Consider the following 72,089-nt stretch of genomic DNA (forward strand, 5'->3'; position numbering starts at 1 on the left):
AAAAAAGGACGATAAAATTAATTCCCAGCAAAAAATGGGAAAATGATTTGAATTCTGAATTCCATGGCCTTTTTAGCCACAAAAGTCCTTTTTTACACAATTCCCAGTTCAAATCACTACTCGAACTTTAAATTCTGTTTTGTATAATTCATAATTATGATGGTTTTCATTTCATGAACTGAACTTCTTTCTTGTTGTACAAGTTTGTGTATTGTGTTTGTCTTACATGTTTCCCCTTCCAAAATAAAAAGAAATACAAAGAAAAAAAAAAAAAAATAATATATAAATATATAAATATATAAAAAAAAAAAAATAAAATAAAATGAACTTTATTTTTTATCTCAAAAGCGCAACGAGAAAATGAAGAACTAAGACTGGTTATGTGATTAGTACCTGTTTCTGAACAAGAAATAATACTAAATTCGTTGAGTTTTTGACATGCACGAATCACTTCGTATCTGACTTAAAACAGACTGCTAATTAAATCACAAAATGTAGTCAAATAAGATGAGAATATGTTTCTATCACATACAATGTAATGAGTTACCAGGTCCCTAATAAGACACGAACAATCCATTATTTAAAAGTGCGTTTAATTTGGTTAAAATGTGCTAAGAATCAAATGTTTCATGTTTCATCGGCGTGTAAAAGCGAAAAACATTTTTCAATGAAGCGCGCAAGTGCTTCGTGTACAAAATATGCGTCTAACCGATGCTTTTGTTTACACGTTCATCGCTCATGAAACAAAAAAAAAATGAAATATTCCATATGCTTCTGTTATGTCATATCTTTAATAAATTATATATACAGTGATCAAGGAAAGTCCACTTAATTGAGGCCGTGACCTATTTGAATAGTTCGAAGTTGTGTTTCATTGAAAAAACATCACGCCTATAGCCGATTATTCAATAATTAGCAAAGGAGTATTTGAATAAGCTGCTTGTTATCACTTTAAATTGTAAATCCGTTCATTTGTAGAATTTTAGATATAAGTTGGCATATTCATACTCCCTCTCCGAAAGAAAGGAGAATACTGTTTTATCACTGTACTTATTCCCATGTGTCCATGTGTTGGTAACATTTATTTCTTCTCTCAGCAGCTACTCACATCATCTTGGAGTCAGTAGGACAGCAGGAAGCGCAAGGGTAAGGACATATCTAATCACAGGTGGCTGCTGAGGAAGCCAATATGACGGCGTTTTTTTCAAAAATGTTTTGCGAATTCCAATTCTGATACTGCTGAGACAACGAGTGAGGTCACAACGTAAGAAATCAGAGAACTGCAATAAGGTTAGTATGAACTTTGCAGTATATGAATAATCTTCCAATTTCTGGCGAAATTGGCTTGCCCGAAATGTGTATTTTCTTTTGTTATTAGGCAATAAACGACCCGACAGAAATTCGTTATTCATATAAAGAGTGTCTATTCCAGATTATAAGATTCTAAAGTTTTTAGTGAGCCCAAATTCTCTTTAAACCGCGAGGGAACATTTTTTTTAGTCCTAATTTGAAATATCTAAAAAAAAATCTAGCAAAGTAGATATTACAAAACCAGAGCAGCTGATACCGCATTGGTCCTGATTTGGTACAGGCATTTCAAACGAAATGATGACTTAAATCTAGGTTTTACAACTTCCCATCAGTTTTGTCATTTTGTCATTGAATGTCAGCATCCAGCTCATGGAGCAAAATGGCTCGATCATAGCAAGGTAAATAATTTAACTATTTCTGTTTTGTAACCCACTTTCCATCAATACATCAGCCAACTTGCACTTACATAGGCCTTTTTTAAATTAAGATTACACGTGTAATATGTATCCAACACATTAGTTTAGATAATTATGATGTTCGCTGAGGCGTTTTTAATCTGGTGTTTGTGTCCCTAGTGGCGATAAGCAAAATAAAAATTAGCCTCCCAAGACGACATAATTATTCCGAATACATACAAATATACTCTAGTAGAAAATGAAAAATGCAAAGTTCATCAAGGGAGAATAAATTTAAATTATTTGCTTGGTAAAATTTCTATTAAATGCATTGAGAAAATTTTAACACAATGATAAAGTTCATAAAATTTAATCTACACATGTACATGTACCAATATATTTGAACTTTTTCTTCTAAACATGTTGTTCTTGACATATAAACAAATTGCTACAAACAATTGTAAAAACGACACCAAAAACTAGATGCAGCCGAAAGATAAAAAAAATCGAATATACACATGTTTACAAAGGCACTACACAATTGGCACCATGTACCAATAAAAAAGAGGTACCATGTACCAAGATGTCGGTCAAGTATGACATAAAGTACCATGTACATATGAAATATCATGTGCCACAAGAAAAAAAAAAACATAAAAATAAGTGAAATGCGAATATATATAAAAATAGGATACAAAAGTTATATCAAAATAGATATTACCGAGAGAGATGTAAGGAGAATGGCACTTCTAACACTTCTGAAGTATTTCAGCATCCCGTGATGGTTGAAGTGAGTGTACACCATTCCATGCTAAATGACTGTAATCCTTCCAAAAGCCATGCTGGTGCCAAAAGATTATGTGGTCCAGGTACTCGGTGAGAATGATAGCTTTAATGCAAATGTTCGTTTACAGACGCGGAACCTAGGACTGGCGTGTCGGGCCTACGCCTCCCCCCAACCCCGCTAAATTTGTAAGATAAAAAATTCACCACAAGTTTCATCCCATAATACTTTTGTCTTGCTTTGCACGGCATTTGATTTAATTAACGCCCCCCACCCCCCAATCCCCCCCCCCAAGGTTGAATCCTGGTTCCGCTCCTGGCTAATATTACACTATGTTTTGATAAACTATAACACGAGGTCTATCTACTCGAGAAAAAAAGTTCACCAATAATTACTAAGTTAAAATTCCATCGGGAGTGTGAAAAGTTAGAAAAGCAATAGCAATACAACTGTTAACCACCTCATTTACTGGATGAAACGAGAGATCGTTGCCACCAAGTTGAATGAACACGGTGTATGGTGGAGGTGAATAATTGTACAGGTCTAGTCGCTTATGAATTAACTGTGGCACAGTAAGGCCTCCTTGGGAACCAAACTGAATATCGAATGCAGAATGATAAAGTCTTAAATTACAATGTGATGTGGTAAAACGACCAAAATTTCCCAATCTACGTATATTGCTATGTCCTATAATTAAAACTTGGTAGACCAAGTTCCTATTGCATATTTCCGGAAGAAATGTATTTCGCACACATGCAGTCTAAATATTACTTCACATGAAACAAAGCACATATTAGATAACAGACATAGAGTATGTCTCGTGCTACAAAATCACTAATACAAATAAAATTATGAAAACAATGGCACTATATACCGAAGCCACACATGTATCGTAAAATTTCACAAAAAAGTACATATAAATTTGATATATGTTTTGCTTACAAACAGCGTCATCAAAGTCCAAAGGTCACGATGAAGACAAACGAAAGACAATTAAAGTTTGACGAATCCGGCACAAAAATAAAGCCACATGTACGCTACAAAGTATTTCTTGATCCACATTATCAGATACAATTCTCATACATAGAAACAAAATGATAAGCAACACAAAAATTGTTAAATATTCATGAGTGATAAAATCAGACTTCCACGTGATGGAAATAAATTGTAACTTGTCTAACTGTCTTATTGGTCAACCCACAGAATGAACAATTACCTCAGTCATGGGATCACCATAGGGGAAACCGTGGTCATATAAATCATTTAATTTTCAACTGTAAACTATCATACTGAACAAACTCTATTTTTCTATTGAAACACACGTAATTTTCAATCACTGAAAATTACTTTACAGCCACTGAACGCACTGAATTGACTTTAGAGTGGAAAACTGAACATACTTAACGCTTTATTGATAAAAAATTAACAACATTTGAGTAAAACGCACTGAATTTGCACTGGATCACTAGATAACTCAGAACATATTTTTGTTAAAATTAGTGTATATTCAGAGCATTTTTGCCGTTCCTTTAAAATTCTGGCTTACGCAGTGTAGCTCATAAAAAGTCATGCCCATTACAGACGGAAGACGAAAGGAAAACAATGACACGTTGAACACACCCGTTTGCATGGTGCTTATGGGTACACCGTAACGCTCCGCGAGTTCACCATAATTTTTTCTATAGTGATTATTTCAAACTTGTAGTAATATAACCTTGTTACAGAAGCCTAAATGTAAGAAGCTTCCTAAAAATTTGACAATCACATAAGGTCGGAATATACCGGTTTTTTGAACATTTGTTTGCCGGATAACAAAAATGTAATTGTATGCTAGAGTGATTCCAAAGTATCCACAAGTTCATTCGAAAAGTTCTGATGAAAAGTTCGACAGAATGATACATCAACTCGTGATTTCACAATAAATTTATGATAAAAGTTTCAACGATTCCCTGTATTTTGAAAAAAAACAAAATATATAAAATAAATAAACGGAAAATAACACATGATCATACTTCTTTTGAATAGAAAATACTTTAGACAATATAACTAAGGCTTATTCGAAAAGGATAAAATTATGACCGTTTTCCTTTCCTATTTTGTCTACCCCGGAATTGACTTTTTAGGAGCATCTCGGCGGGTGTTCTCTGTAGAGTCAATGAAAATAATGATTTAACAGCAAGTATGTCTTCTCTTAAAACAGATGTTACATAATGGCCTATATTTTTCGCTTGGTTTTTTTTTGGCGTGTTTTAGTGGTTCTGTCTCTCAGCTGAAGCATTTTCGCATCGCTAAGCATCCGCCAAATTAAGTATTCGCAGAATTTATATTACATTTTTTGTGGCTTAATATCATTAAATATTACACCCCCCAAATATTTTTTTTTCAGAAATAAAATGGGAAAGGACAATGAAACGAGTAAGCTAAGCTTCCAAATTTCAATTGTCGGTCACATAAACGTCAGTAATCATTATGGCACGCAAAATTAACCAAACCCCGTTATCTATTGAATAACACTGTTATCTATGTCATGATTTTCCCCCAGCCAATTACTTTAATTGCCTTTATTTCCATTGCCCCACGGCTATCTCCATTATGTAAAATGTTCATCAATTCAGATGTGATGCACTCATATTGATCAGGACAGTTGTAAAAAAGATGTACAAAGTGTTTTTCGACTACTTTAAAAATTCTTGCCCTTTAGTATAAATTCAGGGGGTGCAACCCCCCCCCCCCCCCGAGTCTAGCGTACGGCATAAATTTTGGACTGTGTCCAGCGTGCAATTCTACATCTGATAAAGTTGTTTTTGCATCTGGTACTCTCATGCGAAAGCAATGTACTATGACAGCGCTACAAAAAACTGGAGGAATCCGGAAGAGGGGGTTGTACCCTTATTTAGTTAATTATGAGAGTAATAAATGGACTTATTGGTCGATCCCCCCCGGTAATCAAAATAATGAAATCCAGGGACAAAGACCACGCAGGTATAACGAAATAACTGCCCTTATATACTCCAGCAACATTGTGGTAAACTGAATGTGATAAGAGACAATTTATACAGATGCCTGAAATTCCTGACTTGTGACAGGTGCAATAAATGCGACCGGGTTAAAGTAGTTTAAAGTAACCACAATCTTCTCCAATTTAAATCTGGTTACTATGGAAAAAAAGTTACAGAATTAAACTCAACACAAATACAGTTAAATGGGTACTTTGTTTAAACAGAAATAGAAGAAACTGATTATACGTTACACAAATGTATTAACAAAGGACTACTAGCAGTTAACTGACATACCAGTTCTAGACCAGGTTGGTTAAACCTACAAAATGTTATGTTGTCATCGTATGAAATATAAATCCCAATTCTTTCCATGCGGGTTGAAAAAACCGTACATCATTAATCATACCAGAAGGACACAGATATTGTGTACTTGTTTCTCTATAAAAACCCTAAGAGCTAGTCAAAGTTAAGACGAAATGGGTTTTCTTTAAGAGTAATCAAGGGAACCAAGGTTATAGCGGTAATCAAAAGAATGTAATCCAGGGACAAAGACCAGACATGGAAAACAGACATACACAACAAAGAACATAAAGTAAATAAAATCATACCTACGAAGTAACAAATGCAAATGAGCAACTCAGACTCCACTAAAAACTGGTAGCATGGACCAGGTGCATCGGTAGAGTAAGCGTCCTCCAATACCACTAGTGTCGTGGTAGGAAGGTATACTTTTTTACAGATGTGAATATAGAAGTTAGATGTTTTTGAAGATTCAGCCATGTAGAGTTGTTTGTGTGGATTCCTTTGGTGTTAAGGAATACAAAGAATGTGGTAGCAGCAGTATATGTCTTATAACCGCTATAAATTCCCACGTCTACATTTAATAATAAACATTGGATGAAATACGTTTTGCAAACAAAGACAATGTTGTATTGGGCTTTGTAAGCTGGTACTATAATATGTTTGTCCTGTTTAGTGGACAAAGTATTTTTGTCTACATCGGGCACAATGAAAACTAACGTTGACAGTCATTGACCTATATTTCAAAACTAAAGACCTCACGGCCTGTATCCACTCCGAAAAAGGTTAAAAGGTTTTTTTTTTCTCTCATTCTCTTAAATATAAGCACTTTGAAATACAAATTAATCACCTCTTTATAACAAGGTATAGAACACGGTAAACGTGAATACAATTTGAATAACACAATTAAAATGATAACTTTGGACTTAAAAATCATACCACTAGGCTAATATCAGTGCATGACTCATTCGGCAAATGTTTCGAATACCATATGATGACTTACGATTATGTGAGTGACTATTACAATTTGGAAGTTTGATTTACTAGTTGAATTGTTCTTTTTTGGGGGGCTAAGTTCTTACTGCAAAAAAATACCATATTTTGGCGTGGTGTAACTTTCAACGATATTAAACCGAAAAAGGATGCCACAATTTTTGCGGATTCTTAATTTGGCATATACAAAGTGGTGCACTAACTGCTTAAGCTAAGAGTAAATATATGGCAAGTTTAAGCAGACCGCTAAAAAGCGCCAAGTTAATAACCTATCGAAAACGATCCGCTTTATGGTAACAAGGAAATATATACTTGCGGTTATATCGATATTTTCATTGACTCTAAAGAGATATACAAACAATTAAGCTTTTGTTTTAAATTTATCCATACAGAAATAAAATAGCAACGGATGCATTAGTGACATATATTGTATACAGAAAATTGGATGTAAATTTGTTCTTTTACATGTGTTTCATATGATATTATTATACATATGCCACCGACATGACAACCGGGGTTGTACTTAAGTGCATTGGATACATTTCAATTCACCTAAATACTTATAAAAAATATTTCAGATTCAATCAACAATTCTAAACCAGATATTTAAAAGACCAAAATATATTTAAAAGGACATGATATAATCAGACTTTGGACAAACGGATAAAAGAAACACACGATGCCAACAACAAAAAAGAACTATCATATTTCAAATAATATAGGGTGGAACATATCAGATAAAACACAAAGTGTCAGTGTTCAGATCTACAGATACCACTTGAGGTAACGTTATAGGGGTATTTTATAATAAAACAATGGATACACTCTGTGACAGGAGCATTAAGAGATTAAATCGTTTTCCATATGATAAAACCTAGGTATATCTTTTGATCAATGTTCACTTTAACGGATTCTTTTTGTCGTTTTAATCCTTTGATTTTTTTACCAAGCAGTCAAATTATGTCTCTCTCCCGGAGGTTAACAAAGCAATCTGAAACTTATTATAGCTTTTTGAGATGTTCAAGGATCTTCAATTACCTGTACGAAATTATCAAAACAAAGAATTAAAATACTCTTGGTGACACAAGAAATTTGCTGTAGTCACTGTAATTATCTGTGTTATCAGAGTATGTAAATGGTCACCTTGTTATACCATCTCAAAATATTGAAGTAAAACTGTTATTGAAATCGTATAATAACCCTACTAAAAATTCATTTATATTCATTTATTTTGCTTTATCTTGTTTAATTCTGTCTGTTCAAACTGGGAGCATGGACCAGGTGTACCGGTAGGGAAAGGTAGTATATCTGCTTAAACACATCAACTTTGTTGGAAACGTTTCAAATATCACATGAGGTCGATTATGTGAGCGACATCAAGAATTTGGAAGTTTGGATTACTCGTTGAAATGTTCTCTTCCTTTTATTTGGGGGCTAAGTTTCAGAAAGATACCATATTTAGGCAGGGTTTAACATTTAACGATATTAAACCAAAGAAAGTAAGCCACATATTTTGCGGACACTTAATTTAGCAGATGCAAAGAGGTGCACTAAGAGTACAGGGTTAAGATAGCCCCCGGTACACTCAACCCTCCCCCAGCTCATCCTTCAAGTACCCTTATGCCTTCCATTCAAGAATCTTTTTGTCGCAAAAAATAAACTAAAGCAGTTTTGTAATTCGTGGCTACTTTTTTATATATCGTTGAGGAGTAAACTGATATATGTATGTATCATCATATAGCCCAATGTCTCAGCTTTACAACAAAACCAAGAAAGCTGTGGTAACACTAAGAGTTTTGCAGTAAAATGAAAAAAAAAATACATCCGTACTCCGCCGAAAAATTGCTTTAATTACCATATTTTTCAATGTCAAACCCCTAGAGTGTTAATGTTTCAGTAAAAAAAATGGCTTATTTGGAATTTTCTGTTTAGTATAATCGGAACTTATATTTCTGTTGTCTTTTGATGGATTTTGGCAATTTTCCTAGTAAAAATTCATAAAAAAAAAAAAACGCAAAAAATTGGATTTTCGATTTTTCGGTCAAAAGTCATATAAATTCGACTCTACAAGTTATTGCTCTACAAAAATACCACAGCAGAGTTCTTTAGCGTGCGAGGAACGTGGCATCTTTCCCAACACGGTGCACCACTATGGTTTGCGGTCAGGTTTTCCGTATTATAGCCTGACAACCCCAGCATATAACACGCCAGGGGTACCCCATTCCACCTCCTGGGGCACACATCCCAGTTGCTCTGTGGGCAGAGCGCCTAGCCCCCGGCTAGGTTTCTGAGCACTATTTAGTCGCCTTTTACGACAAGCTTAGCGCTGCTGCAGGCCTATTCCTTTAAAACACGGACCTGCACGGGGCTAAAAATGTCTGAGTACTTTGTTAAAACAGAAATAGAAGAAACGTATTATACGTTACACAAATTTACAGACAAAGGACTACTAGAAGTTAACTGACATAGGAGTTCTCGACCAGGTTAAACCTACAAAAAGTTATGTCTTCATCGTATAAAATATAAATCCAAATTTTTCCCATGCGGGTTGAAAACAAGTTATATCATAAATCATACCAGAAGGACAGAGATACTGTGTACTTGTTTCTATATAAGACCCCTACGGGCGATCCAAAGTTAATGCAAAAATATGTTTTCTTTAAGAGTAATCAAGAAAACCAAGGCCATAGCGATAATCAAAATAATGTAATCGAGGGATAAAGACCAGACATGGAAAACAGAAATGCACAATAAAGAACATAAAGTAACTAAAATCAAACACAAAGTACAAAAGCAAATGAGCAACTCGGACTCCACTAAAAACTGGGAGCATGGACCAGGTGTACAGGTAGGGTAAGCGTCATCTGCTTTTTATAAACACGACCATAAAACTTCTGTAGTGATGACTTCAATATTGTAACAACATAACTCTGTTCCAGAAGCCTAAAATGTTAATTTTTGACTTATAATCGGTGTAAAAAAAAACAAATTTGGTACTGGTGTTTTGATTATCGATGTATATATCACACCTTCTTATTTCAGGTACGTATTTTTCAGTTTCAATGTGACAAGTTTTTTCATAAAAAAACTGGATTTCCGGAATTACACATTTTCGTCAATTTTACCTATAATTGGCAATTTAAGAAAACTATCGTAGTTCAAACAAGCTTTTAATATTTAAAAAAAAAAACTGTTATATAGTGTCTTAGCTTTCTAATGAACCCAAGTAATGTTTAAACTTTTCCAAAACCAAATAGGTGATAATAATAAGTTTTTCATAAAATTAATATTTTTTTTAATTTTATATTTTCTTTCATTTTAACGTGTAAAGGTCATTTTTGTCAAGTACCTTACTTCAAAAAAGCTTTTGTATATTCAATCACATTTATGTAGCATCTTACCATTTTATTGAATCAACGGAATGCACAATTGAACGTATTCTAGACCATTTGGGCGAATGGTACTCCCTACCCACTAAACTCTGCCCAAATATGAGAGAAAATGAGCGTTTATTGCATACACGAGCTGTACACAGTGTCTATCTGGCATTTATTATTCAGATGTTTTTGTATCAACCATATTGACAAATATGCTTTTATTGTCCCGAAGACGACGAAATATTAAAAAAGGGAAATTTAAGAATAAAACAAAGTATCACGCATTTTAGAAAGAAATTTGTACGTTTTGTTTGTTTAAAATATTAAATTTTTAACATGATTTGATTTTGTGTTTTTTAGCATCATTTTTACATATGAGGTTTCGAAGAATTAACTACAATGAATGATTGGCATACATGTAACCAGCACCATTTGAAAAGTGACCATGGACATTTTAGTGGGTATGTGTGCCATTATTTCGCCTTAATAACCTGGAATACGTTAATATATGCATTGCCTTGCTCAGAAAGCTTAGATGCTACATAGATTTGTTTGAATATGCAAAAGCTTGTTTGAAATAATGTACTTGAAAAAATGGATATTAGAAGTGATATGGAAGAGAACAAGTAATACCTGAAATGAGCAGGTGTGTTGAATATATCGATAATCAAAACACTTGTACCAAACTTGTTTTTTTTGTGCATCGATTATATGCTAAAATTAACATTTGTGTTCATGTTGAGGTTTTTTTTTCATGGTTCGGGGTGGCAATTTTTCACCTATTTGGAATATGAAAAGTTTAAATATTTATTACTTGGGCTCATTAGAAAGCTGAAACACTATATAATTGTATTCATATATACGAAACCTTGTTTTAAGTACCGTTTTCGGAAAAAAAAATTGCCAACTATAAGTGAAATGGAATAAAATAAGAAATTCCGGAAATTCCACTTTTTATAATAAACTTATTATTGTCATATTGAAACTAAAAAAGAATAAGCGCTTGAAATCAGAAGGTATGTTGGATATAACGAGAGTTAAAATAGAAGTACCCAACATGTCTATTTTACATAGTTAATATGCCGAAAATTAACATTTTACTTCATGTTGAGGTATTTTTTTCCATGTGTAGAGGTGAAAATTTGTAACCTAACTTGATTAAGAAAAGTATCTTCTCTGGGCTGATGTTGAAGCTAAGACAAAATATTAATGTAATTTATCCACACAAACGTGATCTATGATTTTCTTTAAAGAGAGAAAGGAAATGACGAGTGGTATAGAAGAAATTAAGAAATTCTGAAAATTCCACTTTTTACGATTTTATTGTAAATGTAACCCACCCCCCAAAAAACAAAAAAAAAAAAAAAAAAAAAAAAAAAAATCTAAGCGTCTTAATTTATTGAATATTGTACGTCAATTTCTTTATTATTAATAAAGGAAATATGAGTTTTACGGTGTCGGTATTCTGTGAATGAGAATAATGTTTGATACTGAGACTAGTTTTCTAGGAATTGGGGTAACAATTTTAACATTTTTTTTTTAATTCGTTCTTGAAAAATAGTTTTTCAATGTATAATGTTGAACATTAAATCATCTATCGAACGAAAGATAGCTTCTTATGTGTAAATGAATGAATTGTGTCCTTTCCATATGAAAGTCTTATGGTATACGGTATAAATTCTGGTCGGCCGATTGTTCTATCATCAGCATGAATTCGAGAAGTTTTATGGAAAATGTATACACATAAATGTACATGAAGTCTTAAAGTTCTTGCGTTCCCATTTTAACTTCAACAGTTGGATTTCAAACACCGCAAACGGGAAACAGAGAGTTAAGACGTTTTCTGAGCAGTTTTTTTTTAATTTACAATGAATAAAAAATATCATCGTTTCTCTTGAAAGAGTAATCAAGGGAACCAAGGTTATAGCAGTAATCAAAAGAATGTAATCCATGGACAAAGACCAGACATGGAAAACAGACATACACAACAAAGAATATAAAGTAACTAAAATCATACATACGAAGTAATAAAATAACATGAGCAACTCGGACTTCTTTAAAACTGGGAGCATGGACCAGATGCACCGGTGTGGGGTGCGTCCTCTGCTTTTCTACAAACACCCGTCGAGTTGTTCATACAAAAGTCATATATTATAGTGTACCTTTTCTATGAAAAATTGTTTGTTTTTCTTTTTTTTTTTTTTGTTTTTTGTTTTTTGTTTTTTTTCTTCTTAAATTTCAGTCAAGCATCGAATACTTTGTTTTCACCTATGAAGAGGTTCTGGTAGTAATCTCAAACCTTTAAATGGTTTATCCGCCCAACAGATGCAACGCACATGCATGTGCCATGTACAGTTATATTAAAGAAAAATTGATATTGAAATCGCAAGACATCACTAGGAGATGTACAGTTAAGAGCCAGTTCGTGATAAACAACCTGGCGAAAGAAGATTCGCGAAACCCAACATGGATTTGCGGATACCTAGGTAGCACGAACCTTTTTCGAAATATTTTATCTCGAGTTGAGTGGTAGTTTGCTAAAACATTATTAACAGAACATTTTAAAATCTTTTTAAAACCTTTTGATTTTTTTTTCAAACTGTTTTGATAACGTTTTTGAAACATTTTACCGTTTAAGTTTGACAAAGGTTTTCAAAATTGTTTATTAAAATGTTTTTGAAATGTTTAAGTAACATACCACTGTAATGATTTTGGATCTATGTTTTTGAACATTACTTCGAACAAAATGTTATATGTTACGAAAAATATGTTCTGATAAACTATTTTAAATAACATATAAAAAAAAATATCAGATATCGAATGTAGAATAAAAGATAAATAGGCCATGTTATTTAAATTCTGATAATATGGCACTATAAGTCAATAATTACTTCATTATATAAAAAAATAACAAAAATGACTTAACAAGGATACATGTATTTTACACATGCATTATACATGTACATGTAATACTAGTCTTCTTTATTTGTCATGCATATTTGATTTTCAATTAATTCATCCGAGTTTAATGTTACTTGTTTTTTTAATTGACCAACATCAATGATATATAGAAGATGGCATCTCCATACAAATAATAAGATAACAGTGTAAATGGAGTGCCACATGCATGCTGCTATTGAAAGAGTAATCAAGGGAACCAAGGTTATAGCGGTAATCAAAAGAATGTAATCCAGGGACAAAGACCAGACATGGAAAACAGACATACACAACAAAGAACTTAAAGTAATGAAAATCATACATACAAAGTAAGAAAAGTAAATGAGCAACTCGGACTCCACTAAAAATTGGGAACATGGATCGGGTGCACCGGTAGGTAAGTCGTCCTATGTTTTTTCTAGAAACAGCCACCGAGTTGCTAATAAAAAGTCAGATCCGGGGCAGACAAACGAGAAAAGGAAAGGAAAACTATGTCCCGTTGAATAAATCAGTTTTCATGGTGCAGATGGCTACACCGTAACGATCCACTAGTTCATGATGACGACCATAAAACTTCTGTAGCGATGACTTCAATCTTATAGCAACATAACCCTGTTCCAGAAGAAGCATATTTGCTAGAGTGCTAGCGCGATACAAAAAGTTGTTTCGGCAAGCTCTGGCATAACGTGTGAGTTGTAATATGAACACTCCATATGCAGGTGCTGAAGGGATATTGCGACAGATGAAAATAAAGTTGACTATTTTGAATGAAAAGTCATCACGTTTGTCGTAAAGTTTGGTCAATAGTTTTTCTTTACCATCGATTTCTAAGTGTAGGTCAAGATATGAGGCTGACTTCACAGTTTCTGTAGTGTCCTTTATCTCAAGTTCTTTGGGGTAGATGCGATCCCCGAAATTAGGATTGTTTAAAGATAATACTTCTATATAGCGGAAACTGACATTAAACGGTCTATCTAAACGATTTTCTTTCTTTTGGATCAGATCAGCAATAAAGTCAGCCTCATAAGAGTGAAGAAGTACGTCAGCAGGTAAAGGAGCACAATTACTTCCCATTTGAATGCCGACCGTTTGCTGAAAAACGCGTCCTCAACATTGGAAAAATATATTGTGGAGTAAAAATTCCAGCATTTTGTAAACGTCTTCTGTATATTTGGAAGACTTATTTGTTTATAACAACCTGAAAGTCCTTAGCAAACAAGTTTGTTCAATTTAAGTACAAAATGCTACTTTTTTGGCTTATAATGAATAAGATGGATAAACCAACAAACTCTTTCTGTGTAAATAAGTATTGTTATGCAGAAAAGAAAGTAAAACGAAACCTTCTTATACCTGGTCATAAGTTCTGGGAAACATCCATGATTTTCTTAAATTTCAGCCTCACCGATGTAATTTGAAGGAAGAATGGTATCCGGAAGGTTTCAGTCCCCTGTCGTATTATATTCTCTCCGAAACATCAGGTTGCTTATTTCTATAACATCCATTTTTCGCACGAACTTTTGGAACAAAATACGTTAGAATATGAATCGAAAATGGTGTTTTTTTCCATTGTTTCACCTATGTGCTTTTTTATAATAAAACACTTTGAATTGCTGTGAGGACTGCTTCAAAACAGCTTTATTTCAACAAAATGAGACCAAAGCTTCAGGATTGACCTTACTGTATAACCGTACTGCCTTACACAAAATAAAGAGGTAACAAATGAACTCCTGCAATAATATCGGGAGTCGGCTCAAGTGCTTCGAAAGTGTAAGCATACCAGCGGATGTTTTCATATTGAAAGTAGGTGTTATCTAGTATCCGACAGCAAGTCCATATATTCATTAATGAATTATAATTGGCGCCATAGATAGTCTATGATTAAAAAAAATATAGGCAAAAAAAGAAGCGTCCAATTTGGAGCAATTTAAATAAGTTTGTTCTACTCCATCGGTAGCAACCGTCATATTGCAAGTGAGAATAATCTAGAAAATAACCTTACAACAGTAATGAAGCTCCCGACACGAGTTATAGAGTGGTGCAGTCAAATACTTACTTGGGCGATATTATTCAATTTAACAAAACATCATGATTTAAAGTAAATGATGTCTGAATGGAGAGATATTCATAATTAACATAATACGATGAAGGTGAAACCTTTTAACGTCCCGATGAAATATTAATTAAAATAACTTAATTAATTAAATTGGTTGTCATGGTCTGAACTGTCTTTGGTTCGAATTATCTGGCAGTGGTACACATTATGGTTCTTATAATTAGCAAAACGTCTGAAAATATTTCGTTTATCCAATTTAATTTTGCTTCATTCTGTTTCGGTTGGTACCGTTTTTATAATGTTTTTATCACGATTTGATTTATTTTATCGACTTGTTTTGATTTAATTCTTTCTTTTATCAGTCATTTCCGATTCGTTTTGTTTCGTTTTCGTTTTGCAATTTTTATGACTGCAGAATTATAGGTAATATTGATCACTTTATTTTCGTAAATATCTGGGCGCCATTTTGCAGACTATTACGACCAACACTATCTTTGAAAAGCTATGATTCAATTTGTGTTTAATTATCGCACCTTAGGAATATTTCCCGAGACTTGTTTGGCTCTCAATCGCACATATATAAGTATTCGCAAATGAAGCTGCCATTATGCTGTTTTTCAGCTGCTGAAAAGGAAGGCACAAACCGAATATTGATACTTTGTCTTGCCATAAGTATACAAAACCAAGTTGATAATACAACCATAAACGCTCATGAAAGGAAAGTATTAGATTTAGATAATAAATCATACACAATAAAACGAAGAGTATAATAAGCGATATATATGAAAACGCATGAATTTGGTCATGGTAATAAATAAAAACATGCCAAAAATGAAAGGTGTCTCTGTGTAATTTTTGCGCTCTCATCCGATGGTATTCTGATTAAATTCTGTAATAATAGAGCAAAATAAATGGAGATTTTTCAAGAATGCAGAGGACGCTTACCGGTGTACCTGGGTCACATGCTTCCATTTTTTATGTGGAGTTGCTCATATACTTTTGTTCCTTCGTATGCATTATTTTGGTTTATTCATTTTCTTTTGTGTGTGTGTGTGGGTTTTCCCTTCCTGGTCTCATTCCCTGAATAACATTCTCTTGATTTCCGCTAGAATTTTGATGCCCTTGTTTACTCTTTCATGAAACCATGGTTCATACGATTATCGAATTGGATTGGAGAATCAAATTAAATGGGCTACCCAGATTCAAATCACTTACTAACAGAAGCATAAAATTTTGAATTTGCAGTGGCGTTCTTAATGTTGGAATATACAGAATTATTCGTAATTGCATTACATGTTGAACCAACCCATTATATAACAAATGTCGAAATATTGGGCGATTTTCTCATCAATATTATCTAACATGTTGAATGTATAAACAATAAACAAGAATACGTTGTGATAGAAGCTACAGACTTTTCATCGTCCATGAGCTAAACTAGTGCGAAATAGTTGAGAAGCTGATGATATTTAAAGGGATATTATTCCAATAACGTTTGATAACAAACAACCGGTTTATATCACAAGAATGAAAATGATGAACATGTCAAAGAAACAACACCACCTGTATGAAAAATGTCAGCTCAGGGCCCCTTTGGTTCTTCAATGAACGCCGAAAAACCCTCATATCATAGGGCAGGCTACAAAACATATATTATACGCAGGTATAACGAAATAGCCGCCCTTATATACTCCAGCAACATTTAAGTAAATTGAAAGTGAAAACAGACAATTATACAGATGCCTGAAATTCCTGACTTGTGACAGGCGCAATAAATGCGACAGCTTTAAAGAAATATAAAGTAACCACAATCTTTTCCAATTTAAATCTGGCTACTATGGAAAAAAAATACAATACTTAACACAAAACAAATACAGTTTAAAAAAGTTAAAAATGTCTGAGTACTTTGTTAAAACAGAAATAGAAGAAACTTATTATACGTTACACAAATTTACAAACAAAGGACTACTAGCAGTTAACTGACATAGGAGTTCTCGACCAGGTTAATCCTAAAAAAAAGTTATGTCTTCATCGTATAAAATATAAATCCAAATTTTTCCCATGCGGGTTGAAAACAAGGTATATCATAAATCATACCAGAAGGACAGATAAACTGTGTACTTGTTTCTATGTAAGACTTCTACGAGCGATCCAAAGTTAATGCAAACATATGTTTTCTTTAAGAGTAATCAAGAAAACCAAGGCCATAGCGATAATCAAAATAATGTAATCCAGGGATAAAGATCAGACATGGAAAATAGAAATACACAATAAAGAACATAAAGTAACTAAAATCAAACACAAAGTACAAAAGCAAATGAGCAAATCGGACTCAACTAAAAACTGAGAGCATGGACCAGGTGCACCGGTAGGGTAAGCGTCCTCTGCTTTCCTTGGAATAACCGCCGATTTGCTCATAAAAAGTCAAATCCGGGGTAGGCAAAAGAGGAAAGGAAAACGGTCATAGTTTTATCCTTTTCGAATAAGCCTTAGTTACTGCCTAAATTATTTTCTATTACTTGTTTGTTTTCCTATTCAAATGCAGTATGATCGTGTGCTATTGTCCGTTTATTTATATTTTGATATTGATTTTTGTTTTCAAAATACAGGGAATCGTTGAAACGTTTGACATAAATGTATTGTGATATCACGAGTTTATGTATCATTCTGTCGAACTTTTCATACGAACTTTTCGAATAAACTTCTGGATAATTTGCAATCACTCTAGCATACAGTTACATTTTTGTTATCAGGCAAACAAATGTTCAAGAATTCTGTATATTCCGACCTTAAGTGATTGGCATGGTTTGAGGAGGCTTCTTACATTTAGGGCTCTGTAAGAGGGATATGTTTTTACAAGATTGAATAATCACTATAGAAAATTTATGGTTGTCATCGTGAACTCCAGGGGCGTTACGGTGTATCCATAAGCACCATGCAAACTGATTTGTTCATCTTGTCATTGTTTTCCTTTCGTCTTTTGCCTGTAATGGGCATGACTTGCAACAACTCTGCATAAGCCAACATTTAACAGAAACGGCAAAAATGCTCTGAATATATACTAATTTTATGAACAAAAATATGTTCCGTGTTATCTAGTGATTCAGTGCAAATTCAGTGCGTTTTATTCAAATCTTGTTCATTGTTATCAGTAAAGCGTTTAGTATGTTCAGTTTTCCACTTGAAAGTCAATACAGTGCGTTCAGTAGCTGTAAAGTAATTTTCAGTGATTGGCAATTACGTGTGTTAAGTAGACAAAATAGAGTTTGTTCAGTATGATACAGTTTACAGTTGAAAATTAAATGATTTATATGGCCAATGTTTCCCCTATGGTGACCCCATGACTGAGATATTTGGTCATTTTTTTGTTTGACCAACAAGAAAAGTTACAATTTATCTCCATCAAGTGGAAGTCTGATTTAATTACAGGTGAATTTTTAACATTGTATCTGACAATGTGACTCAAGGAACATATTTGAGCGTACGTGTGGCTTCATTTTTGTGCCGGATTCTTCAAACTTTAATTGTCTTTGGATGACGCTGTTTGTAAACATATGTCAAATTATATGTACTATGTTGTGAAATTTGACGATAGATGCATGGGTTCGGTATACAGTGCACTTTTTTCATGATTTTATTTGAATTAGTGATGTTGTAGCACGAGAAATACGTTATGCCTGTTATCTAATAGTTGCTGCCGTTTCATGTGAAGAAGTTATATTTAGACTGCATGTGTGCGAAATATATCTCTTCCGGAAATATGCATTAGGAACTTGGTTTATCAAGTTGCAATTATAGGACGTAACAACATACGTAGATTGGGAAATTTTGGTCGTTATTCCACTTATCATTCTAATTTAAGACTTTATCATACTGCATTCGATATTTACTTTGGTTGCCAAAGAGGCCTTACTTGTTAATTCACAAGCGACCAGGTCTCTACAATTATTCATCTCCACCATACATCCTGTTCATTCAAGTTGGTGACAACGATCTCTCGTTTAATCCAGTAAATGAGGTGGTCAACAGTTTCATTGCTTTTGCTTTTTCTAACTATTCATACTTATGATTGGGTTTAACATAGTAATTATTGGTGAAATTTTCTCCCGAGTTGATGGACCTCGTGTTGTAGTTTATTATAACCAGAGTGTAATATAAGCCAGGATCGGATCCAGGGTTCAAGTTTGGGGCGGGGGTGGGAGGAGGGGGGGATGGAGGCGTTAATTGAATCAAACGCCGTGCAAAGCAAGACAAACAATATTAAAGGGTGAAACTTTTCTACAAATTTAGGGGGCATTCGCCCGACTTGCCAGTCCTTTGATCCGCGCCTGTAAACGAACATTTGCCTTAAAGCTATCATTTTTACCGAGAACCTAGATCTATATAATGTGGTGTGGTGATTTTAATTATTTATCTTCACTTGAGAATAACTCTTGGGCAGTAACAGTGACACTAGGTCAATTTTCTGTACAAAATCGTTTGAATTAATTTAAGTCAAAAGAATCATTGTCCTTCTTGGATTGGACTGAGGCCTTTTACATTTTTTTTTATTTTTATGGCAATATATTTAAAAAAAAATTCCAATGGAAGTCTCAAATTAATTCGAGTATCATTTGGAAAATAGTTGAGTCACGCTTAAACGACGCTTTCCATTATTATGATGAGTCCTTCCGAGACTTGCGAAATGATAATCAACAACCATGGCAAAAAGTGGTAAATGAAATATACAAGAAGGCTATGTATATGAAGTCTTCCGAAGCCCCTTCAAAACAGGGTAACCCATCCATATCCCAGAAAAATCAGCCTTTCCTTGGTATCTCAAGACATGGGACATACCATGTTTACAACACATATGGGAGTTGTGTAAAAAAGAAACCCTAAAAAACTGCAATTACGCCCTTAGAGGACCACGTCTTGCCTCAAAATGCAGCAGAGTTGCTGGATCAGAGATCAAGGACAAAGATTGACAACCCCTTCTCAAGTATTGATTTGCAAGGACATGCTGTATTGAAAACAGGATTAGGAATTGTGGATAATCAAGAAAAGCAAAAAAAAAAAAAAAAAAAAAAAAATTACCCAGCCATAACCAACTCAGACATTGTTTATGAAAAATAGCTAAAAAATCTTTGAAACAGACGCAGGATAGTTAAGTCATTTTCTGCCTACAGTATGAAATATGACAATTATGACATTGTCTTCCCCCTCAACTCATTAGTATTCACAATATGGCGTCGATACATTGAACGGCGGGAACAGTATAAAATAGTAACACAATTTTACCGTTGAAGGAAAATTAATAAAAATTAGCCTATATTGTAAAAATTGAGCGCTGAAATTTATTCTCTTTGAAAAAACATGACTAAAGTGTGATGTTTATGCATGATTTAGAATAATTCGTCTGCTAACATAACTCCGCCCAACCGCGAAGCTTTGAAGCGGCCATGTTTCGGAGAGCACCTGCCTATCAATTGCTCTGAAGTCTGCGTGAAATTTTGATTTATTGAGAGACTGTTTGATATTGAAATGTCGCGATTTATTGCCAGATTTTTATTTGAATCAACTGCATCTAGGACATTGAGCGTACTTCGTCAAATTCAACGACTATTCTGCATTTTCCTAGGTGTCACCGCATCGTAAGTATTATAGCACATGGTGATTATTCGACATAAATGATGTCTTTCATTGAGTAGATACGGTCGTCCACACACATAATTTGATTCTTCTAAAACTGATGAAAGGCTAGCAATTGACTGGTATGAAATATTTGATCAACTGTACTGGTCTGTAACGCCCTCCTCTCCCCTTTACACAAATTGGATTTGATGGAAGTTAACCTAAACAACTTCGCCCTATTTTTGGTCGTAAGCTAATGATTTTTCCTGCAATATGTCTTTTAATAAAGATCTCCATTATGAATCTGGCACTGTACCTGTTTAGAACGTGTTCTATACTAATGCTCTATTAGTTCTGGTTGTTTAGATTGTGTTGCAGGACCGCCTACATGTACCTTTGTTGTAGAAGGTAGTTAGATTAAAATAATAAGTTAATTGACCTAAATAAAGGATTAATTCTGCCAAATTGGGTTGCCGCTGAGCAGTTTAGGGTTTGATCCTCAGTTTTGTGAGTCAAATAATGTTCTCGATCCAGTTACAGATTGTACTGTCTAAAATTAAATCAAAAGTTTTTTGAAATGTATGTGATACTGGCAACATCAGTAGTAGCATCAATTATGACAACATTACCAACATCTTCACAGTAAATTCTTGGAAAATGTCTCAACAAATGCCTTGATGAATGTCATGATTATCTGTACTTCAGAATGTAGTGATTATTATAATACGTGTATTTTAATCCTAGTAACTTGATTTTTTTAAGTGTCATGTCTTCAACTCAAGACATTCTCTTACTGACCACTGCATATTTCTTCTATTGGTTCTATTTTCAAGACAACAACAGTGCACTGACTTGATAAAATGATGTTTGAATTTGGTCAGAACCCTTGACAAATCAATGAACTGTTATCTGATTCTGAATGAACAGTGTCCCTTAAAAAAACTCAATGAACTCGGCTTCATTATTTCAATAATTATTTCCTGTTTACCAAACTAAGTGTCACGGGTGGCTGGAACGCTTTCTTTGAAAAAAAAATAGTGTTCAAAGCAGGCAAAATAGTCTGAATAATGGGGCGTGGAATAGGACCTCTGTTTTGCTGTTTTTCAGAGTATGGGAATGTTGTAACACCTTAAACACTAGTTAAAATTGACCAGTTCTGATTTCAGTACAAATTTAGATATGTTAATGAGAAATTAAAATAGCTCTTGAGGGAAAATCTGCCCCACATTATACCAATATTTCCTACATAACTACCATAGAACACCTGGTGATCTTTTGCAGTTTGGGAAACCATTTTTTTCACAACTTGCCATACTGGCTAGTGGAATATTGATCTTTAATAGAAATTCAACTAGCCAAATTCTTTTTGGTTTTTTGTCTTTAATATCATCTATTTTCTCTTTTATTTGACAATTTTCTGCCTTTCTTTTTCTTTCTTCAACTATCTTTTCATTTATTTCTAAATTTATCAAAATCTTTTCCATTTTCGAATATTCCCTCCCGTTGAAGTTTTTCAAGTACTTAAAGTACTCCATTTCTGAACTCATATTTTAGAAATAAAATTATATTTCAACAGATTCATCATTATGAAACAAGAAAATATTTATCATTTGCTTGTTGTTCAATTTTATTTTGACAATAAACAACTAATTTGCAAATTAACATTTCATAAATTACCAAGATAATTTCGTTTGACTACTAAAACGAGATCAGGACCGTTGTGTAGGTTTTGGCACATCCTGTTTACTGGAGATTAAAATTGCATATCGTAACAATGCTTTACAAGTCAATAAAATAGTGCAAAATTTACTTAACATATTCAAGCTTAACTTCTTAATATGTATGGAACATATATTTAATTATAATATTAAGGAATGTTTAACTAAATAAGCCGTTGGCTGGTTAACTTAACTTGGAACTCGCCAAATTACACATCTACTTGTATTTGGAAAGCTGTCGAGCGATGGTTTCCCACACAGTTTTAGGAAAGTTATGGATTGCATAAATGATACTACATTTTGTATGATACTATCTTTTTGATGTGAAGGTCTTAATGGTGTTCCTATTGTAGGCTAACTGGGAACACTACTCAGTAGTATATTCTATTGCTGTAAGTCTACATGTACATGTATAATCAATAGGATTTCAAATTAAAGTATAATTTGTTTAACTGTCCTCAGAGACTTATTTGAAATAATGTAAAGAACAATGTTTCATTTTTTCTACTAGTGAACATGCTCTAAAACCTATGTGTATGATCAGTGGTTATGCAAACCTTTTTATTTTTCCTAATTTCTTTACTTTTTTTTTTTAAGACAATGACATTTAAATGTCGATGCTTGCAAAAGGGGAAAGACTTTTGATTGTCAGCATTAATACCATTACATTTGAAAGTTCACACATTTTCCTATTCTCCATGTAGCATGGTTTTATTTAATGGTTGATGGAACTTAATGCTTATAAAAATATATGTGTAGCTAAATGTTTTGGTCAGGCAGGCAGTAAATGTCCAAATGTTAGTTTATAATTTTCAACTTTCCGGATGGTTCATAATACTAAATAGCAAAAAAATTGCCAAACTTCAATGACAATGTTATTATAAACTAATAATCTATTTTTTACCTATTTAAAATCAATATTGAGGTCTTGGTGTGCTGTTGAAATAATGCATTTGATTTTTTTCTTAATACATGTATCTGCCTGAATATTGCCAAGGAGCGTGACTTATTAAGAGTGGTCACTCTGCATTTAAAAGCCCCAATTCAGTTAATAGTAGTATACAGTGTAATAGTATAATACTGTATTACATGTACATATGTACATGTATAATTAATGCCGAACTAAGTTTTGCCCCTTTGAGAGAAAGTTCCCTAATTAAACAAAGTGCTTAAATTTTTTAAGTTATTTTACCTGAATTATTGGTTTGATAATACAAAAAATATATGTATGATAACATATTATATATTATATATATATTTTAATTCCTGCCCAGAGAATGAAGTTTCTTTTTTTTTTTCAAAATTTTACCTGTACAAGGTTACTAAAAGTTGACATAAGCACTGTGTGTACATCAAATAATATGTAACAGTTAACTAAATCATGTTGTGCTAAAGAATTGTGGCTTTTATTCCAGGCTTGTGACTGGCAAGTTGTGATCGAAACCAACTTGGCTGCATTACCCACCCAACCCTTTTTTTTATCTTTTTTATTTTTTTTCTTTTTTTTCCCCTTTTCTTTTCTCTTTATTTTATTTTTTTTTCTTTTTTTCTTTTTTTTTTATTTCTTTAAATATAAATATAGAAAACAACATGTACAAAATCTAGACATTCATAAATTCATACACAAACATTTCTATGGTGTAGTTAAGTCAATTTTTATATGCATATACAATATTTCTTTCATCTCGTTGTTATACCCCATTTTTCTAATTGAGCTTTTGTTTGTTTTTGAAGCATTCCTGTTGACATTTTTCTTAGCCCTCCAAGCATAAGAAATCCAACTACTGCCATGGCTCGTTCATACTGTTGTGAAAATGATGAGTTCGAAGGATTTTCTCGTGCCAGTCGCCTATATTTGATGAACTTAACCACATCATCTGTATTCCCAAATATAGTTTTCACAAGCTCTGATGCGGATATATATTCTGGAATAAAGGACAAGGATTGAATGTAGTCCTGACAGAACATGCTTATATGGTTAATTTAATTATTATTGAAAGGGGTTAAGTAGTTGTTCAGTTTGTTTTTTTCAAAATTCAGATCTGTATCAACTTGAATAGAGTGTCCTTATTTGCCCCAACTCATCAGAATTTGACCCTTGCTGTTGTATCAAGCTGTGCTCTGCAATGCATTTCACTTGGCATATTGAATTTGAGCATGTACATATCAGTATTTTTTGTTTGATAGAAAAGTACATTAAAAATGTGTACCTGCTTGGTGTGAATTGTCAAAACATGCTTGATCAGCTTCATCATCTGTCAGGTCAAATGGGTTGATACATGTACACTCTAAATCTTCCGCTGCAAGGTTTCAAAAGTAAATTATCAAGAATTTTATATTACATTTTCAAAGTGATTAATATTAATCTGAGCCCAATTAATATTATTTGTTAATACATATTAAATTTCATATTGGCCCTGTTATAGGTTTGAGGTCAGTCGTATTGGTCCAGAGGCATCACCGACAATACGGCTGTCGAGGCCAGAATGATTGACCGAATTCTACAATAGGGCCAATATGAAATTACATATTTATTAACAATATTATTTAACAACTTGACAAGATGATTTGTAGAACAGTTGTTTTCCTATTTTACAAAGAACATGTAGGTTTATTTGCATTAATCAGTATTTAATATCTTTTTTGTATGAAATGGAAGATTTTGTTCTGTTTCTGCAGCTCTTAGTCCTTGTGATCAAAGTTCATGAAATCCAATTTCTAACTTAAAATAGAAGTTATGATACCATATTGGCCCTGTATAGATGTCCGATTTGAATTCATATCAATTGGTCAGTTTTTGACATATTTTAACGAATTTTGGGTAGTTAGTTAATAATAAGGTCAGAATACCCATTTTGAAAGAAAATTTAAAAATAAACATTCTGCCAGGTTTCAGATATAAGATTCCTAATCATGATTTAAAATATTTTGGCCTCAGTTCAGTAGGTTGCTTTGTTCAACTCCTAGCAGTGTCGCACCAAATATTTCAAAATTGGTAAGCACTACTACTCCACCAGTCGTGTGGTATTTAAGGATATTAAATGAATGCTTGTTGGCTTTGATTCATATGTATGTGCCCTAGTGCTTCGGTGAGCTAGCAGTATTACAGTCTTAACTTGGTGTGTTCGACTTGTACTAAGAAGGGTGTGTTCATTGGATGAATAGTTTTCATTCTGAAATTCTTGAAATGTCTGCCATATAATATTAAGACACAGTCGATCAGTCAATAATGAAAAAAACAAATTTCTTGTCACAGATGAAGTATTTCGGCAGTTATTAGTATTCTTCACATACTACTTGGATCATTACAATATTTCTTTTATGTGTTGGCCTAAGTATTGTGGTAGAAGGGATTTTCTATTCATTTACATACCTAATGCTTTAACTCTACATTCTTTGCTTTCTTTTCGTGATATTTTTGGCAGAACTTTGAAAAAGAAAATAATATTTGCAAGCCAATGGTAATGTTGTTTTAATTCCTGTTTACTATTGACACATTAATTAAAAATATATACACATGAGCAGTTAAAAATGTCTTGCGTTAAGAGTTTCATTTAAAGGGTCTATATGTATTATTCACCGTCAATCAGTGATTTTGTTCCTTGTTTTAAAAGCAGCCCCAACCCTTTATTTTGTGGAAATATTTGTTGTATTGGGATGTATGATACAGGGGACAGAAATGCATCATATGCTGATTCGGAACTGAAAACCGATACTGTATTGACAATAACTCATTAAGTTGCAACTTGCCAAAAAAAATATTCCCTAAGGTACCGAGACTGAGAAATAACATCTTGAGGAACATTTCACTGGCTTCCTTACCTGGTTTTTGAAAATTATGCCTGACAAATGCAAACTTTACCCCCTTTGGGAATAATATTTTTCAACATTTTGGGAAAAGTCTCCAGGGGCAACAGCCAATAGTCGGCTGCAGTAAAAGGGTAACAATTGCTGTCCATTTGATTCTGCTCTGGAGAAGTTTGTTATTTACTATGCCACACAAAAAATGTATATCTTCAAATGTAGGTCAATTTGGGTTCGTAGGACTTTCTTATTTTCAAATCATATATATATTCTTGAATGACTATGTAATACTTACATGTACTTGTAGATTCTGTACAGAATAATTTTCTTTTTACACCTGGTCTGCTTTTTTCTAATGAAATAAAATAAAAATAAATTGTAAGAGTAATCAAGGGAACCAAGGTTATAGTGGTAATCAAAAGAATGAAATCGAGGGACAAAGACAAGACATGGAAAACAGGCACACACAACAAAGAACATAAAGTAACTAAAATCATACATACAAAGTAACAAAAGTAAATGAGCAACTTGGACTCCACTAAAAACTGGGAGCATGGACCAGGGGCACCGGTAGGGTAAGCATCCTCTGCTTTTCTAGAAACACCCGCTGAGTTGCTCATAAATAGTCAAGTCCGGGGTAAGCTTGTTTATAATGTAGTTAGTGTATTTGAGTATTCATTCTTAATTACAATTAATTTCTGTTGCAATGCATGCCCATGATAATAATATAAATAGTTATAAAATCATGTATTTATCTCATGACTGTAAACAAGTCAATATTTGATTTATATTTCAGTCAAGAAATTACCTGTTTTGTCAAGAGAGTACTTCTGTTTCTTGTCTTTTGTAGATTGGATTGAACATCATGACTACTACTGGGAATATTAGTTGGTCCTGCCATACAATTACATAAAGAATTAGCACATTTGAAGTGTAGGTATAAGTTGAATCACATCTGTAGCATGATTGTTGATTAATATTGTAATTTTTTGTTTAGTACTTTTGGTATGTGAAAAGTGAAGATTATGCAATGAGAGTGATCATTATGACCACGTTTTGAAAAATCCATATAATTCAGGCTCATAAAGCCACTGTTTTCGTTGAAACTGTTTTCCTATATTATTAAGTACTAGTCCATATGAAATTCAGACACTGCCTTTGATAAGGTGATTCATGGTGTAAAAAAATCCAAGGATTAGATGACATTTTTTTTTCTGAATACATGTATGCTATTACATGTATTTCATGTGACAACAGTCCTTTCTGTATCCAGATTTGTACTTTTGAGAAAACTACACTGTAACTTCAACCTGAAATTAACCGTATCAAGGACAATAACTCTTGCAACGTGCTAATTGTATGTAAAATCTATATAAATTTTATCTGAAAAGTGCAACACCCAAATGAAAAACAAAGCCTGATTATGTGATCAATGATGGTTTCTGAACAAGACATAAATCTGAGTTTACTGGGTTTTTGACATGCATGAATCATGTCCTCTCTGCTCTTTGTAAAGACTACTACTTAAAATAAAAAAAAAGTACTCAAATTGTCCTGCACACCATGTTTGAACCTTAACAAAATTTTAATCTTATGGTCTATATATGGCAAGGTACAAGTTATATTATGAAAGCATGTATATGTAGTAGTCTTCTAAAAAGGTAACTGTACCTTGTGCTTCTTCAATACTGTCTATTTTAGATCCTGTTCCAGCTGTGTTAATTACACAATTGATCAATGGTTTAGAGGGTAAACATCCTGTCATGCAAAGAATGTTTATAAGGTATTTAGTTCAGTGTATACTGGTGAAATAAAAATTGTGCAAGCCCTAATTGCAGCATAGTATATTAATTTTTTTCTAAATGTTACATATCTCAGTTCATTGTGCTTGTTTTAAGTACATCATGTACATGCATTTGAGGCATGGTGTTGTATTTTTAATACCTGTATGCTTATACAATTTTAGGTCTTAATGCACTGATCAGTTTCCGGTCAGTCATCTATCCATCAAACCGATCCACCCAACTGGTGATCGCATCACTTGACCATAGAGCGGTCAATGTATTTTTAAAGTTTTTGTTGTTTTCTTTCGCAATTTTACGCATATTTATATACTGTAATAGATTTAAACATCAATTGATACTTTTATTTTTCATTTCTTTTATTGAAAACAGATCTTACGTCATTTTATATAATAAAACTGTGATCAGATTGGTCAACAGTCATCGATCCGTTAAATCGTTTCATGGATCGGTTCAAAGTCTGTACAGGTTGAACTAACATTTCTAGCCTCAATACTACCTTCTGGTTTTCCAGTACTAAATGTTGCATGTTCCATTTCCTCCTCCTTGCAATCAGTGCATTGTGCTCCTGAAAGTTACATTGACATTTTTATACCCTGCCAAACGTAGTGGTGTGGTATTAAAAGATACCCTCAGAAAATGTTTGCATATGCATGTCCATTAAAGTTAAGTTTGAGACAAAGCCATGATGTAAACAAATGAGCATCATTGGCATATCAAAATATTTGGACAAAACCTTGTTAAATTTATTGCCCTTGAAAGACAAAATTAAACAGGGTAAGCAATTCAGGCTCCTTGGAGCCTCTTATTAACTGTCTTCCTAGACAGAACATATTATTTTATACTTTGCAAGAGATATGATGTTTATAATTTAAAAACTTTATTTATGACCATTTAACTTGGAATTTGTTTTATTTTGTAGTAATGCATACCTGCTACTGAGATAAATGAGTCCTCCTTGTTTGATACTAGTACTAGGTTGTCATTACTAAAGATCATGTTGTGAGTTCTTTCGCCTAAAGTAAAAGGTAAATTTTGTAAAGAATTTTACAAGATAGTAAACTTCACATTTCTCTAAAACAAAAGACACTATACTTCTTTGTTAAATAAGATGATCAGATGGACAAAGTAATAAAAAAGAATTGTAGGTTTCCGACAGTTAACGTCTACTTTTTGGTTTTAAAATAGTCTGATAAGAAATTAAATTTTCTACTTGCAACAGGAAATCGGAACATCATCAATACATTTTTTGTGATGTAGAGTGAAATTCTAGAACACTAGTAATTAAAGATTTTTAGATATTATTGCATACCGGGTATATGCAAGTACTTGGCATTCTGTGATATTCATTAAGCCATTTTCTTACCTGGCTTCAAATTAGTTTGTAGATAAGTTATTTTTCCATGCTCTTTTGTTTTGATTTGATGTAAAGGTAGAGAGAAACTTTTGTCATCTTTCACCTTTCTAAGACATGTTTGCCATACAAATTCCATTAATTTTTGTTCTTTTGGAACAGATGTTTGAACAAAATTTGCCAGAGGAGGACCTTCTGGCCTCGAAGACAGTTCCTCAGTACAGTCATGGAAAATGATGTCCTTTCCATTGTAATGCCACCACACATTTTGTCCTGGAAGGAGGAAATCTGACATTCTTCGAAAATGAGACTGGAACAGAAATCCTCTGCTGGCAACAAGGGTTTTGGGGAATGAAGTGTTTGGTTTCTTGGAAAGAAGCTGTGCTTCTTGACTTATGGCTGAGTCCTGAAATGATTTTTAAAGTTGTCAGAATTTTGTTGTTTGTTAAATCGGAGGACAGTATTATCAACAACAAAACCTGGTTTTCTTTTTGTTGTACCAAGAGCGATTTTCCTAAGTGAGCCGAAGGATCTTTCTTCTTGTTCTGCGAGGATGGATCTTAAGCTTATTATACGAAATATTTCTGGAAGGTGCACTACAAGACTATGGAAATGGCTGCCGTAAAATTTCCTCTCAGTGAGTTTCTCTGGTATGCCTATAACAGTTTTTGCCAACATTCCAAAAGAAAAGGTAAGGTTGTAAAGCCTTAGAACTGTCCTTGGTGACCTTTTGTCTGCTGGACTATAAGCAATGTTTTGAATTTCTACGAGAGAGTTGATCATGTTTGTTATGTCCTCTGATATTTTGCTATCAACATGGAGGTCATCAACTTTTTTTGCCAAACGTACCAGATAAATTCTGGCATCTGACCCTTTGACTTGTGTTTTGTCACCTATAGTAGTGGTGTATAATCTTTCAAGTTCTGTTTTTGTCGATTTGTCAGTAACGTGATTAGGCAACCCAACAATCAGGTTTTGGATGACATTTGTTAAGTCATGCAATGGCTCACAACTCATAACTTCATAATAGTTTATATTGTGCTCTTCAGTTGTTTTTGTGGTTGTTTTAAAGGTAAGGCAGGTGGACGACAAATGCCATGCAGAACTTCATCAAGTTTAGTTTGAAGGTCTTGCTTACTCTTTAGGTTGTATATATCAATGCCCCTCTTGTCCAACTCGCACTCGATCTCATCTTTTTTTAAGTGGTTAAAAGGATTTATACAGTTGTTGGATACGATTTTTCCCACAGTACCCCTTTGACTACATGCTCCCTCCTTTCTTCTAAAGTCATGTAACTGATATCGAAGCAACGGATCAAGTCCATGTGCTGATTTGAGTTTACCCCACATAGACAACTATAGTGACCACCTCTTTTTTGGCCAGCTTCAAATTGTCTGGCAGGACCATCACCACTAAACAAGCGAAGTTTAAAATCATTTTGTGTCCCATCAATGTTGATGCCATTCAGCAAATCAGAAATGTCCTCACATCTTGGTGTGGTATACAAGGCCTGCTCAACATCCTTTGATGCTTTAAAAGTTTAAAAGTTTCATGATGAAATATTACTTATTATTTTCCAAGGACTCGCTACATAGTGCCTTATTTTTTAAAATTTTCCGTACTCTAATAAAAAAGTGACAGATATTGTTCAAATTTTGTAGGATTTTTCATCACCATTTCTAGTTGATTCGATTAATTTAAAAGTTATGGGACTAATTACTACATGTACATTGTATGTTGAATTTGTACATACTACCCTATAGGAAAATATAGTGGACTAAAATACTTGAAAACGGCTGGATGGATTTTGTTCAAATGTCGGACAGATCGAAAATGATTTTGCCAGGTCTGAAATAGATATAGTGTTCTTTTTTGTTTCAAAATCAAATGGTCCAGATACATGTATGTGACACATACATGTAGTATAATTTAAAGTTGATATAACATATTTAAATGTTGTTGTTAAAATAACTGTGTGTGGCATAGGTCCTTTCACCTGCTCTTACTTGATTTTTTATATACTTAGCTTAAGTACTAGTATATCTATTACATGTATGTGAAGGTTAGAGTGTATTAAGCAACTTTTTAATGAATGAAGAGTGGGCAGTGGCTGCCTCCCCCCTTTATTCATTAAGAATTAACTTAATGTACTCTAACCGGCTTTGATTATAACCTAGTTTTTTTTTTATTGGCCAATAAAAAAATAAGGTGAGATTGTTACTTGATATTACTTATTATATCCTTTAGACATGTACACAACTTAAAATACTTTATTTTTCGTTTGAAATTTTCTATTCTTATGACTGTCAGTTATTGACAAGTTCAGCCTGAAAGGTATTTCAGTACATGGGGAATTATGTAGTTTCTTGCAAAATAAGAGTTGGTCAATAGCTGAGACAATAATATTCTATTTACCAGAGGGAAGATCTAGAAATTTTTAAAAGTGGGTCCAATTAAGAAATTTATACAAATGTTGGGGACAGGTTTTGCAAATTTATTGTAAATCTCTTTCTAAACAAAGGGGGAGGGACCCTTGGAATGTGAGGTATTTACTTTGTCATAATTTTGATGTTCAGGCAGAACATTTCTTAATGCTACTTAAGGGTTCACTTATCAAACTGAGTGTAAGGTGGAAAAACTAGGTTATATAATCTAGTTAATGACTGTAAAAATAGCTTACTTTCTAGAACATTGTAGATATGTGTTCTTTTTTTGTTCATTGTATACTTAGCTTACTACTTTTATACATTAGTTTGATGTGTTTAGCTTACTTATTTGCACATTTTACTTATAATTGGATGTACATTTTTATGTACATGTGCTTATTTAATGATTTTATACTTATCTTACTAGCTGGCATTTAATGACTTTATACTTGACTTGCTTACTAGCACATTGTAGTTAAGATATACTCGACTTACTTACTAGCACATTATAGTAATATATACTTTACTCACTCACTAGCGCTAGCGCATTGTAGTTAGATATACTTGTACTTGGCTTACTTTAACTTGTACAATATATTTGGATGTACTTGTTTAATGATTGTATACTTACTTACTAGCACATTGTGTTTTGATATACACTCCTTGAGATGTTCACGTTTCCCATTTTAGCGTTCGTGCATCATTTATCGTGGGTTTACACATAGTTTTGCATTCGTTTAAACACACGATAGAAGCATTCGTTCAAATGCATGCTGGGAGCATACGTTTAAAAGGCAAGATAGAAGCATTTGTTTATGTTTGTCTTTTGATTATTTCCTTGATTTAACTGTTATTTTTTATATTTTTTGGTATTATTAATTTATATAATTTCATTAATTTAATTTTTAATTTTTTTCTGTCACATCATATGTCAATATTATTATTTTTCGTCATTTGATAGGAGCGTTTGTTTAAACGCACGATAGAAGCATTCATTTTGGTGAGCATTTATAGTGGAAACGTAAATGTCTCGAGGAGTGTACCATATATAGTCATTTCTCATTTTATTACTTGTGACCCGCCCGTCTGTCCATCCATCCGTCCGTCCGTCCGTCTGCGTTGTCCACACCTTTTTGTAATGCTTTTATCAAACGAGTTTGTTTTTAGTATTTGGCCCCATTATAAAGCATTTCAGATTAAGTTCAACTTTGGTTACTGTTGAATGATTTTTACGGAAGTTATGGCTCTTGGACTTAGACAATTTCAGTGAATTTACAGTTTCCACACTTTTTTTTGTAATGCTTTTACCTTTTGTATGTAGTCTTACTATGAGAAGTTACAGATTAAGTTTGACTTTGGTTACAGTTGATTGATTTAACGGAAGTTATGACCCTTCGAATTAGAAAGTCTCAGTGAATTTAAAGTTTTCTACACTTTTTTTACTTATGAGGGACATTGGAACGCTGTTCTTTGATATGGGTTGGTATGATTGTACATGGAGATTACTTTGTTTGAATACTTGGTCATCTTATCAGTGGTAATTTTTTTTTATTTTCATTGTATATTTATATGCTTACCTGACTGGCCAAAAATGTATAGGTTAGGTCGCTCGACTGCTGTTTGGACATCAACTGGTTGTCGTTGTGGATAACTTGTTTTATACTCCTCATTTGTTAAAAAAGTGCTGGTTTCATATAATAAGCTTACCATGAAACTAACATATGAGTGATTTAATATTGCAGAGTGATCATGCCATAGTTTAAAGAATAATGTGTGATCGGTTTTTTGTCGTACAACACCTATTTTTTTTAATCTCCTGATTTCTCTTGTAAATATTTTTCTGAGTGAAATGTTTCTGGCTGGTACTTGAACAGTTGTTGTTATAGTGTTGCCATCTGGCCCAATTTTGTTTTGCTGTACAGCTTTTGGTGCAATTTTCACTCCAATATCATAGGTGTTGTCTTGGATTTTCTTTTTTAGATTTTCTTTTAAAACTTTGATTGGTCTTCTTGATGGGACAGGTAGTTTATGCATTATTCTTTTTTTTTTTTGATTTTCTAATTCTTTGCTTATACTCTCTGCCACTTACTCGTAGGTGTTGGTTAAACTTGGAGATGTCAATTCCTTGATCATATGCATATTTTTTTTAAGACCTGACCTCCATTATTTACAGCTTTTCCATTACATGATACCTGGTATTGTTTGGCTAATTGGGACCAGTTGATCTGTTTTGATGCAGTTGTTTTTACATACTCTAAAAACTCATTTCTGTTAAACGTATAATTTTCAATTCTCCCAATATGATCTTTTGGTTTTTTTTACCTGTTTCTATTTTTGTTTGCTTTTTCAGCTTGTTCCCTACCTATAAAGCAAGAATTAATTCTGTCCCTTTCATATTGGGCAAAGGATTGCCCACTTCCCAAAAGATGGTCTAAGTCATTGTCATTTTCTTGCATTGATTCTTCAATTTGGTGTTTAGTTTGATGAATAATTTTCTTGACTTTTTTTTTTTGGCCTCTCTTGCAGTTTCTTTTGGTTGAAGGGACAAGGATTCTGCTACAGCATTTTTGAAATTAGTATCATACTTCCTCTCAACAACTGGTTGTAGAACCTTCATCATTGTTTCAACTGCTTTCTGTCCTTTTTTCTGAGATGGTTTTGTGTTAGGTGGTGTTAAATTTTCAATATTTTTCAATAGCATGGAACCAGATTGTACAAGAATGGAAGCATTTGAAAATCTTTTGTGTAGAGAGGGAGAGCTAGCATGAACTGTCATGCACTGGATGCAGTTGTCTATAGTGTGTTGTTTTTGGTCAGCTTCAGGAAGGTGCAGCCAATTGTTTAGACAGAAGTAGTCTGTGAATTCCTTTTTTTCTCCATGTTTGCTGTTGTTAATGAAATATTTGCTTTCAGTTACATACTTTTGAACCTTTTTTAACATATTTGTGAAAGTATCATATGATTCAATATTTAGATTCTTGTAATTTTTCATGAAGATACTGTAATTTTCATGTCTGAGTTATTGATGTGTAGTTGTTGTATTTTGCCTCAATAAACTTTTCCTCTTTTTTTTTCTAATGTTATTTTTGATTGAACTGATTCTGGGAAACTGTTGAATTTTTCAATAGCATTGCCATCTTTGGTCGATCTGGCAAGAATAACTAGCAAAGTTGCAAATATTCATAATTTCATACAATATATGGACCAATGAAAATGAAATTGATATATTCTTTAGCGTTTTAAAATCTTGAAAACAAAATGGCAGACATGTCTTCTGATGTTCTTGCAGCTGATGCCCCTTAAAACACAAAAAAGAAACAAGATACAAAAGGTGTACAAGTTTACACTTAACTTAATATTTATGTTATTTATTTTATAAGTCAAAAAAAAAAAAAAAAAAAAAAAAATGTAGAACTGCAAGTAATAGGAAAAGTTAGATTTTGACCACAAAAATGCTTAAGATGTTGAGAAAAAAAGTAGCATGAATATCCTATTTTTTATTATATACAATGCATCATGAAGTCACACACATTGAATAAAAAAAAATCACGAACACATTGAAATGTTTTGTATGTATGTTCACAAAATCCTTGGTTCAATCGTTTATGCACAATGGTATGTCATGTCTGTGTCAAATGCACTTGCCTTTACTGGAGATAAATATTCTGCAGATCAACAAGTAAACAAGGTAGGTGAAACGCTTTTTAGTCCATTATTTTGTGTGGCAGCTTCTAAATTAAAGTAGGTCCAAAATGCATGATAAATACGACTGCGGATACGTTGGTTACAATATGTACAGTTGTATATGGGAAACAGGAAATTGCTAGTTCATTTAATAGAATTACACTTGTAAATTATGAAACAGTTGAAAAACGTATTTTTTTATTTGAAACAAAGCAAAACTAGCTATCTTGGAGTAAGGGATAAAATTTACAATTAGTTTTTTTTTATTCATATTTCCCGCTTTCCATACGGAAAAACATTCCGGATCCGATTTCAAAATAATTCAGTTAAAATCACCTGAGCGCTTGAAAGTAACGGCAGTGCGCTTGAACTGCCCAAATTACGTGATGAATTACAAAAAATTACTAGTTGTTCCAATGGAACGATATGAATTTATTTTGGGGAATGATTGAATTAGAAGGCAATGTGTATGAAAACAGATGCTTGCAAGAGATATTTTTTTTTAGAATCGTGGAAAATTGATAATGTTAATGCAAAAAGTTATCAATTAATCAATTACCGGTAAATTAATGGGGATATTTTAATTATGCATACTATTTCCTGAAGCGAGCACCGATAAACATGAAGGTTGGGCTTTCAATTAAACATGTGTAAAAGTTCGAGAAAATTCGTTCGGTGAAAAAACTTGTATTTTTAACTTCTTAATGAGTTACGCTAGCGCAAAAAGTCACGTGACAATACCTTAATGGGTGTTTTCGTGGACAATTGGTTTTGCAAATGTTTCTTGATACACTCTGAAATAAAAACCACTACACACAAAATACCGTACAAAAATAATTATGCAGAGATATTGCATTTAAAAAAAAACAAAACGATTTTCTATCAAAATAGTACCCCGATGTGCCTTAACTATCCTGCGAGAGTATTGTGGGCCCTGTCTTAAACCCCTTCCCAAATGTAGTGTTCCTGGACAATTTCAGCTTATTCATGACCTTTCCTTTCCCAGAGATAGTTCAGTATACTCCTTAATTCCCGGAGAGAACTGTACAGTTCAATATGACAGTGTTGATGTAGTTGTCAATCTTGTACAACATCATGGCCGCTTTGAATAAACTCGCAAAATGTGATATAGAAGATGTTTTTCGTATAATCCCAGCCAATTATCATTTACTTGGAATAATTTCAATAAATGCTTGCCAATGGGGCAAGAAGTAGCTGTCAAAATATTAATATTATTCATGTGCGTAACAGTTGGTTGTGGAGACAAAATATTATGCTGCTGGAGTGTCACAGTTCATCGCTAGTAGCATATTTGTTTACTCAATCGGTCATGTCCTACTTAACATCTACTGAAAACTCTTAACAAATTTATTTACAATACGTTTAAAAGTTTCTATATTTTCAGTAGCGATTCAGTGCACATTAAATATCTGTCGTTAAGAGTTTTCAAGAGTAATGTCAGTAAATGCATTAGCGTCACTCAAATCAATTTAGTGGTGCTAAGAGTGCGCTAAGAGTGTTCAGTATTTGCTGTCAAGGGATAACACGTGCATATCTAGTGTTGTTAGGTAAACAAGTTACCTCCTGTAAATTAGATTTATTTTTAAGTGCAAATTTAAAGTGTAGTTACTAAGATTTTTTAACAAGCTTGACTACCACTTTCATGTATCGCACGGCCAGTCCAAATATGTGGGCTTAAACAATTATTTTTCTTGCCTTTATATTAAGAGAAAAAAAATAAAGAAACTGATAATTAAATAAATAAAGGAGCATTTCTTATTATTAATGAGTAATGAGTAGTTAAACATTTTGGCCAATAACTCATACAGCATTGAGCATACTGAATAAAGCCCTTACTTTTCTTGTAGAGTTCCTTGTCCTAAACAATTTGCCATTTACATTACCCCTCTATCTCTTATGGTTTTTGCTCTGAATTTGTAAAAGTTTTACTCAAAAATCAATTTATGGGCGATAAATCACTTATAGTTGGTCGGAGGGTTTTGTGATCATAGAATTATTGTAGAACTTGACAAGACGAGTATTTTTCCCATGTCATGTTTGCTTCTATCTATTACGGTTTTTAAGGAGAGTCCATAACTAGACTTTAGGTCGCCGTATGTCATCGAGTGATACATTTTTGGAAACTCCATATGTGACCTAGGATGAATGTTGGAAGTCTTATGTTTCTAAGCTTTACGGTTTTCAAAATAAAACAAAAATGACGGAAAGAGATTTCGGTTAGAATTAAATAACTCATACAAGGAATAGTTTGAAAAGCTTTGACCAACAGGACAATTTTGTCGGCCAAGTACCATACACACATTAGGCATTTTTCAGTTTTTCTTTATCTATATCGTTTTTTCCTATAGATGCAAAACAAAAAACAAAAAACAAAAACAAAAACAAAAAGCAAACGAACAAAAAACAAATCGGTGTTAAGGGAGATAACTCAAGGCGCGTTAAGGTCTCACTAACCACTTCCGGGTCGAACGGCTACCCCCCTCCCTATATAGTACCAAAAACTCACTGTGTGTATTATGGTTTAAAGTAGTCAAAATAAAGCTTAGAATAAGTACTTTAAAATCATATATATAATTAACTACAAAATTGTATGAATATTGTTTACATGTGTGAGTAATTTGCCTCCATGCTGTCAGCTAGCAGAAAAGGTAACATTGTGTATTTTCAGTTTTATTTATTCAAATAAATTTTGTGAAGAATTTGTACAATCACTGTACCATTAGCATACTAATTTTGGAAACCTTATTTTCCAAGCCTCGCAATGGTATGCAAATTTAGATGTAATTTGTCCAACAATGAAAATTACTTTCTCAACATGTAAAGTAATGTAAACGCTAGAAGTGTTCCATTAGACCTAACATTATATTTCCCAGCAACTCCGTTACGCATAGTCCTAGTCTAAAGTGTCGTAATAATGTGTCGCATACTCTTTCTGCCAAATCCACTTTAAGAAGTTACGGAAGAAATAATAATAATCAAAAGAATTACAGTACCTGAACTGATCCGTGCAACAAAAATTTCGATCGGTCATCGATCAGTTTACGGTTAGTCATCGATCCGTCAAACCGATCCATTAAACCGCTGATCTCATCACGTGACCATGGAGCAGTCACTGTATTTTACGGTTTTTATTGTTTTCTTTGTCAATTTTACGCATATTTACATAATGTAATAGATTTAAACATCAATTTATATTTTTATTTTACATATATTTCAACAAAACTGCGATCAGATCGGTCACCGGTCATTGATCGGTCAGCGATCAATCAGTCAACGGTCATCGATCCGTTAAATTGTTGCGCGGATCGGTTCAAGGACTCTACAGTAAGGTACATGGGCTGGACTTCGAGGCGGTGTTGCCATAGATGTCACAGTGGTATGTGATATGAACACTCAATACGCAGGTGCTGAACGGATGTTGCCACAGATGAAAAGAAAGTTAACAATTTTGACTGAAAAGTCATCTCGTTTGTCGTAAAGTCAATAGTTTTCCTTTACTATCGAATTCTAGGTGTAGATCAAAATATGAGGCTGACCTTACAGTCTCTGTAGTATCTTTTATCTGAAGTTCGTCTGGGTAGATATGATGTATAAAATCCCCGAAATTAGGATTGTTTAACAAAATTCGAAAAAATCCTGAAAAATTCGAAAGAACTATTGGAGACAATCAGTTCAAGACTATTATATCTTCCTCTGTATATTTAGAAGATGATTTTGAATTATTTCTTACAAAGTATGAGGAATCTCTACCAAGAACTATATATTTGTATCTATGTGTACCATTTTTTTTTTGAAAAAAAAAAAAAACAACAGTGTATAATGTTTTAAGTCGAAATTTTAACTGAGTATGGGGAATAGAAGTATACAGTGTTGAAAAATCATAGGTTTTAATGCTATTTTATTCAGATAATAGTCTTGAACTGATTGTCTCCAGAAGATCTTTTGAATTTTTCAAGATCCACATTGAATTAATACCACTACTGGAGTAACAAGTGTTGTGGTAGGACTGTAGACCCTCTTTGACAGTTGTGAGTATAGAAGTTAAAAGTTTTGAAAGAGCTTTGGTGGTGCATTTTGCAGATCCAGCTATGAAACGTTGTGTGTATGGATTCTTGTGAAGTTTAGGAATCCAGTACATAGACGGTAAATCACAATCATCGTCCTTGGTAGAGAGACCAAAAGAGGATAGCACATATTTATGGTTTTCCACAATCTCTTCTTTAGAGAGAGTGGTAGCAGTGTAGGTCTTATCACTGCTATTATGTTCTACGTCTACCTCTGATAATAAACATTGGCTATAAAACGTTTTATAACGTATCTCTTTATCATTACTTCTGAGTCTATCTGATGGTGGGTGTGTTCTAAACTGTCGTTTAGCGTCTGCTTATACATTATCTCTCTAGCGTGTCTTAAGCTTGTTTCTGTATTATTTAATCTAACAGTCTGAAATGTATCTAATGCACGCAACATATACCGCGATTGTAACGTGGGTGGCACAAATTTCATCATTTTATTTAAAACGTAACCAAAAGAACACATTTATGTCTATTTGGTATAAAATATGTTTTAGTAATGTTCTGGTTATTTTATTTCAAATGAGTGTCACAAACTCTAACTTGTTTACATATATATTTACTATCAATAATATAAATGACAACTACAGTATGTAATGTAATTCTTCTTAAAACGAATTAAGTAACACAAAAAAGTTCAACTTTAAGAATACTGCCTTCAATAGGGTAAGTTTTTATATTGTTTTTGAAAGGTTTTAGACTGCACTGCACCTTGGCTTTGAGTCATGGTTTAAAAACAACCCATATCTTGCTATATGTTCAATTTAAATTACTTACCTTGTATGTAATAATTGGTTATCAAGAAATGATTAGTGGTTATTTCCAATGAAAAGCAGTTTTTTATTGAAAAGAATAGTAATTTGTTTATCAAATATAATCTATAAGTATATTTATCATCATGAACGTTTTACACAACTATTGTGATATAAAGTCTAGCTATAAATCGACAAAAAACATGTATAAAGGCTAAAAACCACCAATTCCACTTTCCATAGGCTTCTATGCTAATTTCACAATATTCAATGGCTTCTCTGGACTTTACCTTAACTTTAACCTGCAGAGGACTATATATCAGCATGATTCTACATATGTCAGCTCACAATCCTCAGAATGGCATGTGGGGTTAGCAGACTTGCAGTGCAGTACTGGTCACCAGAAGTGAAGGGTCTATAAATAGCATGGGAAATCCCAGTGTTTTCACAAGATAGGGGTATATTTAAGAATCATTATGGAGATTAGGCCTCACATCACAAGAAGCAAAATGCACCTATAAAATGTACAGAAATGTTTTTTCTTTCAGAAACTGTTTAAATTTTTTAAATAAGATGAGAACTTTTTTCACAGCACTATGAGGAACAGGGGTAATTTCTGCGTAGGACTATTTTTGCGTACGTTCCAAATGCTCATTGGTTGAATTGGCGGTCTGTAACCTAAACAAAATCATGTTCACAGTATTGCAATTTAGTCTGTATTATTAACATTTCAAACAACACGTTATTTAGATTAACTGTTGAATAATCAATAGATGAACAATGGAATTCCATGCAAACAGAAAATAAAACGCAGACGTAAAGTAGCACTTTGTAAGCTTTGCCTGAGGAAACAATTATTAACTTTTTACGGGAAACTTTATTATATCAGTGTGATTTGTATTAAATGCATGGCTGATAATACACATTACAAACATATTTAAATGTGTAGTATAGTTAGGTCCTGTGTTTGAAACAATATACAGGATCATTTAACGACAAAATTCTCATTTCATTTTTTTTTTACTTTTAGATCAAAGAAATGAACTTTAATCGGTCGTTACTTGGTAGAGGTTATGTAGGCGTGGCAACAGTATGATTGGTCAAGGAAAAATCCAATACACCTAACTAACAGAGGTTCAATTTTAAAAGGACCATATTCAATTAAGCGGATAACAGGAAAATATTACAAGACCTTCACTTACCATCATAACTTCCACACTGATGTAGTAAGTATACTATTTGATTAACATATTTTATTACACGACTGGATGTTGAATCTATCTGTTTTATTATATAGGTTGCAGTGATTTGCAGAATGTTCCCAGTGAAAAACAAAATCTAAAATTCACACTGTGTAATTAATTCGTTAATTTTACACTCGCACTTTCTCACGTCAACATGTCACAAATATCAATCCGCCGCTCACACAATTTTAAATTCCTGATGAAAATAGCAACGATTAATATGATAATAATTGGTTATCGTTAATGACCAGAATATGATCATTCGTGCCAACAACGAATAAAGATTTAACTAGTGCACAGAAAAATTTCCGCACATTCGTTACATCTAGGCGTTCTTCGGCATTCCTGATCATATTTTGGTTATTAAAGAATCAAAAATATTTAGAACAAAACTGTTGCAATACCTGGTTATCGATCTTTTTTGAAAATTGTAGAGCTGTTAATAATTAAATTCATGCAAAGAGAGCAAAGAATCAGTCATGTGAAGTATTTTTAATGAGCCAATACTGTAAACTGTAAACAATATCGATTGTAACCAGTATGTTTCAAAAGAAAATGAACATATTGCATATTGTTAAGAAAATAGAAGTATTTAAAATAACTATTAAATTTTCGTCATGTGTTTTGTTTTATAATTATTATTAAAGAATGCATTATATTTGATAGTTAATTTAGAAATGTAAATGTGAATGCTGAAGTATAGACTTCCAAATATTTTGTTTTACATGTTTCATATTGAAAACATATGAAGGAAATCTATTCAACACTATTCAATTAGGTGCCTTTTAAAGGAAAAAAAGATATAAATGATCGGTTATCTATCGATGTAGTTAATGTACTTAATCAATACCGATGTGGAGTGAACTATTTTGGATTGTCTGCAATGTAAATTTAATAACAAGAAACAAAAAAACGTATTTACACTGTGAATAACTTTTATTTTTAGATTGGTTGGTTGAGGAACAGGAAATTTGGAACTTATTATAGATAAGTTATTGCTAATTAAACAGTTTTATTACAGTTATTAATGCACTCATACACAATCGTCATATAAAGTACCAAGTTTACGATCATTTATTAATAAGTTAATAGTTTCAGATCATTTGTTCAACTGTCAAACAGTTTCTGTAAAAAAGCGGCGGCATATATGAAATGCATTGAAAACTAAGAAAATATTAAATGGTGGGAAACTCAAACAGAAATTTATTCATCCCAATGTATTTGAAAGGCCGGCTTGGAATTGGATAAACACTTTTGTAGTATAATTTATTCTATTTGAAATTGAAGAATGAGTTTTTAGAATTTATAATTCCTTCTTTTCATTCGTCTCAAAGAAATTTAAAATAAAAAAAAAGAGTTATCGACATTCTGCAAACGAAATCTGGCACTAGTTGTTGATCTATCACAGATCAGTTAATATCACTTACTAACCAGAGAAATTGTTTCGCTGATAAGTTTAGAGTCATATATAAACATATTATTAATAATTATAAGTTATTCGGCTGTTAACGGTAAATCATGATTGACAAATATACAGTAGCGATCCCTTCTACCTACTCTGGAAATCTGCCACAATCTGTCAGACAAAAAAAAAAAAAAAGGTCCATGACAGCAAATAGAAAAAAATTCCTTACAGAGTCTGACCGATCCTGACAGAAACTGTCCTGGGTCACGACAAAGGAAAACGAAAAGCTGTTCCAAACTGTCATACCACTGGACAGTTATTGATACTAGTTCAGTCTATATTAGAACAGGAAGTCTGGTTAAAAAATAATGGAAACAGTACTAAATAGTTGAATTTTTCTGTCTGATGTCTGATGGACTATTTTAATACTTAAAAGCAATGAATCATTAAAATTAATATTGAATTAATTCGACTTTTTGTCTGATGGTTTGATATAGCTATCATGTGGGTGACTATGACATATATATTCTAGTCAAAATACTTTAGATATGACATGTTCTTGCAAAATGTATGGGTGTGAGCACTTTTCAATTTTCAAAAGGGTCTTATCTCACTGTAAAAGTGTTCAATGTAAGTATCATGCTGGTAATTGGTACATATTTGTGACAGTCAAAATTCTAAAAATACATATGTTTGCAAAATGTATGTGTACGAGCACTTTTAATTTTCATAAGGGTCTACAATTATTTAATAAAATGTTACTTTGTTTTAAGTTTAACTAATATGTGGGTGACTACAACACATATATTTCAGTCAAAACTCTATAAGAATGGCATTTTCTTGTAAAATGCATGAGCGCAAGCACTTATAATTTCCATTACGTCTAAAATAATTGAATATAATGGTTCATTTTTTTTTTTATTTCACTATCATGTGAGTGCTCATGACTGCGACACATACATTTCAGTCATATTCTTTACAAATTACATTTTTTTCTTGCAAATTGTACGAGTATGAACACTTATTCCCGATAAAGCTCTTACATATATAAAATATATGAGGCTAAACACTTTAAATTTTAATAAGAGTACACAATTATTGTATGAAATATCAATCTTATTTTCATTTGGTTGCGTGTGACACATATACTTCAGTCCAAATTACTATACATTCGACATTTTCATGCAAAGCATTTGTAATTTCCATAAGTCGAAGCCCATTGGATAAAATGTCAATGTTTTATTGTACCTTTTATATAGGTGACTGACACTTATATACTGCAATAACAATTATAATAATTGACATGTTTTTTACAGAATCTTTGAGTGCGAGCACTTATGATTTCAATAAGGATCTTAAATTGTTGTATACAATGTATTTGGTTTAAATATTACTATCATTTGGATGACTGTGACAAATATATTTCAGTCAGAATCATTTTAATTTGACATGTTTTTGCAAATATATGAGTAAGAACACTTTCAAGTGACGTAGCGCCTGGTACGGTAGATGTGGCAAGGGTCGTACCAATATTGTCTGTTGGTACTGGATGTTGTACATTAATTGAAAAATAGGGTATCAGCTAACTAGAATAAGTAAAAATATAACAAAGCTTCCTTCTCACCATACCCTTTGAAAATATGTCAGAAACTTTTCAAATCAACGCAATTTAGAAGTTGAATATTACTGGCTAGGTGATGTTATACAGATTGACAGATTGATGTCAAACATAACAGTTTCTAATTAGAGAGTTCCAAGACCCATGACAGATTACGACATAGTTTATTTAAACCCCCGACAGATTCTGGCAAGATGTGTCGCGATTTAGAACAGTTTCTGACTGTTTAGAACTTTTCAATGAGAGCAAACTCTCACAGAATCGAAGAGTGGTAAGAAATGTGCCAACTGTATATAGTATGTACGAAATTAGTCTATGTTATGGAGTGCTTTGCTCTTATTCGATTTCGAATATGTCATAAATTTATCTTTATTGCAGATTTGTCATTTATCAGGGAAATCAAATATGACAAGAAGACACGCGACCAAAAATAACGACAGCGCTGTTAATAGTAAAAGTGTAGATTAAAACAAAATCCACAAAAATGAAGAAAAAAAAGTGTTATTCTGTTCGAAGCGGGTTTAGTAATTCCTTCTACATCGTGATGGGCCTAAATGAATACGCATTCATGAAATTCCTTTCGGAGTTGAAGCCAGAAAGCGCAATGTTGAATGTGTGGACAAGAAGTTAAATTTAGTAATTCATCAATTGAGAAAGATTTAATGTGCGTGCCTCGAAGCTGTCCAGCAGAAACTATCGTATACTGCATTTTTGGTTTGCATGTGTCAAGTGTTGTTACTCGATCAATATCACAATGAAGATGATAGAGAAATATAAATGTTTACCATCTTAACAATGCTTAGGTAAGCCTTACAAAAAAAAATATCATATTCGTTCTTTATTTTTGTACTAACAACATGCGGCTATTATTCCAACATATATTTCTGAATATTTATTTAATTCTTGGCAACAATTTAAGACAAGGTTGGAAACAAATTTCTATTTAATCTAAGAGCTTACAGTTAAAAGTTCGCAATTTCATAAGCCTTTTCTTTAACTTATCCTTTGTCGATATCAACTTGTTTTGTTTCGGGAGATATTTATTTGATTTGATGTAATATTAAAAAACTTGCTTTATATTGTATTGTAAGATTGTAAAAAAACACATAAAACCCTACCACTATCTAATTTACGTTTAAAACTTTGTATGGCGTAAAATTTAGGACCTGGATGTTATTACATGGTAACTTTCTGTATAACCACTCGGTTTAAGTTTGAACTTTTATCTTTTAAACTTTTTGCGGATATATCAACCACATGGGCTTTATCTAATTTGCACTTTTTTATTTGAATTTCATATCTTAAAATATAACTTTAGATCTGGATGACACCATGATCATCATTTTGTAAATATGTTGACATTTAATAAGTGTATCCATCTACACCACCAACAATGATTTATTCAAGTTGTTACAGTTTTCCTCCTCTTTTGTCTACTGTAGACTTGACTTTTTATGAGCGGTGGGTGTTACTAAAAAGCAGAGGACGCTTACCATACCCGTGCGCCTGGTGCATGCTTCCAGTTTTTATGTATGAAGTTGCCCATTTACTTTTGTTACTTTGTATGTATTATGTTCGTTATATAATGTTTTCGTTGTGTCTTTCTGTTTTCCATGTCTGGTCTTTGTCCCTTGATTACATTCATTTTATTTACGCCAGACTCTTGATTAATATCTCATGGACATTTTTACATTTAAGAAGAGACTTATTGTTTTTTAAATATTAAGATAATTATATTTTATCAGTCGTAGTATTTTAAGACCAAGACAATACGATCTTAATATTACATAACATCGCAATATTTCCTTTGAAATGTTTTGTTTGTTCATTGTCGTTGTCCGGTATATGTAAACTTTGCGTTACTTCTTCCAGTAAATCGTCTTAATATTTCTTTTCTTTAGAATCTTTCTACCGGTTTACGAAATCGATATCTTACAACCTGAACAACGTCAAATTTATGTTTGATGCCATAGTTTCATTGTTTACGTTGCGCATTATTGTTAAATATTCCATCGCAAAATATATGTTAGAAGCATTTTTAGACAAAGTGACCCCAGCCCTTATTTGACAAAGCTGTATATCTTGATTTCAGCTTAAAAAAATTGTTATTGGCTGAATAAAGTATACGAAAGTTTAAGATTTAAGCCATATTGTTTGATACGATTTAAACTCAACTTCATTTTAGGCAGTTTGTTTCTTGTACTTGATGTTTTATTAATGTGTTTGTCCCATGCATTATAGGAAAGTAGAACAGTCAATTTCTCTGCGTCGTTTGTTTAGACCTTAACATCAAATTTTACGACAGTTAACATTTCAGTTCTAAAATATATGACACAAGAGACGATTTAGATATCTCTTTTATTTGCAGTGATATACCCTGAATATGGTGTTGTTAAAATAAACCAGAAATAGAAGCAACTATTATTTTTGTCTAGCTATTGTTTGCTTGAGGGTCAGGCATTTAAACAAGTTTATAGAAATAAAGTACAACTCACACATTTCCTGAAAAAAAAGTTATATTTCTCTGATATCAAAATCTTATTGTAAAATATTCTTAACTGACAAAGAGATATATGTATTCATATTAGCAATATCATCAATATATCTTCCGTGCTGATTCCATTGCTGAATTTTCCAAATTTGCCATTTTGCATTGCAATTTACAAGGAAACAACTTAGCTGGGAGGTTAAGCGCGCAATACATATGGTTCAGCCCACGATTTTTATCAGAAATGACTGTACAAAATCAGGGCAATTGAAGTTTTTTCTTAGATATTGCCATATGTTAAACATATATCCGTTTGCCTAGAATTGATCAGTTCAGCAATTTTGTTCTTACCCTTTATCTCACAAGTGCTGAAAAGTTATTTAAATGTATGATCTGTAGAAGTGATGTACTTGTGAAGGAACAATTACCTCAAAGTTGAATTAAAAGTTTCAGCCATATATCAGTTGCAAACATTGAAGTTATGCATGCAAGTTATATGAAGGATTTCACACACTGATGACAGTTATTTCTGCTGAATTAAATTAATAAAATGATAATACGTAACTTCACCCTAGAGAGAGATTTAGCGACTTAATCAAAGAAACTTCAAAATATTTCCAGAAAGGTGACTTCACACTTCGAAATATACATGATTGTATGACATGAGTCTTTTAAGATATAATAAACGTTGAAATGAAATTTTGATCGTATATTTGTATCGAGTTAATATGTGTCATACCAAAAGAAAAAGCTCTAAATATTCCTCAAGTTGTCTCAAATATATTACGATATGAGTACATCGCGTAGAAGAAATAAGTGATAAGAAGTTGGTATTGTAATTTTGATTATTTTCCACCTTCTCTGTTTAAATAAAAGAACTGATAATACAAGCAATTTTTAAATACATGCATATTTTTACCAATTACAATACCTGTATATGTTTGAACCAATTATTAAATGGATTTCATATCTCAAGTATTTTTTTTATTTGCAGATATAAAGACGACATTTCTAGATGTTTTGCAGTCATCGGAATAATGCAGCTTTTATGAATAAAGTCAAACATTTTTTTTCTAAGCAGGAATCGGGGAAACCACGATTACTAACTTCATTTTTCCCGTGATTTTACTATTGGTTCTTCCCCTCAGTTAGGCTTATTTTGGTTGATACTTATTTTTGTCTAAATATTATTGTAAAATATCACGTTAAAGTCATGAATGCGTGAAATGGGGAGGATTTTGATCATGCTAAAGTACTTTAATCCCGCCGCATTTATTGAGCCTGCCCCAAGAATTTCAGGGCCACTGTACACGTTGCTTCGTTTTCACTGTCAGTTTACTTTTATGTTGCTGGAGTTGATAGGGGCAACCGTTTGCTCTACCCGTGTATATCGTTGTTTTGGGCAAGCTGCAATATGACCCATGATTCGAAAGTTTGCTCCTCATTCACTAAAGAAGAATAGGTGGCTTTGAGCCGACATTTATCCCTCCCCATGGAGTTGTTCTCTCTTTTACGCATTGACTGCATCTTGTGTTTTCAGACTAAAAATTGAGAATAATATACACAAAATATCTTAAATTAAACAAACCCAACAAAACCATAACAGAACAAAAATTAAACCTTGAATGAACAAACCAAAAACCACAGAAATAACAAACAAATTATCAATAACAAAAAATAAAACAGGCAAAGCCAAACATCATACAACAACCTAGACCGTATAAAAACAAGTGGGGGCAATCCTCAGATTTGGTCAATTATACAGAGGTATGGAACAGTCTTTAAAACCGACACAACAGTTACATAATACTTTTATATTTTATCAATTGTCACAAACAAATACTGAAATTGAAGGAGTATCCCCATAGGTTATTGTGTATATGTAGAAAGACGGTTGATACAATCGATTTGCCATTCTCTAATGATAACATTCAGTCTGCCCTTTTGCCGGGAGTTTTCATCATTTTGATGGTATACGAATGTAATGGGCTACACTAAACATCTAAAAATCAGGCTTACGTAATCTCGTGAATATTATTTACAACTTTTACAGCCGACCCAATAATTTGACGACAGTTGAAGTGTGGCTTTTTTCAATACAAGAACAAATTAAAGTAATGTGTCAAAGTCTCCCTGAACATGAACTACTCCTTAAAAACGCCCCCATTGTGCTCCAATATTATAGTAAACGGGGCAGAAAATCCTCATTCAATTTAGAGTGATGTCTGCCCGTTGCAGTATATTACTACCTTTATTGTTTTTCTCATTATTTGTCTCTTGACTTTCAAATCATTTGTCCTGCTTTTGACTGTCAATATAGACATTTTATGCTTACCAATCGTATACCTACATTTATGGCGATAAACTGAATATTTTAAAATCTGTGAGGCTCTAATCTAAAGCGTTTAGTGAGAGAGTTATTGTACATGTTATGTACTGTTTTTGTTTTGGTAAAAAAAAAGTCATATTGATGAAAGTCCGGGAGTATCAAAGTGATTAGTACTTAAATGATGCCCAAGGACTTATATAACACATAGAAAAAAAGATGAATAAATGAACATTCAATCAATGTTAATGGCATTATGAAACATTAACAAATACAATGTGCAGACCGAACGTTTTCAGATATAAGTTGAACTGAAACAATTGAATTGAATTGAAAAGACGTGGAGAATCTATAAAGTGTTATTTGCACTTTGACCAACGAAATATTATCTGTTTTCAATAAATTTAATTATTTGCATTGATGAAGAATTATTCCTTCTGAATTGTTATTATATTAAGATAAAAAAAAAAAAAGTCTCCTTAAACACGTTTGGTCAGAGACTCACATTTTGCCATATCTTCAGTTGTAATACAATGAAGAATATCCGAATGTAATCAATGAAATGCTACGGATAAAAGATCAAATGTAACTTTAATCAAAACGGGATTAATTTGAAAGTCAAGATACAAAGATGAAATAACAAACATGGCGGAATGCACAACTAACAACAAACTGGAAAGTAAAATGAATGTGTAACCTCTATTCCATTTATAGATATGCATTTGGGCCTAAAGCTTTATTGATATCCTCGCAATTAAGTTAAATGCAACACAAACATTAGTGTGATATTAACAGAATGGAAACTCCATGCTCGGGATCAGATTAAAAATAACTATCGGTGAATGGGGAATCAATGCTTTTGATGGCATTTTCTTTCACGGAAAACCACAACTCATGTTTTTATTTGTAGTTGTCTACTAGACATATTGGTCAAACTCGGTAACAAAGAATAATAAAGGAAACCAAGGATATAGCGGAAATACAAACAATGCAATCCAGGGACAAATACCGGACATGGAAAACAGACATAAACACATAGAAAACAAAGCAACTGAAATCATATATACACAGTGTAACAAAAGCAAATGAGCAACTCGGACTCCACTAAAAACTGGGAGCATGAACCAGGTGCACCGGTAGGGTAAGCGTCCTCTGCTTTTCTAGAAAACCGCCGAGTAACTCATAAAAAGTCAAGTCCGGGGTAGACAAACGAGGAAAGGAAAACTATGACCCGTTGAATAAATCAGTTTTCATGGTGCAGATGGCTACACCATAACGATCCACGAGTTCATGATGACGACCATAAAACTTCTGTAGTGATGACTTCAATCTTGTAGCAATATAACCCTGTTCCAGAAGCCTATTTGTTACAGTTCTAGCGCCAGATAAAAGGTCTGGCATAACGAATGAGTTGTGATATAAACACTCTGTACACATATGCTGAAGGGATGTTGTCAGATATGAAAGAAAGTTGACAATTTTGAATGAAAAGTCATCACGTTTGTCGTAAAGTTTGGTCAATAATTTTCCTTTACTATCGATTTCTAAATGCATGTCAAGATATCAGGCTGACTTCACAGTGTCTGTAGTATCCTTCATCTCAAATTCATTGGAGGTAGATGCGATGTATCAAATCCCCGAAATTAGCATTGTTTAAAGATAATATGTCATCTATATAGCGGAAACGGGGATTAAAGGATCTAGCTAAACGATATTCTTTCTTTCGGATCTGATCAGCTATAAAATTCAGGAAAAGGTCAGCAAGTAAATGAGCATAATTTGTTCCCATTTGAATGTCGACCGTTTGTTGAAAAACACGTCCACCACACTGGACAAATATGTTGTCGATTAAAAATTTAAGCATTTTGTAAATATCTTCTGTATATTTGGAAATGATTTGGAATTATTTCTTACAATGTATGAGGAATCTCTACCAAGAACTATATATTTGTATCTATATTTGAAGACAAAAACAATGTTGCTCTTTTAGAAACACCTGCCCAGTTGCTCATAAAAACTCAAGTCCGGGGTAGTCGAAGGGGAAACCATTACATGTTGAACAAATCAGTTTTCAAGGCGCAGATGAATACACTTAACGGTCGACGAGTTCACAATGACGACCATAAAACTTCTGTAGTGATGGTTCCAATCTTGTAGCAATAAAGCCCTGTCATGAAGCCTATGTATTAGACTTTTAACGCCATTAAAAAAAAAGATATAAGGCTGTATTATCTTATATATCAAGCTCTTTGGGGTAGATGCAATATATCAAATCCCCGAATTTAGGATTGTTTAAAGATAATATTTCACCTTTATAACGCAAACTCATGTTAAAAGATCTAGTTAAACGATATTCTTTCTTTCGGATCAGATCAACTATAAAGTCAGCTCCATAAGAGTGAAAGAAAAGGTCAAATCATCATAGAAGTTACGTATATTTATCGTATCGATTTTAATAAAGGCTCTCTTACCCTATAACGGTCTGCAAATGAATAAACAAAAAAAAAAAAAACAAAAAAAAAAAAACCGAGAAGATATATGTCAATCACCTGTCAGATATAAAACTGATGTTTTGAACGAATTAAAAAAAAGAATGTGCAAAGAGTAAATCGCTATCAGAACAAAATTTTAACGAACGAAGAACAAGTACAAAGGTGTTTGCAGGCCGAACCAAAACGTTCTGTATACGAACCGCTAACAATCTAGACGTATTGACAACTGATAGGAAACAAATTCATAGCGAATACATGACGATTCTTAGTAAATAATACATGAATTTATTACTTTTATGAATAAGTGAATAAATTAAAGACAATTGCAAGTCTTACTGTTTTGCTGTTGTTCAATGTTGATATTTCTTCTTTAATTACAGCTATTCTGAAAACCAAAAAAAAATGTACTACAAGAAGATAGTTTTACCGGACTGTATTATTGATATTACTTAATTGACAACCCATAATGTTGCATTTGTGGTTTATTCTTCATTACTTAGTGTAATGACTTAATTACGGGAGTTTTCTCATTGATATTTGGGGGTAAAAATGTTTCAAACCTTTTCAAAATAAAACTCTTAAAATATATTTCTCTATTTCGCCAAAAAATCGTAATTGTTAAATAATTGACTATTGAATATCAATTGTGTATGAAATATAAGTTTTTGTACATGTAATGTACTGTTTTATGATCAAAAAGACATATTGCTGAACACCCGGTAGTATCAATGTGATTAGTACTTGATTGATGCTCTTCAATGATGTGATTTTTTTTACATTGTGCAAAAAAATCGTAATTGTTAAATAAGCTGTAAGCTATGACGCCACGATCGTTTGATATTTCATGACGGCATATCTTACGACTAATTTTACACAATCGTCTGTGAAAAGAACCACAGCGACAAAAAGAAAAGTAAACATAAATACGAATCAAGACATTCATAAACCAAAAATTCCTGACTTATACAAGCCCATAAAATAGAGTGAGGTTAAGGTATTTTAGCATGGCAACAACCCTTCCCCTTTCATTTTCTGTTCCACTGTGGAAACAATAATACACAATTAAACACGCTACAAATCAGTTCAAAAAGTCTGAGTCATTTAAAAAAAAATATAAACTGATTATAAGTTACACAAAAACACAAACAAAGGACAACTAACATTGAAATGACATGCAAGCTCTAGACCAGTTTAAACCTACAATATATCATGTCCTCATCGTATGTAATATTAATCCCAATTCCTCTCATTCGGTTCTTCGTAACTCATACACTAAGGACAAAACCAATGTCTTTCCGAAAATTGGTTTTAAAGTTAGTGTATATATTTTCATTGCATCATTGTTAAATCTTTGAATCATATTGGCTCTTTCACCTTTGGCAACATCCCTTCGGCTCCTGCGTATAAAGTGTTCATATCACAATTCATACGTTATTCCAGAGCTTGCCGAAACTACGCAGACTTTTTGTATCGCGCTAGAACTCTAATAAATATGCTTCTGGAGCAGGATTATGTTGCTACACAATTGCAGTCATCACTACAGAAGTTTTATGGCCGTCATCATGAACTTGTGGATAGTTATGGTGTATCCATTAGCATCATGAAAACTGATTTTTTCAACGGGTCATGGTTTTCCTTGTCTACCCCGGACTTGACTTTTTATGAGCAAATCGGCGGGAGTTTCTAGAAAAGCAGAGGACGCTTACCCTACCGGTGCACCTGGTCCATGCTCCCAGTTTTTAGTGGAGTCTGAGTTGCTCATTTGCTTTTGTTACTCTGTATGTATGATTTTAGTTACTTTATGTTGTTTGTTGTGTGTCTGTTTTCCATGTCTGATCTTTGTCCCTGGATAACATTCTTTTGATTACCGCTATAACCTTGGTTCCCTTGATTACTCTTTCACAAATTTACATGATTAACGTATCCTGCGTAATTTGAAAGTCATATATTTTATATTGGAATTAAAACGAAGACCCTGTTATACGTAGATATTTTATTGTATTTTTCACTAAATGCGATCGGACGTGTTTTTATTTATCTTTCTGTTTAGGTAAACTGGTGTGTTTATCTGTTCCCTTTGGATTTTGGAATGTGAGTAGTTTCGAGGTAAAAACTGCCTGTTGTCTTTGTTCTTTTTCTTAAGGTGTTTTTATTCTGTATCTACTGAAATGTTAAATCCGAATCTAACAGATGTTAATAATTCGTTTTAATACTGTACTAGTATTTTCCCATCACTGTCCAAGATTAGGGGGAACTCTTAGCACGCACATTCATGTTTAACCTCGCTAAATACTTTATGTGCCTATTCTATCAGATACCCTTAGTCAAGTTGTTGTCGATTATGTGTATTTTTTATGTTATTCGTTTTACCTTTTCCTGTATATTTGGTCGGTTTAAGTCTTTCCAGAAACAGTTTTGCCTAATTTGTTTTGTGACCTTTCCTATCTCGCTTTATGGTATGGGTTTTGCCAGTCATTGAAGACTGAATGGTGACCTGTAGAAGTATAATTTTTCGTTACTTGGTATTTGACGAATGACTGTCTCATTGGAATTCATAATGGTACCAAATAGCCTATTTTTATAATCATAATAGACTTATTGTTAGGGCACTATACATTTGATATTCATGTTCATGTAACAAAACAAGTGGCATGCGCAAGAAAAAAGAAAACAACAAAAAAACAAAACCAAAAACCAAACCAAAACAAAAACAAAAACAAAAACAAAACAAAAACAAAAACAAAAACAAAAACAAAAACAAACAAAACAAACCAAAAACAAAAAAAAAACAAAAACAAAACAAAACAAAGCCAAAAAAAACAACAAAAACTCTCATATAGTCCACTATCGTATTACCACGATAACAGGCGAATTTATTTTTTTTCATTTTTTACTACGACTTAGGTAAGTTTCCAATTGGGAGGAAAGTGGTCCAACATTCATAAGTTTCCATACTACCATATGCCAATTCCTTTGGGGAGCTTATAATATGTAACATTTTCCTAGGAAGCCATGCACACCACCACGCCATGGAACTCACTGTCATAATAGTATGATTGCAAAGAGGAAACCGTGCCATATCAACTTTAGGCCTATTAAGAGGGTAGACATTTACCAGTCATTTGGTATGTGGTTTTTACACCAATTTATTTCGTTCGATGCGATTAGGAATAATACTATGTTGTAATGAAATTTGAAAAAAAAAAATATATATACCCTTCTGTATGCTCTCTGTGGTCGCTACTTATATGTACAATCACAGTGTATTGCTAAAAACGTATCTTTGTCTGCTCCTTCGAATACATGAAGATATACTGTGAATTAAAATTAAAGAGAATGCTAATCCTACAATTGCCATGGGGCTGTGCTTTTGTTTTTACGGGACACCAAATTAACGAACACAAACGTCAATAAATAACCAGATTACGATATATTAGTATGAGCATATTTGCTATAAATTTAATATTATTAAACTGAAAACGTCCTGCTGTTTTTCAACTATTAGTTAAATCTTACAAAAATATTATACTCCAATGCATATTGACCTTTTTCACAATACTTAGGTTTCGTCCAATCACCAAAACTATCAATACCATTCGTTACAACTATAAAAATAACTAGTTGCCCTTAAAAGAATGCATGTCGGCTTTATTCATACAATCAACTGTATGTTAAATTTGTATATATCATGAAATGTTGGATCATAACGGTGTATACAACAGCATCATGAGAATCTATTTGTCCAACGTGTCATAATTTTCCTTTTCTCTGTCATATATCCCGGACTTAACCTACCCGGTATACCCACAACTCGGTGTGTTTTTCTATAAAAACTGAGAATGCTGATGCTTACCACACTTACCTTACCGGTACACCAGGTCTATGATCTCAATTTTTAGTGGAGTCCGAGTTGCGCATTTACTTTTTTTTCTTTGTACGTGTTATTGTGGTTATTTCATGTTCATTGCTGCCTGCGTCTATCTGTATCCCTGGATTGCTAGAATCTTGGTTCCCTTGAATTCTCTTTCAAATTTCCAATTTGTTTTGGAAACTTAAGAAACAGAGATCAACAAACTTATCGAGTCTGACCCCGCAGTCATCTAGGCATTTTTTTTTATCCCTGAAATCGAAACGGATATTACTTACAACACGAATAATTTGAATGATTGGGTTTATAAAGTTATACACATCATTTCCTACTAACAATGGATAGGTTGAAGGACAGATGACTCCGTCGTATCTTCTCTAAAATTGTTACAGCAACTCTTTAAAGCAAGTCTACATTCTTGTGTTGAATTACTATATGACTCCTCACAACATTCCTCCCAATGTGATAGGCACTTAACTGCACATGTTTTTGCGATCATTTTTGCCATAAAGTATGTTTTATCCTGCTTTATATGCAAATTTCTTATTACTGTTTATTGTATTTTGGGAGTTGTATTGTATGTCTGTTGGGAGTTGCATTGTGTGTCTGCTGGGATGTGTATTGCATGTCTGTCGGGAGGTGTATTATATGTCTGTTGGGATGTATATTGTATGTCTGCTAGAATTTATATTGTATGTCTTCTGGGATGTGTACTGTATGCCTGCTGGGAGTAATATTGAATATTTGCTTGGATGTTTATTGTATATTTGCTTGGATGTGTATTGTATGTCTTTTGGGATGTGTCCTGCATGACCGTTGGGTGTTGTACTGTATTTCTGTTTGGTGGCATATTGTATGTCTGCTTGGATGTGTATTTTAAGTCTGTTCGTAAAAAGCAATCAAGCGAACCAAGATTCTAGCTGAATTAAAAGGAAATTAATTCAGGGGCAAAGACCAGACACGAAGAACAGACAAACACAACAAAAAAACATAAAGTAAATAAAATAAAACACACAAACTTACAAAAGTAAATGAGCAACTCAGACTCTACTAAAAACTGGGAGCATGGAACAGGTGCATCGGTTGGATAAGCATCCTTTGCTTTTCTACAAACACCCGCCGAGTTGCTAATAAAAAGTCAAGTCCGGGCAAGACGACAGAGGAAATGAAAACTATGACACGTTGAACAAATAAGATATTATGGTTCAGATGGTTACATCGTAACGATCGACGAGATCATAATGACGATAATAATATTTCTGTAGTGATAACTTTAATTTTGTAGCATCATAACCCTGTTCCAGGAGCCTAATTGTAAGAAGTCTAAAGAGATGCAAAATCTTCTGCGTAGTTAAGGCAAGCTTTGGCATAACGTATGAGTTGTAATATTAAAATTCAATACGCAGGTCCTAAAAGGATGTTGACACTGATGAAAGGGAAGTTTGAAGATGTATTGTATGCCTGCTCGGACGTTTTTGTATGTCTCTTAGGAGGTGTATCGTATAGCTGTAGAGATATGTATTGTATGACTGTTGAGAGATATATTTTCTGTCTACTGGGATGTTAGTTGAATGACAGCTGGAATGTTAACTGTATGTATTTTGGAGGTGTATCGTATGTCTACTGGGACATTTATTGTGTGTTAGAAGTGCGATGTATGCCTGTTGGAGTGTTCAGATTAACGGGAATTGTATAATTGTAAGGGTGTTTATTGAATGGCTACTGGGATGGTTATTGTATATCTGTTCATGGTTGTATTGTATAGTAATTGGGATGCGTATTGTATTTATATTTGAATGTTTATTTTATGTTTTTCTCTGGTGTGTTTTTACATTATTGACTTACAAACCGTGAATGAAGTGAGATGATCAGATCTAAAATTACGGTAAAGGTCAAGTCCAACGAATAAAAAATACAAATGTAATGAGGCCGCTGATATTTTAATAGGATAGTTCGTATTAATCAGATTAATCTACGGGCAAAATATCCTTGTACCAACAGATATACGTCAGGGCTGAGCCCCCTATTTCTCTCTTTATTAAGGTAGCGGCCCAAATTTCTAGAAAAAAAAACGTATACGTTGCAAACGGTGGATAGGCACAAACGTTAGTGCAACGGGAAGATAAATTGATGAAATTTATCGTTGCAAAAGAATGTTTTCCAGGTATTTGACTCAGGATTACGTTCTCCTGACTTCCGCTAGAATCTATGCTCCCTTGATTACTCTTTGCATTTGTAATAGAGTCTAGTTGAAAGGAGTCATATTTGTCAATGTTGGACTTGTTGTCTACTGTCAGTGTCTTATAAATAACTGTGGACAAACGATGAAACACTGTCATGAATTAAGACAGGTGATGACAGAAGTTCACAGTAACTACTCCACGTCTAATATGTGCCGTCATCTTATGTCTAAGATCGTGATAAAAATTTGTCCGGTTGCCAAAGCCTGTTCTTGATAGATGGTGACAATTTTCGTGGACTGTCGTAGATTGTTAAAGGTGTTGACAGGTGATTACAATATTTTGCTGGCTGTTTGTGTTGGATTACCGCAGTTCTTGATAGACTTGGACAATATAGTATCGCCTGTTATGAATTGCACTGAACTGTAATATGGTAACCATAGGTGGGAACAATATAACTCGACCTTTCACAAAGTCACCTGTATTCTTACAGTTAATAATTGACCATTACAAGAGTCTTTAAACAGAATAGTAATATCTACTGTCGTGGCGTGTTGCAGAGAAACAGTTTACGAATGGTCGAAATATACAGGGTGATGCAAGATAGATAAATTCTTACCTTTACAGGTCTATGATACATAATATATGTCTATTTTTGTTCTTCTTGTGTGACAAAAAATGCTACCTATGTACCATGCTTAAATTTATAAACGTTCATAACATGTAAACGATAAGCAATGGCTAAATATACAAACTCATCATACGTCCTAAACCATTCTTGAAGTATGATATTCAGGTTCCGTATTTGTCAATGTATTTACAGTTTCCGAGAGACAGACGGTGATGTGCACAGTGATCGTGAAATACATAATACGGTAGTTGTTTTATGTTTTTCTTAAATTAGCATCATGGATAATTACCTAGAAATATCATATAAAAGTAGATCACTTAATATATTTATTTACACATACCGAAAATTTAAATACAATTTAAATTATTAATCCGATAATTACCTGTGTTATTACAATGAAGCATGCCTGTAGGGTACACGGTTACAATGCAGTACATACAACAAAATAAGAACATGGAACCCAATAAACAAACCCGTCCAGACGAGTTTAATTTCATCATGTGTCCAAAAAACTAAATTAAATGTTTTAAAACATTACTTTGAATCAAACGTTCAAGAATACCACTGTTATAATCGATAGTTTTACATGTACTTTGCTAACTTCTTCATATCGATAAACATGATCACTTATAGAATAAATGAATGGAAATACATGTATACCATGAATAATAAAAATAGACATTGACGCTTACACTATAGATTTCATAGTACATATGTGAGAATCGATGTCTTTTTTTATTCATTTAGTGCCTATATATATGCTTTGGTTCTTCACATTGTTTAGTTTAGTTTATTAAGAAAACTGAGCCGCAGATTACTGCGTAACAAGAGTAAATGCATATAAATATACATAAAACAAAATATTACACAATATCAATCACATACATGTACAATGACAAAAACAATGAATCATTACATGAACATACAAATGATCAATCAATTTAACAACTTTTGGATTTTTTGAATGAAAATTGATACATTTATTAATACGTTTACATTACAATAATTTAACACACCATCAATTTTTTTCTCTATTTGGATACCTACTATAATAACTCGAAATATTTTTTTTTTTCTGATATCTAAAACTATATTGTTATTATATTCAAATAAATAATGATATTCGTCACCAAGACCAGATCCGCAAAATTAAAGTCCCAAATAAAAAAATATGAATCATTTAAGTTTACATCGAACAATAAATATTTCTTGTAAATTTCCTGTTTTGAAAAAAAATTACCACTTTTGATTTTGTTACAATTCCAATCTATACAATATTTTTTTTAAGACAGACGGTGTTTTTTGTAAATCTGATGATGACTCCGCAAAAAAAAAAAAAAAAAAAAAAAAAAAAAATCTGTCATCAGCATACAAGAGGATAAATAACTTTATATACAGTACGAGGTTACATACATTTTTTTTTCATTTAAAACCTTTAAACCATCTATGGAAATTTCATCCAGATATTCCTCCAAATCGTGAAGGTATAAGGCAAAGAGAAAGAGGAATACCTTTTCTCCCTGCCTTGCACCGATTTCACACGGGCACAAATCTGTTTTTAATTCCCCATTTCTTACACAAGACTTAATGTTCGTATACATGTTTAATATAACATTAAACATTTTCCCATCATATTTTTAACCATTTTACGCCATAAACTCACCCTCCATACCGTATGAAATGCTTTTCTGAAATCCACAAAAACAAAATATTTTTTTCCCGAACTCAAATACAATGAAATTAATGCATGCATGACAACCATGTTATCTTGACCTTAATAGCCCTTACGATTGTATTTCTTAATGTTTCATAATGTCTTTAACATTGAATCACGGCATTAAGATATGAGTTATTTAGTTCTTAGGAGGGGATCCCAAGACAATTTTTTCGGAAAACCTACCTTATCTATCAAATGGTCCTGTGGGCTACATAGTCAGGAAAGTTAAATGTCAAACCCTAAACTTATAAATCTCCTACTGATATTGAAGTTACGGTACATTTTCATATAAGATTTGTGTGGTTTAGGTTTACTCTAAAAAGTTGTCTGTGCGTAATTGTAAAATTTTAAAACTTTTCTTTAATTGGCCAAATGACTTAATTTTGCTTCAGTATAAAATTAAATAAGAATAGTGTGAAAAGTATTATGAAGATAAATTTAAAATCCAGGAGTGAGAAACACAGTGTTACATGTAATACACAAGATGACATGTATATTCATTACCTTATACGATGTACATGGCTGATACTTACTTGTAGTAACAAAGTAGACAAATAATCATTCCGAATAACATCACGTTGTTATTTAAAGTTGTTAATTCAGGAGTATTTTATGTCAGTTGTATTCAGTGGCAGGGACATGAATGTACTTAAAGAACAGTGAAAATGACTGATTGACCTTAACAAACTAAATTCATTACATAATTGTAATTTTTACAATACTACTTCACGTAGGCATTTTTTCAAGAAACACATAAATAATAAAAGCCTTCCAGAAATACAACTTCAGATAAAATGGGCAGAACAATTATAATAGTAGGATTTCAAAAAATAGGTACATTTATGGGTATACACAGTGTAGTCCTATTCAATGTGAATTTAAAATATTGATTAAAATGTTCCTAATCTGCATAACCGTTAAGAATCTTTGGTATTACGTATAATTTTGGAATTAATACCTCAAATTGACTAGTAAAAATGTTTAAAAATCTTCATTTATATTTGTTATTAAATTTAGTTATTATTTTTACGAATGTGATCCCGCATTGTCTTAGGGGCTACAAGCCCAAATGTCTGACCTCGGCAGAAGATACAGCATCCAATGCCAGGTATTTATTGCTTATTGGCCCTTTATTAACAAGACATCATCCACCAACATCACCTGTATCCAATATACAACATGACATTACTAATTAACTGAAAAGGTATATGCACATGTACCTACCAGAGGTTTTACCTGTATAGTAAATTATCACACACAGATCTGGAAAACAGATATACACAACACAGAACATAAAATAACTTAAATCATACATACAAAGTACAAAAAGCAAATGAGCAACTCGGACTCCATTCAAAACGGGGAGCAAGGACCAGGTATACAGGTATGGTAAGGGTCCTCTGCTGTTTTAGAAACATCCGCCGAGTTGCTCATAAATAGTCAAGTCCGGGGTAGTCGAATGAGAAAAGGGAAGCCATGACACATTGAACAAATCCGTTTTCAAGAACGCAGATGGATACATTATAACGATCGACGAGTTCACAATGTGAACATCTTCCTCTGTATTTTTGGAAGATGAATAGGAATTAGTTCTTACAAGGTATGAAGAATCTCTACCAAGAACTATGTATTTGTATCTATGTGTAGTATGAGTATGGGAAATAGAAGTATACAGTGTTGAAAAATCATAGGTTTTAATGCTATTATATTCAGATAATAGACTTGAAGTGATTGTCTCCAAAAGATCTTTCGAATTTTTCAGGATCCACATTGAATTAATACCAGTACGAGAGTCACAAGTATTTTGGTAGGAGTGTAGACCGTCTTTGAGGGTTGTGAGGATAGAAGTTAACAGTTTTGAAATAGGTTTGGTGGCACATTTTGGAGATCCTGCTATGAAACGTTGTTTGTATGGGTTCTTGTGGAGTTTGGGAGTCCAGAATTAACAAACATCTGAAAGTTATCGGTTACCATTTCTAACTCTTTGTACAGAAACATATACATTTAATTTGATAATTAAATGATTTAATTTAATTAATATAACAGGGGTATGACAGAAAGTAAAAATAAAATACATGTAAACAATAATTATTAGTGACTGGACTGTGATTGACGTAAATTGGAACATGTACAAAGATCGAGTGATTTTGGGATTATCAAAACAAGCTTATATATATAATTGGAAAATCAAGGTAAATTTTGAAATTAAGATTTTGTTCCTCATCGGATTTGCATATTTACATTAGTCACGAAGTTTCATTTATTAATTAAGTCAAACAGAATAGAAAGATTTAGTGTCAGGAACTGTCCAGGGGTATGATATTTTAGAACAGCTTTTCGTATTTTCATTGTCACGTCCCAGGACAGTTTCTGTCAGGGAGTAGGGCGGAATGTGTCCTGTCAGGATTTCTGTTCTATCAGAAACTGACAGAACTTAAGAGAGGTTAGAAGTGATCGCAACTGTACTTGCTGACCTATTTTTTTTCACCCTAAAGCTGACCTGATCTCATTTCCCGCTATATATATATATATCACGTAGTATCCATCTGTACCATGAAAACTGATTTGTTCAAAGTGTCATACTTTTTCTCCCCTCCTTCGTACACATGAACTTGACAGAGAACGCTTTTCCAGCCCGAAAACCTGGTCAATGATCTTAGTTTGTAGTGGAGTTGCTCATTTACTTTTGTTACTTTTTAACGTATCTCTTCGATTTTTATTCGTTCTTTGTTGTGTGTGCCTGTTTTCCATATCTGGTCTTTGTCCTTGGATTACATTCTTTTGATTTTGGTTCCTTTGACTGCTTTTTCAACGATCAGTTTGCTTTTATTGGTCCAGTAAATCCATTAACGTCGAAGAACCATACATAACGTCTTGGATATTACAAATTACAGATATAATCCAAGGTCTTGGCTATCATTACTATTTTTAAAACACAGGAAACTCACACTATTTTGATTTAAGCGTGTAAACGCAAATCTTCCACGTGGAACGTTCCAGTCAAGAACCTATAAATAGATCATTATATGCTGTGAAGAGTGGATATTGTCAAATTCACTTATTAATCAGGGGTGTGTTCAGTCTTTGTTAATATCATTCTTATAGCATTTAAACGCTCAATTTGACAATTTGATTGACCGAAATAAAGTTTCTCCCTCAAAGAAGAAACAGAATATCTTCATCAAGATTCCACAACTTACCAGAATACTACTTGACACTTACTAGTTGTAATGATGAAGCTCCTTTTACATTATCTAAGTATGCAATCATATGATTTACTACATATTAAATCTAGCGGAAATCAATATAATACTATCCATGGACAAAGACCATAGGTGTAAAACATACAAATACAACAAAGAACATAAAAAGAACTAAAATTATACATGCAGAGTATTACAAAAAAAAAAATAAACTTTAACTCTGGGAGCATGGACCAGATGCATTGGTAGGGTAAGCATGCTTGGCTTTTCTAGAAACCCCGGTCGAGAAATACATTGGTATGAATTTAACTGTATTAAATGCGTTTGATTTTCATCATTTTAATTGATTTGATTTTTAAAGACTAAAATGAAAGTAATCAAAATCATGATCCAAAAGATGATCTGCTATATGAATTGAAAAAAAAAAAAAAACAAAAAAAAAACAAAACATACCTTTAGATATAATTGTTACATTTTGCCCGTTGATAATCTTTACATCAATAATGTATTTTATCAGGTCTTATATTTATTTGCACCGAAAGTTTTGGCTAGAGTTTGGACCAGTTTTGACTGGTATGTATTCATATCATATTTGTCAATTTCGGCCAAAATAAATTATTCACTCTCACTGCTACCAGTAAATAGTAACTGGTTTGCCAAGTTTAAGAAAAAAAAAAGAATTAATCTACAAAGAAGTTGGGCGGGAAACATTAGCGGAAAGAAGAAAGAAAGGAAGACTACAAATGCTTTTAAATATGAAAAAAATAACGCTCCTAACTATCTTTGTAATATTTACCTCCTAATATACAGAGTACAACAACGTACCCCCTAATAAATGGGGTAGATATCAGTGTACCTTTTTTTTATAGATTGTCTTCAACTATAGATTCATTCATACCCGCAATAATTAAAGAATGGAATACTCTTGACCTCTCAATACGCCACTCAAAATCAATTGGACACTTTAAAATGATATTAAAAAGAAGAACGTTCAAAACTGAAATTCCAGAATACTTCTCATTTGGTTCAAGAAAACTTGATATTATACTTACGCAACTAAGATGTTCTGCCTCATCCTTAAAGAATGGTTTATTTAAAGCTAATATTATCTCAGATCCGGCTTGTCGCTGTAGATATTCAATTGAAAATGCCAAACACTATTTTTTTGAATGTCCTTTGTACAGGGAATACAGGAAATTACTTATCAATGATCTCATTTGGCTACCTAACAGCATCCCGTTTGATATTAATTTATTTCTGGGAATAAAGAGTTATCTTTAGCTAAAACAATAGTGTGTGTAGTCACGTTTTTGTTTTCATAAAGCGGTCTAAAAGATTCATAATAGTCTAATATACTACTAGCGAACATGTCTTAAATGGGCTATGCCCATCAACACCGTCAAATCTGTACAAATCATTTCTTCTCCTTTGTAGCTAACTTCTCAGAAGAACTTTGCTTTATGTTAAATTATGGAACTTCTAATATGTCTGATGAGATACACATTTGTTTACGTGTTGTCAATTTTAAATTACTTTTATATAATTATCTTTTAAGAGTAATCAAGGGAACCAAGGTTATAGCGGTAATCAAAATAATGTAAGACCAGACATGGAAAACAGACATACACAACAAAGAACATAAAGTAACTAAAATCATACATACAAAGTAACAAAAGCAAAAGAGCAACTTGGACTCCAGTAAAAACTGGGAGCATGGAACAGGTGCACCGGTAGGGTAAGCGTCCTCTGCTTTTCTAGAAACACCCGCCGAGTTGCTCATAAAAAGTCAAGTCCGGGGTAGACAAACGAGGAAAGGAAAACTGACCCGTTGAATACATCAGTTTTCATGGTGCTGATGGATACACCATAACGATCCACGAGTCCATGACTTAAAATAAGGAATTAATTTAGCTGGAAATATCATTAATGCAATCATGTCATTTCTGAAATATATCTGAATATATTTCGAAAGAATGACTAGTGGGATTAATCAAGTAATGAAATTGCTCGTTCTTGTTTTTTAGACCTAGTGTATATATACATTGTTAAGTACACGAAACCTAAATTTTGTATCACAAAACACCCCCTTTTTAGTTAACAGCTGTCCTCAGTTGTTTAAAAACACACGAATACATAAAATCATCAACGTAAATGTAATAAATTTATAATAACTACATAAATGACAGCTTAAGGTATACATACATATATAAGATAAATGTGAAGAACAATTATGTTTTTTTTAGTGTGAAGAAGTACAAGTTAACAAGATATATACATAGAATAAGCAATATTTGTAATAATGTCACATAGGCAAACACAAATATATAAATAATAACATAAATTGGATGTCGTCAATGAAATTACAACAATTGAACGAGTGTCGATGCAACTGCGTACCATACCACCTACCCGGAGCGTGTTCAGGAATGAACAGGCTGCTTGTAGAAGACCACAAGTAAAATCAGCGATGACAAGTATGTGCAAGAACGAAATTCGTTGCTTGTGCATGTACAATCAATTACAAGTATATTTTGTATTATGAATATGAGTATATGAAAAGTATAACGTCTATGAATTATGTGTAGTCAAAGGCAAGACATCCATGATGTAGTAAGGAAAGAACGTGTAGAAAGTAATTATCATCCTGGGATAAAAATCAAATCTTTAAGTTGTGTTTGTTTTGGAAATTGTGTATCATCTTCTTTAACATATAATTCACGCCAATGTGATTTCAAACAAGATGGACAATTGCAACTCGGAAACACTGTCAGTCTGTAATTAAATAAATCAACTTTAAATTTTATGTACGGAATATACTCATCAACGAAGAAGTAGGGCGGCATTTCCATATGTCGACCGAAGTCTTTGGCGATGGAAGCATACCCCTTTGTTAGTAGGAAAGAGATGAAAGGTAAGTATTCCTTCCCATCTGTGGAGGATAAACATATATTTTTTTTTTAAATCACCCAAAAACAAACTGTAAATCCTCACTAGAAGTGTTTAAGAAACCACAAAATGTGACAATGTCTGCAAGTTCACTGTTATTATTAAATTTAAAATCAAACGAAAAAACTAATTTTAAAGCTAATTTATGTCAGAATGTAAACAGAATATAAAGATGGATAGATTGAGTACATTGGCGGACTTATCTTTAAGGACATAGTGTCACCATCATTTCCTTTAACATTAATATTATCAATGGAAATATCGGTCGAGTTTTTCTTTGGCTCGTTCCATTGAATCGGATACCTTATACCATTTGTGAGTTGCTACTATATAGGCGAAAAATGGATGGGATAGTATGGTTCTGATCTTTATAGAATTAAAACATGAAATGTTTTTTTATTGATGGAACACGTATCAAACGACTGGATGTTCTGTCAATAACTATAACATTTGGCCATTCTATACTAAGTCTCGGGCGAAATGATCCTATTAACTGAAAATTGTCAATTGAATCAGGTAGATTAAAATGATAAGAAGTAGTACATATCGGGCATTTTAGGAATGACACTAAAACACACTGTTTTCCAAATCATGGTCTGGGAGGCAGTCATTTTGATATTATATGCACTTAAAATGCCGATTCCTAATAGTATTAAAAAGGAACTTGCGAACAGTACGTGATCCCATTCAATGCTATCACGAATTATCTGAGCCCATTGATTTATTCGTGGTGCCTCGGTGGTAGGGAAAGTGAAGATAAAAAAATCCTCTGCGCGTAACGGTTTATAAAATGTTAATGCCGCAGCGATAATACGGAATGTGTAAATGAGGCAAACGTAGCGAGTGTGTTTAGAGAGCCCAAGACAAAAGCTACAAATGACAACAAATCATTAAGAGTCGAACAACTTTTGTTAATATCAATTTCACCTGCTAAGACGGAATCTGTTAGGTTGGAATACACAGTATTCCTGTTTTTCACTGTTGCGATTATTTTCTTGAGGATCAAATCGTCTTTCTTATCATTAGCTATTAAATCGGCAAATTTATGTTTATAAACTTGGAAGTCAGGGACGTCTACAGAAATAGGGTCATCAAAGTTAGTGTTTACAAGAATGTCTTTCAACTGAGAGGAAAAAAAGAACTCCTGTAAAACTGCTAGATTTACTGGATGGGCCTTCTTAATGGTAGTGTCGTTATGACATGCAGAAACAAAACAGGGAAAATGTGCAACTTCAGAGTACACTTCGCAAATACATGGCAGTGTTATAACACAACATTCGCATCCAGGAATAGTATCGTTCACGCCAATGCAAAGGAAAGTAATAGTTGGTATGTGGTAAATCAAAAGTTCATTGCCTGACAATTGTAAGATATTGGGTTTAATTTCCTCTTGAATAAACCTAAAATCACAATTCAGTTTGATTGGGTCACGGTTATCGAAATCGAAATCCAGGACACAATCATTGGTGGTATTATTAATCCGTTTAGAAAGACAGTGTCTAGGGATGGTATCGGTGCATTAATCAATAACATAACGCGAGAGCTTGGCATATATCTTCTGTGATTACTAAATAGTCCGGAAGATCTTTAGGAATAGTTGACTGTGTAGTGGTATTATGGACTGGGACATGAAATGACGAAATGTGGAAAACATTGAATTTCATCTTAATAGTTGTAACAGGGAATTGTTATGATAGGTGAAGTGTTGTTGCATTTCTGAAAGCTACAAATTTACCATATTTGTAGTAGTAAACCGGATCGGTTGTTAAGAGTGTGTAGCCTGTAAAATTGACTGATCTTTTGATAGATCCTTAATTGCAATACGCACATCATTGATATAGCTCTCTACAACCCGAGCTAGTTCTGCATGTTCTGTAAGTACTCGAATATAATTGGTGAAGAAGGATGAAAACTGTGCTGTGACATTACCAAGCTCTTTAAGAAGTATAAATATATGGAGGCTATTCATTGGTAAACCTTGAAATAAACGGGTAACACGCGTGTCGAGTAAGGAATAAAGTCACCTCCATACCGAGCAATTGCTTTATACATGTCACTTGTTTTCTTAATAATTGATGTGATTGGCTAGTCTATTGAACAATAAAGCGAGCTGTAAATCTAAGGCCCCAAACTTAATAAAGTAAAACTACTCATAAAAGACGAAAACCGACCTAATTTTTTTGAAAAAAAAAAGCGCATGAAAATAAAGATAAAAAATATGTCTTTATAATACGAATTACACCCACTTTAAAATCTATTCATTTTGTCTTGTAAATATCTGTAGTTTTTATATGAGCATTCCAAATGGTGAAATTGGTTTTCAACCAAATATTAAGCCCCAGAATTGTAATTTTAGGTAGAAATTAAGACCATGTACTAACTTTCTCTTCAAACTGGCAAACGAACGAACATGATTAAACTAATATGATCTCATGTCATATTTATCATTTATAAGGCATATAGACATCCAAATTATATGTCCTGCTGTTATGATTCACTACATGAGGAGAGTTGCATTTACCTGTTTTCAGTTTTATTCCAAGATTTAGTGTCCTATCTTACAATTTTACGAACTACTATTTTATTTTATTATTGTTCAACAACCGCAAGAAGACTTACTTCTATATTCGGGTTTGAAGGCCAATTCTTTTATGTGTTTATCAATTCCGACGAAGGTCGCGATGCAAAAATGTTGCCCTATTATTTGGTATTTTGTTTGTTTTTATTTTGTAGTTTTCCTTTTTAAACGTGCCCATTTTTTTATCATCCCCATTTATCTGTGAATCACATACATAGCAGATATTTGTGTTACCCTAAAACAACCCTGTTCACGACATTTTGTTGCTTAATGTACATTACATATTAATCGTCGATCGGAACGACTGTTTTATTACTCGAAGTGGTAAACTACCCTTATCAGAACTGTAGCATTCTGTCTTTCCCTGACTAATAAAACAAAATAAAACAACCGAGTTCTTTGAATCGGATCGTGTCTTGGAGTCCAGTAAGTCAAAAGTTTGGTTTAGATAAGGAAGGCTCATGGTGTGCGAGAATGTTTCCTGTATGTCCGTCCACGTTTGTATCTCACACACAATAAGTTTAGTAAAGTTGTTGATTAGTGTGAACATCATTTTAATGTGAAGTTAGGTGAGGTTAACATACCTGTAAATGAATGAAATTCGCATGTGCATATATCCACAAGAAGCACAGTAACTAATGCCACCGACCCTGTGGTTAAACATAACAACAGCAAGTCAAATTATAACATAATATATGCAAAACAACGCCTGTAGCTTTCTGGGGGGGTGAAGACAATAGGATCAGATGTGTGGCATTCAGTTCCGTAGAAAATAGGGCAAAAGGTTAATGAATTTAGGAGGTAAATACGACTCGTACATGTTCCAAGAATTTAAAGGTTCTTGCAGAAGTGATCTTTTCTCATAAACAAAAGTATATCGTTTTGTGTTTTACTAATACAATATTGTTTACATGAGTATCCGTTTTTATATAAAGAGGATCAACAGACGCCTTCTTGCTATTGCCCTATTTCATGTAGTTCATTTACATGCAACAACTTACATTGTCATGTAATGTGGTAAATACTGAATATTATTTGTTTCTGTCCATGGCTAAAAAACAATAAAACAAAAAAATCCCACATCTGGATTTTTAAAAGAAATAGTCTCAGGCATCCATATAACCCACATCCCTCAACCCACTTCTTCAATATAAAGATGGTAAGTACCTTAATTCTACATCTGAGCTATATGGTTTCAATCATACTTTTTACCATCATTAACGAATATTTGAGTTTGGAAGGAAATAGTAATCAAGGAAACAAAGATTCAACATAAACACAATTTAAAATAAGAAAGTTAATACATCTCATGGTTAGTTAAAAAAAAATATCATCCTGTCATTTCGACCTGACTGAAGTCGTGACTAAATCAAAGTGAGTACACTGTGTCGGATGGTCAAACGAATGAGGGAGATGTCCCAAACTGACAACATTACTGAGAGTGAAGCTGTTCAGTCTGAAAACTACTTTTTAGTTACAAATGATAAACATAGCACTGAAAGTCCAACAGAAACTATAGCTCTCTGAATTATAAGTTTCTCAGCAAAATATGATGTCGGTCATTGGGCGTCAAGTGAGCCGATAGCCATTTTTTAAAGTTCCCAACAAGTAGATTACATGTATTTTTCATATGAAATAAAATTTGAACCATATCAAGAGTGGCGTATCCAAAGGGGATTTATAGAGGAGCATAATAAGAAAGGGGGTTCATGTATAATACTAATATTTGTTCACTTCTGTCTTGAACAAAACCCCTAAATTATTTCTCTTGTTCCGGCCCCGTGCAGGTCCGGGTGTCAAAAGAATAGGCCTGCAGCAGCGCTAAGCTTGTCGTAGGAGGGGGTAAATAGTGCTCAGAAACCTGGCCGGAGGCTAGGCGCTTTGCCAACAGAGCAACTGGGAAGTGTCCACCAGGTGGTGGAATGGGGTACCCCTAGCATGATACATGCTAGGGTTGTCAGGCTATAATACGGAAAACCTGACCGCAAACCATAGTGGTGCACCGTGTTGGGAAAGATGTCACGTTCCTCGCACGTTAAAGAACCCTGATGTGGTATTCGATAGGAGTAGGAGCCTTTGCGCTCCGCCACAGGAGGCTAAATTGCCCGACCTTACCCATCCCCCCTTTTTCTAGTGGCAAACAAAATTTGTCGACCATATTATTCTTGTGTCCCATCCTTTTCTTTATTCATTTCATGTTTATTTGATCATACATTTTATGTTCATCGTCTGAATATAGCTGAAATATTGCTGCTCGGAAGATAAACCCAAACAAACAAACAAATAAAATCCCTTTTGTTCCGTCACTGATCAGGACATGAGAAATACCGTGACTGCTCTTAATAACGGTGGCTTGTCCATTAACATGTTTGCATCCAGAACTTGATTTTATTTCACCTTTTTTTAATGAATTACATGATGTCTCTTTTTATAATTGGTATCACATTGGGACATTGTTATCTGAGTTAATTGACTAAAGTGAATTCAATATTTTTGTAGGACAGACATTAAATTATTTATCTGTTAAAAGTACAACTCGTGTTAAGCCCTAATCAGGACTTCCTGAACAAGATGTGTGACAACGGAGGTAATATTGATAACATTACAGATATCATTTATGTACAGAAATCTGAAACATTTCTTTTTCAGACTCTTAAAACCTGCAGTGTGGAAAGTGCTTAGAACTGATATAGAAGGTGAAAATTGGGTATAGTTTTAGAGAATTAAGCACAACTATTGACATAATACAAGTCATTGTTATTATTTACAATGAGTTTGTATTATCAATCAGAAAATGTGACTGTGAATACACAAAACAAGGAAATACATGAAAAGGAACTAAAATGGTTACTAAGGAAAAGATCACAGTGCTCGTGTGATGGACTTAATATCTTTTATAATAGTTCCAAGGCGAATTTTATTAAATAACATTATTCTAGAGAATGATATACGAAATGATGATTTTCTGAACAGTTTGGTTCCATGACAGTGCTTGAT

The 72,089-nt window shown here is 33.1% G+C and overlaps 1 protein-coding gene and 1 long non-coding RNA gene across 5 annotated transcripts; one reads left to right on the forward strand and one right to left on the reverse strand.

Moving 5' to 3' along the window:
• The first annotated feature begins 20,212 nt into the window (after positions 1–20,212).
• On the forward strand, positions 20,213–52,003 carry LOC148603965 (uncharacterized). 3 transcript variants are annotated; one of them, XR_015916307.1, is made up of 9 exons: positions 20,213–20,782; positions 27,135–27,217; positions 27,986–28,067; positions 29,009–29,114; positions 29,603–30,131; positions 41,427–41,622; positions 42,587–45,466; positions 46,106–46,225; positions 48,146–52,003. It is a non-coding gene; the product is annotated as an uncharacterized LOC148603965 (long non-coding RNA). The 3 variants fall into 3 exon arrangements; XR_015916308.1 differs by lacking the exon at positions 46,106–46,225; XR_015916309.1 differs by lacking the exons at positions 41,427–41,622; positions 42,587–45,466; positions 46,106–46,225; positions 48,146–52,003 and adding an exon at positions 34,565–34,960 and having other exon boundaries at positions 20,218–20,782.
• On the reverse strand, positions 24,748–29,735 carry LOC148603966 (uncharacterized). 2 transcript variants are annotated; one of them, XM_088551502.1, is made up of 7 exons: positions 29,453–29,735; positions 29,019–29,102; positions 28,586–28,654; positions 27,093–27,178; positions 26,580–26,636; positions 25,854–25,907; positions 24,748–24,780 (listed from the first exon to the last, which is right to left on the reverse strand). In XM_088551502.1, the coding sequence occupies exons 1-5, from the start codon at positions 29,733–29,735 to the stop codon at positions 26,616–26,618; spliced, it is 543 nt and encodes a 180-aa protein (XP_088407628.1). In that variant the 3' UTR covers positions 24,748–24,780; positions 25,854–25,907; positions 26,580–26,615. The 2 variants fall into 2 exon arrangements, with proteins under 2 accessions (XP_088407628.1, XP_088407629.1); XM_088551503.1 differs by lacking the exons at positions 24,748–24,780; positions 25,854–25,907; positions 26,580–26,636 and adding an exon at positions 27,956–28,042 and having other exon boundaries at positions 28,466–28,654.
• Positions 52,004–72,089: the final 20,086 nt, after the last annotated feature.

The sequence above is a fragment of the Perna viridis genome, chromosome 11 (genome assembly GCF_037379345.1).
Source record: "Perna viridis isolate PV_CMFRI_1.1 ecotype Kerala chromosome 11, ASM3737934v1, whole genome shotgun sequence".
NCBI classification, from domain to species: Eukaryota; Metazoa; Mollusca; class Bivalvia; order Mytilida; family Mytilidae; genus Perna; species Perna viridis.

Coding starts and splice junctions, on each gene's coding strand:
- LOC148603966 (XM_088551502.1), bottom strand. CDS start 29,735: ATGTCAGATTTCCTCCTTCCAGGACAAAATGTGTGGTGGCATTACAAT. Junction 28,655..29,018: donor CTCATTTATCTCAGTAGCAG/GTATGCATTACT, acceptor TGTAACTTTCAG/GAGCACAATGCACTGATTGC. Junction 27,179..28,585: donor TAGTACTGGAAAACCAGAAG/GTAGTATTGAGG, acceptor ATTGTATGGCAG/GACCAACTAATATTCCCAGT.